The sequence below is a fragment of the Telopea speciosissima genome, chromosome 9, assembly GCF_018873765.1.
Source record: "Telopea speciosissima isolate NSW1024214 ecotype Mountain lineage chromosome 9, Tspe_v1, whole genome shotgun sequence".
Classification (NCBI taxonomy): domain Eukaryota; kingdom Viridiplantae; phylum Streptophyta; class Magnoliopsida; order Proteales; family Proteaceae; genus Telopea; species Telopea speciosissima.
This window is the reverse complement of record NC_057924.1, coordinates 18,588,975-18,650,656: the sequence shown is the minus strand read 5'-3', so window position 1 is coordinate 18,650,656 and position 61,682 is coordinate 18,588,975. Positions and strand designations below refer to the sequence as shown.

The 61,682-nt window shown below is 37.9% G+C and overlaps 2 protein-coding genes across 2 annotated transcripts; both read left to right on the top strand.

Moving 5' to 3' along the window:
• Positions 1 to 8,790: 8,790 nt before the first annotated feature.
• On the top strand, positions 8,791 to 38,060 carry LOC122640413 (apoptosis inhibitor 5-like protein API5). Its single transcript, XM_043833595.1, has 16 exons — positions 8,791 to 8,913; positions 9,034 to 9,195; positions 13,390 to 13,489; positions 13,587 to 13,652; positions 17,790 to 17,887; positions 18,431 to 18,505; positions 18,904 to 19,053; positions 20,873 to 20,938; positions 21,023 to 21,088; positions 24,326 to 24,436; positions 24,830 to 24,919; positions 25,012 to 25,118; positions 37,079 to 37,193; positions 37,276 to 37,341; positions 37,427 to 37,530; positions 37,612 to 38,060. The coding sequence occupies exons 1-16, from the start codon at positions 8,827 to 8,829 to the stop codon at positions 37,793 to 37,795; spliced, it is 1,647 nt and encodes a 548-aa protein (XP_043689530.1). The 5' UTR covers positions 8,791 to 8,826; the 3' UTR covers positions 37,796 to 38,060.
• LOC122638710 (basic leucine zipper 61-like) lies at positions 32,282 to 60,914 on the top strand. Its single transcript, XM_043831564.1, has 7 exons — positions 32,282 to 32,291; positions 35,220 to 35,229; positions 42,575 to 42,584; positions 58,260 to 58,854; positions 58,976 to 59,066; positions 59,648 to 59,774; positions 60,775 to 60,914. Exons 4-7 carry the CDS (start codon positions 58,292 to 58,294, stop codon positions 60,912 to 60,914), a joined length of 921 nt encoding a protein of 306 aa, XP_043687499.1. The 5' UTR covers positions 32,282 to 32,291; positions 35,220 to 35,229; positions 42,575 to 42,584; positions 58,260 to 58,291.
• Positions 60,915 to 61,682: the final 768 nt, after the last annotated feature.

Sequence of the window (61,682 nt, the reverse complement as noted above, 5' to 3'; positions counted from 1 at the left end):
TGCCTGAGTTGTCTTCTTCAACGAGGTGTATTTACATCATCAAAATAAATTATTGTTTAAGATATTTATTACATATCTGATTTGTGTTTCTTTTACACAAGTCTACCACTGCCTCTGTTATGCTTGATTATAATTTTACAACATAATATACCATAAATTTCATATATTTATAAGTATAAATATAAGGGATAAGAATGTTGCCTGATCGTGTGAATCCTGTGCCCAAACACAAAAATACGTGAAATTTTACCCCATCCCCCATTAAATAAAAAATCCAATCCATGTTGATGCCCCTGCATGCACTCTCATTGGCCCTCTTGATCAAATAGTAATATATTGTCCTAAATACAAATAGGAAAAATGTTGGACACACCGTCGGTATACTGCATGCTAGCGTCCACTGTGTCTAGTTCTCTCTCCCCCTTTGAAACGACCCTTGCCCTTCTTGCATACCTCATCCCGCGCCCCCATTGGTCTCGCCCTCTAGTTTTCCACTGAGGGGCGGTGTGCCTATCCCTCTCCCATACAAGTAATATTTTGGTGGGGGGAGGGTGGGGAAGATGGTTATAGTGTCTGATCAAATTTATGATTTTTTGAAGAGCATGGTTTAAAAAAATATGTGGGGCTTTATAAATTGCCATGTATAGTTTGATTATTGGTTAGCATCAAATTGATCACTCATCTAATTTTGTTTTGCATTTTATAATAATATGAGTTTACCATGTCTATAATGCCTTGAGAATTGTTTGCACAATAAAATCCTTTAGGACACAAAAATGATTAAAAAAAATGATAAAGAAGAAAAGGAATTAAACATGAAGGGACAAAGAAGAAAAACAAAAGAGGGAAAAATATCAGAGATGATGGGGTACATGGATGACATGGATCACTAAATTTGATGATCCTATCCAAAACATATGCCCATTGTCCAATTGTTAGAATGTCATAGTTTTTTGTTCATATATAAAAAAGAGAAAGAGAAAAAGATCACTGCCAAGTTGTGTGGTGCTTGCGCCCAAACACAAGAGGGGGCAAAATAACTGCACCACCATCATGAAATGCAAATCCCACCCTTGTTGATGTCTCCGTGTGCACTCTCCTCGGCCCCTGCACACTAGTGCAGGGGCCATGAAGCTTGGTAGTGATCACCCACCAAAAAAAAAATGCTGATGCGTTGGAATTGAACTACTACTACTACACAGTGTGTATTGTGTGTGGGCACACGTGTGTGAGTAGGAAGAGGGTACCCCACATTGCTAGTGTGGGGAGGAATTTGCACGCCATACCAATTAGTGTCCTAAAAAAGGTATCATCCATATGGGGCCCATATTTTTAAGACATGTAAAAAAAATAATAAAAAATTCAGGTGAGAGGGTTATAGGAAATATGATAATATTTTTCCCATATGTATATATGTTTGCATATAAGATAAGAATCATAAAATAAACATCATAATTTACATTTAATAAATTTCATTAATTTAATATACCAAACAATAAATATTTGGGTTAAATTTTTTTTTGGAAAAAGAAGGTTGCTTGGTCGCATACCCCTATGCCAAGACATGGGGGTGGCGAAATGACCACCCGCCCCTATGTTGGATGCTTGGGCACGTACTCCCATTAGCCTTTGCGCTAAAACAGGGGTCATGCAACAAAACAACGCTCTTTTTCCTAATTTTTTTTAAAATGTTTTTGAATAAACCATAACATAAAAATGATAAAAATTGAATCAAGCTCGACCCGCCCTAAGCCCGATAGGGCTAGGCTTGGATGAGATATTCTGGTATGAACTTGTACTAAGCTAGTCTGGACTGAGCCCTAGGACCTAGGGCTGGTGCTTGTTTTTGAAAAACCCAGACCAGTCCGATTCTGACCAAGATGACTTCGCCATGAAGGAATGGGGGAACTGGAAAGTTCTATTTTGTGGATTTTGACTTTTAAAAATTTAACATTCAGAATTGTGGGTTTTAAGAGAATTATCAAATATTTGGCAACCATATATTGATATGGAGCCTAAATTTAACACGTGGCCATTTACATGGTATTTCATCTACACAAATGCCTTGAAATATTGTATTGCCTATATAATAGTTAGAACGTAGGAGGATAGTTTCAACTTCATTAATAGGGGTGGAAAAGTAATGATGACCCAAGAGTCCATCATGCGAAAGAAATTTTCTTTTAGGAAATTTTTTTGCCTTATTAGTAACTCTATTAAATTGAACTGAATCCAATAAAAAGTCAAATGTCATAAAGACTTATTCCATTAGATGATCTCCCTAAGTGTAATGCATGTGTGAGACATGAATTATCTTCCTTAATCCATTTTGTTAGTGATTTTCTACTTAAGATTGGGACTTCAACTTAAATGTCGAGGTCTTATTATTTTTCTTTCAATAGTAGGCTATGTTTAACTATATTAAATTGAACTAAATCCAATAAAAAGTAAAATGTCACAAAGACTTATTCCATTAGATGATCTCCTCAACTATAATGCTTTTGTGAGACATGGATTATTTTCCTTAATCCATTTTGCTAGTAATTTTCTACTTAAGATTAAGATTTAAGCTTAAAGGTTGAAGTCCTATTATTTTTCTTTCAATATTAGGCTACGTTTGGATGTCAAGAAAATAAGAATTAAAAAAAAAAATTTTGAAATTGATGAGAGAATTAGACACATAAATCAATCATTGCATCATCATGATCGATTTTTATCTCATTATGTTTTTTTTTTTTTCCTTTTTTGCTAAGAGATCCAAGAATTATATTAAGAAAAAAAAAAGTGGATGTACAAAATAACGTCTATGCATCCCCAAACGGATATAAAGAACAAAGAATGAAAAAAGAAATCCCACCTTCGGCAATGCCATCAGTAGAAAATCCAAATCATCTAAAAATAAAAACGAAACCTTGACCTACTCAAAACATCCTTTTGTAATTCATCTTTAATATGAGAGGAAAAGTCTATCAACTCAGTTGAATAACAAACTTCACTGCTTTCTTTGCAAGGTAATCTGCTATGGGATTCGTTTCACGGTAACAATGAGTTATCTTCCAAACCATGGTTGAAAGATAATGTTGAAGACTCCACCACTGTTGTTTCATAAACCATGGAATTGATTTGGATTGAATAGCCAACATTATTGTTGTCATATCATATTCGATCCAGAGAGATTGTAAACCTAGTTCATTTGTCTTTTACATCAAAACTAAAAACTTATCTTCATAATTTGTGCATTGACCTAAATTAATATTTAATTCGGGTTCCCCACCGAACTGCCATCAATATTTAATTTTCAGCATCTTCTACTCGGCTTACACCAAAAATTTCCTGAATTATTCTTGGCGGACTTAGCTTGCATGATACTAACCCCAAGTTGACGAGATATCAATAGATCTTCAACCAATTTAATCGAACCATTCCATCTACTACAAAGCTCATTTATACTTCTCAAGATATAAGCATAGATTTGCTGAATTGATCATTCCTTTTCATCATATCTTCGACGGTTACGTTCCAGCCATAATTGATACGGAGTCAAAATGAAAACAGTTAACCCGGCATCTTTCAATGACATTATTCTTGACTTTTTCTTCTACCAATAACTAAATTCAAAAATAGAGGAGGGATATGACCATCTTAAATTAAAACAATCCAACATCTTAGACCAAATCGAAATTATTGTACTACACTCCAATAAAATATGAAAATTCGATTCAGTCATACTGTGACAAAGATCACACCTTGAAGCTATCGAACATCCTTTCTTCATGATTAAATCATCTGTTGATAATTTTTCATGAATCATACGTCATTCAAAAACTAAATATCCAGGTAACAATTAATTACCCTAAACAAGAGGCACCCAAGGAATTTGGATTTCTAATTATGATATCCTCCAAAGCTGACTTTACCGAAAAATGCCCCGATTTTGTGAAAGTCCACATGCACATATCCTTCACTTCAGCAGTAGATAAGGGAATGAGTTTAATTTTTGCCCACATCCCATTCAAGAAAGTAGAAGTAACATTTTGTAGACTCCATTGGCCATCATGAATCACATCTGAAACTCAGAGATTTGTATTTTGGAATACAACAGAATTTAATTGGAAGGCTTCCTCACTTGTCTAGCTCCCTACCCATCTATCTCGCTAAAACTGTACATCATTCCCATACTTATAACCCATCTTTCACATTGAGATAGAAAGTCCCAAACCCTTTTAATTCCAGACCAACTCGAAGAAGGTTTCTAAATGTTCTTTAACGATGGATCTTCATTTACAAATCTCACCTTGAAAAATCTGCTCATAGCTGAATCTTCATGTCTAATTTTTCATGTCATCTTTCACAACATAGTTTTGTTCATATCTCTTAATCTTCTAATTCCCATGCCACCCTTTTTCGGCTTACAAACCTCCCCCCATTTAACTACAGATGTTTTTGCATTATCTAAATCACCAGACCACAAGAAATTTCGTATCCAATTTTTCAGTAGGCTGATAAGAGATTGCAACCACTAGTATACCAAGAAAGAATGGATAAGAATGCTCGTAATAACTGATTTGATAAGCTCACTTCGACCTACCAATAAAAGCAGATGACCCTTCCAATCCGAAAGTCAGCCTTTTTATTTTATCCATAATGGACAACAAAGAATCCATTTTTACTCTTCCATTAAAAATTTGCATCCCCAAATATCTTCTTGAAAATCTGCATATTGATATCCCTAACTCCGCTGCGATCCAGGCTTTACAATAAGGAGGAATTTTCCCCATAAATTGCTTGCTCTTTTCAAAGCTAATCCACTGCCCCAAAAACTCCTGATATTTGGTAAGAAACTCCTTCAGGTGAGTGACATATCTGGCTGAACCATTCATAAAAATAAAAATATTACCATAAAAAAGAAGATGAGAGGGAACAATAGTCCCCCTCGGCCCTAACAGGGAAAAGATTTTCTTCTGTATGCGAATGAAGTTTAGGCCTCTACATAACATCTCTTCTACAAGTATGAACAACTTAAGAGACAAATGATCTCCATACCTCAAACCCATGTGAACATTAAAAAATCCCACTAGACCACCATTGAAAAGAATGGAAATTCTAGTGGAAATAAACAGTTGACAAATCCACTAAATCCATTTAACTCCAAAACCAATATTTTTCAACACATTAAAAAGAAAATCCCTTGAGAGAGTGTCATAAGCTGTTAGGATGTCTAATTTTACACCAATACCCCCACCTCTAACAGATTGATACATCAAATTTGTCAACTCAGAGGCCAAGCTAATATTTGACGAAATAAGCTTACCCTTCTGAAATGCTTCTTGCTCTTCTGAAATACTCAAAGGTAAAGTTAATTATGTTTTTTTCCATTCTTTTCTTGTTATGCAAATATAGCCTTAATATCAGATGTTAATGAATTTACAATTTTTTTTTTTTGTATTAGTATTAATTAAACATTTATAATGTATTTGTTTATTACCATTGAAAATGTTGAAATGAATCATAGTAATAGAAAAAACATTTGAACTCTCTATAACAAGCATTAATTGTGCATGATAGGTATTATATTTTGTAACAAAATTTTAAAAATCAAAATTTCAGAAAAAAAAAAAAAAAAAAAACAGAGAGTTAACTATTAGTTCTGAATGTTATATATTGATTTGAGTATTTGACTTTGATCTGATTATAAAAAATATCACTAGAGTTATTTATTTTTATTAGAAAAGGAAAATCTCGATGTAACCAAGGTTGGTTACAAGAAGATTGTAATCTTACTATTTTTACCCTTTTGGTATAACACTTTTATTTTTTGATAAATTTTGTCTTCATATAAAAAAAATGCATTAAATGCTACATTAATTGACTTCAATTTTTTGAAAACCCTTTTTTACCTATGCAATAAATAATTTTGGTAATAAGACAAGGAATAAAAAGTAAGGCTACAATTTGTCAGTTCATCACTTTGGTATAGGCCATGTTACTATAGGAGAATATTCGAAATCTAGCATTTAGTAGAAAGACTAGTTTAACCGCACAAGGTGGGGTACTAATATCTTCCTGTCCTCGTAACATAACCACTTACCTAGAATGTCTGACTAGACTATATGGAATCATGTAGTCCTTTTCAGTCTCGAGAGATTGAGCTACCACTTGTTAGGTCCTAGGCTCAAACCCTAGGTGGCAACTCTTATTTCTTTAATGTATGAAGTATGACCCTATCCCCATTATTCCCAATAATGAATCCAATATCAACCACAAAAAGGGTCGCAAAAAGACCACCCTCACCTCGGGAGCGGAGGGGAGGGATCCCTCTTTTTTTTTTTTTTTCCTCCGAGGGGTCCAGCCGTGGTACTCACATACACCAACTAAAAAAACTAATACAAAATGACAAACAAGTTTTATTGATTCAGCAAACTTCTCTTTTTCATCCAATCTAATCTTCTAACCTCACACCTCTTGCTATAACCCCCCTGCAACACCTCTTGTAAACCCCGTAACTCCTCTCGCAACCCCTGCACCTCCTTTTGCAACCCACACACCTCGTCTTGCAACTCTTGTAAATTATGGGTGGGATTGCACAGAGGCTCAGTTGTCTGTGCATTAATGGGATCACACCAAGCAAAGTAATTACATCCATTATACTCTGGGCAGCTGTAAAAGTGTCTGTTTGGATTATCGACAATCTCTGAGATCCTAATCACTGCTTTTGATTATATCTACACTTTATGGATCTATACTTGAGTATATCAGGATTGATGCAATTAACACTTGAGGTAGACATTTATCTGTCAAATATACACAACAACAAAACAGAAAGGCCAAGGTGAGTATTCTAAAATACTATTGAAAGCAAATTAATGTAATGTAAATAAATAAAAAAACTTGGATTCCATCAATTTTCATTAGAAATGTTGACAGATAAATCGAGAAATCTGATTGATTAATATGCCCTACCCTCTAGATATCTTTGACTAGTCTCTATTACCTCTTAGGCAATGGGTTCCTTTGAATATACTATATTTCCTCTATTCCATGGTAGAGATTTTAATGTTATTTCACAAATTGAAGGTCAATGATGGTAATAGAAAGAAGCGAATGATCTTTTCTATAGGTGCATTGTGGTTGAAAGGATTCAGAAAATTGGGATCTTAAAGTAAAACCCTAACCTAAAGGATACCTAAACCTAAAGAATAAAAATCGATAAGAGATGAGAGTGAGAACATAACCATAAGCTAAAGAATATAAATTGGAGAGAGATGAGAGTCAGAGAATACGAGTTGTAGGTCCACGTACGTTTGCCGAAAGTTACAAGAGATGCATGTTCGTTGCAGGTCCTTGCTGAAGAATTGCAATGGCGGTTTCAGCTCCTCTTTTCCGCTGTAGACAATGTGATGACCTGGAAGGTATCACCCCTTGAAATGTTAAAGGCATCTAGAGATGAGGGTAATATAATCTTTTTCATTGCATTTCTAACACCATCAGCCAATAGGTACAATTGATAAAATCTTTAAATCTTAAGGGAGATAGTTGTCATTGCAGGGGAGGGGAATGTAATTTCCTCTATAAATTAAGAGGGCGGGCCTTGGTGCAACGGTAATGTTGCACCATTGTGACGAAGTGGTTTATGGGTAAGGGTGTTAAACAGTTCAATTTCAGTGTAACCAGTTCAGTTTGGTGCAACGATTTTTAGGTGAAACCAGAAGCGAAACGTTTATTAAATGGTTTCAGTTATTGAAACCAAAACCATTTAGTAAATGGTTTCGGTTTCTCGGCCTTAAATGGTTTCAATCACGGTTTTACACATACCAATTCTTGGTTTCTAAATGGTTTGTCCGTTTTACAACGAATTTAATGCTTGCTGGATGTACTCAACAAGCCACATTGAAAAGGACGTGATTCTAATTCACAGAGAAGCCAAAATATTCATATAAACATTGAATCCTATTATACTAATGTATTTGAATGAATCCCACCCAATTATTTTATTACAAATTCCATTTACATACTTCTAACCATCCATGTTTGATTCTCATTGTTTTCAAATTTAGCAACAACCATTGTGTGAAAGTACTAGTGGTTAATTATGGCCATTACAAATGACTAAATTTGTTTCACTTTAAACGATTTACCAATGGTTTAAATAGTTTGGTTTGCTTTGATTTAAACCGTTTAACTAAACGGTCCCAATTTTAAAACCAAAACTAAACCATTTATTAAACAATTTCACGGTTTCAGTATAACAGCTTAGTTCTGCTTCACTAAATGGTTTCAGTTTGATTTTGACATCCGTCACACCCCTTAGTAACGGGTTCGAGTTTGGAAACAACCTCATTGCAGAAATACGGAAAAAGCCAAAATCGAAAGGTTGTCTTTTGTAAATTCACACGTTTTATATATTGCACAACTGCCTCACCCGTTGTCATGGGCTAATAAAGACTAACCTAAAGCCCAAGCCCAATAGGCTCACATTTGATTTTTGAGGGTGAAAAAGAGCAACATTCGCACACAATTTCAGAGTCAATTTATCTTGGAGTCATCTCATCTGTTGGTTTGTAACATTTATTTATTATTAACACTACTCAAACACTACCCTCGCTCTCTTCTACACCTCCGCTTCTCAGAAATTGAAACTTCTTACTTTTTTCTTTACGTTTATTAAACCCATCTAGAACCTCTCGCTTTCCAATCTCTGCTCTTTTACTGCTGTTTTATAAGGATAGAATCAATACAGGATTAAACCCTCCTTCATTTCCCCATTTTTTTTTTCTTTCAGTTTCTAAGAAATTTTCTGTGTGTGAGCTTTGCCTATCCCAAGTAGCAATGGTTGATGGGTCTGAAGACTCAAGCGACATCGAGAAGCTCTATGAGTACGGCGAACGACTCAATGAAGCCAAGGATAAATCACAAGTTAGTTTTCTTCCATTTTTATGCTCCTTTGTACAAAGAAATAGGGTTGTTATAAGTAACTATTGCTCGTCTGTAGTTTTGCTTAATTATTTATTCAAATCTTTTCTGGGTTTGAAGCAGAATGTTGAGGACTATGAAGGTATAATAAGAGCAGCTAAAGGCAGCATAAAGGCTAAACAATTAGCGGCACAGCTCATTCCCAGGTTCTTCAAGTTCTTCCCCAGCCTCTCCAGCCAAGCCGTTGAAGCCCATTTTGATTTGTGCGAGGAAGAGGAGCTTGGTGTAAGTAGCGGCTGTCTCCTTATACTCTTCTCATTTAACTTCTTTGCTAATTTGATGTTTTGTGTGTAAGTTATCGAATTATCCTCCGTCTAATATCCAGTGGGTGCATAGAATGCGTTATACATCGTTTCACTTTTGAAGTGCTGGATTTTGGATATCCACTGTGTCTTGTGGGATTTTTGGTAGAGTTTCCACTTGGGTTTATCTGATTTGTAATGTGAATATACTGAGGCATAATTATGTGTATTGAAATTCCCGTTGGAATGACCTTCTTAGGTGTCACAATCTCACAGATCGTAGGTGGTGTTATGCTGAGGCATTACTATGTGTATTAAGGGCTAATCAGATGGTTGACATGGTCAATTAATAGTGTTATTATGTTTGTTTTGCTTTATTGGAGAAATCATTCCTCAATTGTGATCGATTTTCTGCATCATATGGAGAGACTTCAAGTTTTGGTACCTCCAAGCTTCGTTCCTGTATTTGTGTCCATTCTTTATAAGTGAAGAAAAACAGTTTGTAACTGCTGTTTCAGCTTGAACTCCATGAGTATGGTGCTAGATTATGGGAGGAACATCACATTGTGGATGCATTTTGTGAATTTGGGTTTTCAAGGTTGATGTCGGTTAGAAAATGAATTTGATGCAGGTTGATTGTGATGGGCTCACTTAATGATTGGAGGAAGAAGATTCTTATCTGGAGGCTAGACTTGATCTCAGATATAATGGTCAGATTTCAAAAGATTAAATTCCAGACCTGAATAATTGATTTCAGGAATAAAAATCAGAAATAAAATATCCAAAATATAGAAGTTGAAGAGGTGGCAAGGTGGAGTCTGAAGAGAGAGAAGGGGTTATTGGTAGTTAAGGGAACAAATAATGTGATAGAAAAAATAACAAAGGAAGCGAGAGAATCTTGGTAGCTGTCCAAATAAGAAAAGGTAACAACCACACAAGAGAGAAAAAAATAGAAAAGAAGGAAGAAGTTATGATGGAGAAAAATGATAAAATCTTCTTTAAAAAATAAGATCTGAAAATTGAATAAGTTGATAGAAGAGAGAGATGAAGAGAAAGGGAGAAAACTTCTTACCGTGGGTAATGAAAAGAAAAATAATGAGAGAGAAAAGAAAAGAAAGAATAATGAAAGAAGAGAGAACCATGGGGTGATGAAGTAGAGAGAAGACGTAAAAAGGAGAGAGCTAGCGTGGTGGGAGAGTAAACTCTTTAGCCATAGATGGAAACTACCAAATCAAAACCAAATTCCGTTCATTCTAATCCCCTCAATTGTTGGGGGGGGGGGTTTATATATATATATATATATATAGAAACCCAAAACCAGAAATTGACTCCACTAAGGTCTTTTAACTTTCTTACTCTAAAAAAGCAACCAAAATCAATAAAACTCTTACTAGCCTAAAATAACTAATAATAGGACCTTGTTCAGCTAAGATAAACTTGGACTCTAGACAAGGGACCCATTAATAAAATAATAATTCTTAACCCTCCCCTTTTTGGGCTTTATAATTCAGCCCATTACAATGACAAGACCAAAAAACTAAGGCCCAAACCAAACCTATGCTAAAACCTGGCCCAAATTTAAACCAGGCCTCCTTTAGAATTTCTGTTGATGCTTTGTCATAAAGGAGTTCTTTTTTTTTTTGTGACTTATGGTAAAACAAATTGTGCGGTTAGATTTTTTGCTTAAACCATTGATGTCTGTGGCTGTTGAGCTAGGTTGCATTGCTTGGCATGGTTGCTTTTCCTCAAATTTAAGGCCTTTCCTCAAATCGAAGGGAGTGAATTGTTGCTCAAGTACAGTGAGAAGCTAAAGGTTACATCCCTTAAATGAACCTTGATCATTAAATGGCTCTTGAGGATTCATTTGGGTGCAGGGGAGGATTTTGTTATAGTGGTTGCCTGTAACAGGTGAATTTTAGTGGGTGACGGAATTAGTGGAGTTAGCAAGTTCTCTTGCTTGTTAAATGGGGGTTTTTTAATCTGTCCTTGCTGACCCATGGGTTGACCAACTAGTGAAGATTTGAGAGGATTATAAAATCTTTTTTGTGATTTAAATTGCAGTGCCTTGTTTAGAAGATTGAAAATTTGTCTTAGTGGAGGAAAAAGGAGAAGTGAAGGGAGGTGGGGTGTAGGAAACTAAGTTTTCCAATGAATGTATTTTTGATTATGGATTTTAGCTTGTTGGAAACCTTTTTTCTGGTGGTCAATAAAAATAGTTGGGTATGCAAAGGTTGGTAGTTAAGTCTGTTTTGTCTGGCGGAATCCATCACCGGTGATTCTCCTAGAAACCAAATTATAGAAGGTAGACAGAGTCGCAAAAATTTTTCTTGAATTTTTGAGAGGGTTGGTATGGAGTTCTTTCTGCCTGCAGCTCTATTGAAAAACAGGGAGAGTATATCTAAATCCTATATGAAAAGAATGTGGTGAAAAGGAAGGATGTAAAAATTGGGGATTCCCCCTATCTCCACCACTGCCCAATTTTGTGAATCTTTTTTATTTTAATTTTTTTTGGTGGGGGGGGGGGGGGAGTGGGTGGGTTTATGGGGACCAAGAGTTTTTGTTCTGCCGTTGCTGAAGGTTTTATGGAACAAGTTGGACTGAGTAGGTTGGCAGGATCTATTTTGGTTACATAGCAACTTATGCTTAACTTGGCTAATGAGAAGCCTAGGTAATGGTTATAATGGGTTTGTGCAACGTAGAACATAATTCTCTTACAGTACATATTTTGTTGATGTATTAACACGAGTAAATTAAATTATAGGGGTGGGCACTTCTGATTCTGACTTATTTTAAAACAATCATTTGGCTATGCTATTTTGGGCTTTGCTCTAACCGAAGCTATTGCATTTTGGATGGTAACTTGGGGAAATAATTTTCCAGACAGGAGCCATGTTTGCCCTCTGGAAAGGTTATTTAGCAATTTCGACCATATGGATATCTAAAAAATCATGTAGATTTGCCACATGTCAAATTGTAGACTCAGATTCAACATATACCCTCCCTTGTATTTTCAGCCGCCTATTTCTTTTCAGAAAAGTTTCATTTTTTCATTGGATTTCAAAGCTTTATTTTGCCACTTGGCCAAGTCCATTTTAGCTGAAACTTGATATAAAAGTATGGGATCTTGGGGTTTAACTGTCTACAAAATTTCATTTCTATCCAATATTCCAATTCGCTTTGTGACAGATACTTGTGCCAGTCTAGAGAAACATTTTAAACCTGCCAGACTAGAAAACTTCTCCCCTTTTGTTGATAATTAACAGATTTCCCATGAAAAATGAGAGAGTACAACCAAATAGGGTGCATTATACTTAAAGTACAACCTCAACCGCAAAAGTGAACACACAAATACCACAATAGAATAAACATAGGACTCAATTACGTGATTGGATACTGCCATATAGGCATACATACATATGGTCCTTAAGAAAATTTCTCTCTAGCTAGCTCACCGCTAGAGTGTTGCTATTTCTGATGAGTCTAAAAGTTCTTATTTTAGTAGGTTTGTAGTTTTAGTCATGTTGGGAGTTTAGTTGGGTGTTCAGTTCTTGAGTCATAAAAATGTTAAGTTGGTTTCTTTTCCTTTTCCAAGTTTGATTAGGATTAGTTATTGCTAGTCTTTGTTCTTACTCGGGAAAGTTGTGAGTTGTGTCGTGTGTGTTGGATGGGTTGCCTAGACCACTTGGGTTTGTTGGATAGATTTTGTCCCTTACTTGATTCACTAGCTGCTAAGTGCTAACTAATGGGGTTAGGTACTTTTGGGGTTTGGGCAGTTTTACCAATGCTGAACCTGAATATATCAAATAGTGAATAGTGGTTGTCCTGAACCATTCCTGCTCTGTGAAGCATGTCTTATAAATAGTTTGAAACAATTTGAACTGGCACTTCATTGAGAATCTTCTGATAAATGGTATCTTTTAACAGAGTGGAAAGGAATGACTAAGCTGGCTCAAAAGGAATGACAAGCTGGCTCAAAAGGAATGACCACAGCCTATGATATTTTAGCTTTGGGGAAACTGAATTTTCCAAAAATATATATTTTCTTGATAAACATAGTGATTTTACTTTGTATCTTTATCAGTATAAATGTAGTAATTGTGTTTGAAAATTTAGACTTCCATTGATGTTGTATGACATAAAACCAAACCCTTATTTCTGTAATTCTGTCCGTCTACAGATCCGGGTGCAAGCAATCCGTGGACTTCCTCTTTTTTGCAAGGATACACCAGAATACGTTTCTAAAATTGTGGACATTCTTGGACAACTTCTTACAGCCGGTAGTTTGATGTTCAAATTATTCTTTGGATGCCTAGTTTCCTCTATGTCTTCTTTTTTTTGGTAATGAATCTGATTATTGTTTCTTGATGCTTCTAGAAGAAAATGTGGAGCGTGATGCTGTGCACAAAGCCCTTTTGTCTTTGTTAAGGCAGGATGTAAAAGGTAACTTTTAATCTACTGTAAAGATTTTTATGAATTCTAAGTTTTATGTTCTAATCCTATTAACTAGCAATATGCTTTGCTTCATTTTGGATAATGCGTCTTTGTTCTGGTGCTTCTGAATTCTATCAGACTTCTGGTATTCTTGTGCACTAAAATTGATTTGGCATTTTTCTTGTTGGCATTACTTTCATTTGCATGGATTATTCTGAAGGAGTCCTTCGGCTGTGGATGTATTGTTGTCTGGTGGGACTATAGATGCATAATGATATAAATGTGAAATTAGCACTTTCGAGGGAAAGGCATGACATCCAAGAATGTTGTTGGCAAGTAAGATTAAATTGATTGCAACTTTAGTGAGTTCATGCTTAGAGGTGAGGTACTGTCAGTTGTTCCAGGGGGCTTCTCTGGAGGGAGTAATTTCATTTGCTCACTTATATTGTCCGTTAGTGAGATTGAGGAGGATTGTTCATGAATTCCTGTAAAGTTGGCTTGATCCTGACTTCCCATTGAACTAGAGCCAGATGGCTGTAGAGAAAAGGTGCTTCTGGAATGTCATGTATGATATAATTGTTGCATAAAGATCAGATGTAATTCAAAATTTGTGTGCAGCATTGGATCTCTGCTAAGTGGCTTCATGTCAGTCACTTCATTGTAGCTAATGATAGTTGCTCTCAGGTGATGCCCCTTCCAAAAGGTGTTATGAATTTGAATTTTGATGCTGCTGTCTTGGAAACTTGTACCTTCTAGTTCCAGCACAGGAGCTGCGGTTTGGAAATGGGTTGTGGTGGTATCGTATCGGAAGGGTTATTTTAAGAGACATATCGTATCATATCGGAGAGATGTGAGATACATTAAAGATACACATAGAAATGTATAGGATACATGCAAAATATAGTTTTGAAGCATAAAACACTATAAATAAGCATTTTGTAAAATATATGTATAAAGAGGAGAACAAAGAATGACAAGACAAGTGCATTCAAGTGATTATGTATAAAGGATGAAGTTTCTTACTTGTACTATTAAAAAAAATTGTCATTTTCAGTTTGGAGAAGATTTGGGGTTTAGGTACACACCTCATTGCAAAAGAAAGCCTAGTTGATGCAATCATTCAGGTTGTTTTCACTAACCTAGTGATCCATTGCAAAAAACCGACACTAAAAATCAATATTTGAGCGAAAAATTCAAAATTTTTGATAGAAACTGTTCTTGCGCAAATCCGGTTTCGCTCCTTGATTGTAGGTTGTTTAATTAACAAATGATGATGAAATCAACACTACTAGAGTTGCTCTTGCCAGTAGAAATAAGGAATCAAGTTGATTTTGCCAAAACAAAATTAATTACAGTGCCTTATAGGAGCTCTTGGTAAAGTGTTTTGAGTTATTGATCGAGTTATATAGTTTATAAGAGAGATGTATCTAGTGTATCGACAAGTATCAACCATATCGGGTCACGTATCAACCCTATACAGCTGATACTTTTTTTAGGTATGGTATTGGTATCCTAAAAATAAGATACATATCGGTTAGTATCGGCGGATACCATAGTTTTTAAGGCAGCAAGGCGACCCAAGGTGGTGGAGGGATGCCTAAGCGCTTAGGCGACCAAGGCGCCCGCCTAGGCAAGCGTTGCTTAGGCAACCAAGGTGCCCAAGTGTTATTTTTTATTTCCCCTCTTTTCTAACATTGTTTAGTATACTACAATATATATCTTAAATCATCAAAAATCAATATCAAGCAACATCTAGTCATCAAAAATTTACATTAAGTCACATCAAGTCATCAAAAATTAATATTAAGCCACATCAAGTAATCAAAAATCAATATTAAGCCACATCAAGTCATAAAAAATCAACATAGACCTGAAGAAGCAAGCTATTGGAAGTTTAAAACAATCAAAACATACATTTGTTTTTGCCCCCCCCCCCATGTATTCTTTATTATTTTTTATTATCAATAAAATTCTAGGGGCTGGCCCGGGTCCCAGGTAATATTCGGGTTTTAAAAAAAAAAAATAAAAATGTATCTCATAATCTCGCATGCATACACCTCACATTATAAGTCAAATCGTTTTTACCTTGGCATGTACAACCAATAGGTTTCCAAAAATTTTTAGGGTCTTACATCCTCCCCTCCTTAAAAAAAAAATTCGTCCTCGAAATTATGTGTACCTCAATCTTGGAGGGTCCCATAAATTTAGGTTTAACTTGTCCTCTGTATCAAAAGCCATTCTTCCCTTGTCAAAATAACAAACACTAGCATAGTAGGAGGATAATCAATTCATGTCAAGTATGACATCAAAATCCATCATTTCTAAAAGGATCAAATTTGTAGACATATCTCTCTCTTCTATCTGTACCAGTCAAGACTTATATATAGTGTCTGCTACTAACGACTCTCCAAATGGTAAAGAAAATATATCATTCCCACTCCACAGCTAAAGTTCACTACAAAATACTAAAGAGTGTCACCCAATTGTTAAGTTCAAACCTAGGTGTAATGTCTCTATGTTCAAAATCCTATGCCACCACTTTCTAAGTTCAAGGTTCACTAAAACTCATCTCCAATAATTTTCATGTGGTTTCATAAATCAAAGTTCATCCTCAATTGATGGTGGTGGATGATTTCCAGAATTTAGTAGTGCATTGCCGCCACTCCGTCTCCCTCTTCACGGAGGCATGGTTCTGTTTTGGCCAAGTACAAAAGATCAACAACTCATACTCAAAATTGCAACTCATTCAAATTCTGTTTTCTCCAATTCTGACCGCATATGTTACCATATATAAATCCCTTTTATATCCTCCTCTTTATTACTACCAAACAGTCCTTTTAAATTCTGATTGTTACAGTTCTGCCACTCCCCCTTACAAACTTCGAATATTTACAAAATTGTCATTTCCCCCCAACTTTTGGATATTGTACAATTGGCGAGCCATATCGACCCAACTGGGTTTCCAAACCCTGGGATCGCATCATTTGGACTACGATCTTGTCCAGGGTATTCATCTGATGTGATAGGTTGAATAATCAGCACAATGGTCCAAGGTTTTCCCAGCATTGCTTAGAATTCCTTTTTTTTTATTTATTGGCAGCATAGGTTGGGCAATGGTGTGCCAGATGATCTCTCCAAGCAATGGGTTCTTAGGCGTAGTATTTATTCTGTACTGTCCATTTTCTCCTCTCTACTGTAGCATTTCTTATTTATCAAAAGGGATCATCTAGAAGAGTAATCTATGTATGAAGATGAATTTTGATAACAGAGCAACTTATCTGATATATAAAGTATGCTTACAGTAGGTCATCCTTTATGGAAAGAGTGAGGGGCTTTGGCCCAGCAGGAGCAATTTTACACATTCATTTTCTTCTGTGTATTCAAACAATCAACCGGAGGCGCCTTTTCAAAACTCTCAAGATTTTAAAAGACAAATAAATAATATTAGATGAATCCTTGGTAAGCAAACAACCTCTCCATAAAGCGAGGTAAGGCTGCGTACATTTGCTCCTCTTCAGACCCTGCAGTAGCAGGAGCCTCGTAGTCTTGTACACTGGGTACATCCTTTATTAGATGAATCCTTGGCAAGACTTAGATGGTTAGAATAGAGAATGTGCATTCAATGTAACTCCAGTGTAGGTCCATCAGGTGGGAATTAAAGTGAGTTATTTGAGATGGTTTGATCATGTACTGTGAAAACCAGCGACAGCACAATTGCTATTGCATTGATTCAATTCAAAGGCTTTGATGGGAGGAGGATGTTATTTGAGCTATGAACAAAGGGAATTTGCTGCATATTCAAGATGTGACACACTGACACAAGATGAAATGGCAAGATAGGCTTGTAGTGGACTCTAAATAATTGGAACAAGGTTGGGTAATTGTGGTAGTGTTTGATGAACCATTTACATTTGTTATATTTCTGGATTCTTTGAGAAGAACGTAACCTTTGATTACCATTATGTCGTAAGCATCACATCTCTCAATGTCTAGCTTATGTTATGTTACATCTCCCTGTCCATCCCTTTTATGATATTTTCAACATGGTTTTTGTGCATCTGAAGTCTAAACCAATCATGTATATTTTGCAAAACCAGGATGCTCTTTGATTGCGACTTCTCTATCTAATAGATGTCCTTGTTGCAGCTTCTTTGACAGCCTTGTTTAAGCATATCGAGAGCACTGATGAACCAAGCACTGACGAAAGTATACGTGAAAAGGTTCTGAATTTTATTAGGGATAAGGTGAGAAGCACCCTTATGTAGCTTTTGTTTCCAGTTCTTCTATATCATATTTGTTTGAGCATATTGGGTCCAGGGCTATGTAAGCCTTTCACAGGTCCGGGTTCCCAATAACTCATTATGTGTCTTACATTGAGAGGATCTGGGCCTCCTGTTAGATGAGTCACATCCAAAAGACTATCTACGTGAAGTCATATGTATGAAGGACCATGTATACTATTAATTACCTTTATCAATGACTTTCAACCATCTGATCTATTTATTATTTTTGATAGATTTCATAAATTTCGCTTAAATTCATGTTAACACAGTCAATATAAAGGGGAACTGCTTGCTGGGGATTATCCATTCAACTGATTAATGGTCTAATTAATCCTTTAGTGGGCTTATTTGACATAAGTTTCTGATCCTGGTCCATTGTGAAACATGTGGCAAGCTTTTTAAGGCCCAGATTACTATAATGACTCTATAATCCGGAATTCCGGATCCAAGATGATGCCTATTTTTTTTTACTATTGTTAAACTGAAATCTTTCTTATACTTTAGGTCTTTCCTCTAAAAGCTGAACTCTTGAAGCCTCAAGAGCAAGTGGAAAGGCATATAACTGAATTGGTGAAGAAAGTAAGTTAACATTCTTACTTGTTAAACTTTAATTTCTTTGTATTCTTTCTGTTATGTTTTAAAGCTAATCTCTATTTCTGGGCTTTCTTTCCCTTGTTCGGTCATTTATCTTTGTTGGATTTTTCGCTTCCACTTCTTTAGTGTATGTAATAATATAAGGTCCCAGTTTTTATGCATGGCCGTGTATGTGCATGGTCGTGCCTTTCAACTGTTGGATGGGGGTGGGTGGGGCAGAAATGTAATAACACATCCCCATCCAATGGTTGAAGGCACGACCGTTCAAGTACATGGCTGTGCATATAACCTTTTGCCATAATTTAATGATATAAAATTCTAATTATGGTATCTTTGAGTTTTGCTGGAAGGTTCCTCCTGATCTTACTGAACGTTTTTGTTAGAGTTTACAAGATGTGACTGGAGCAGAATTTAAAATGTTTATGGACTTCTTGAAAAGTTTGAGTATATTTGGAGATAATGTTCCGTCAGAGCGTGTGCAAGAGTTAATTGAGATTATTGAGGGACAGGCAGACCTAGATGCCCAGTTCAATGTAAGTAATTGTCTTTGGATTTAGGAAATAAAGAAATTCACACTTGTCAGTCTGTTATTTAACTTATTTATCTTCTGTTGTGATTGTTATGACCTTGTTTGTGTAAAGTGAAGTTCTAATGGCTTTTTTAGACAGTTGCTTGACTTAATTGTGAATTGGATCTATTGAAAGAATGGAGTGTGCCATGTGTTCTAATTGGTTCGATTTTCAGATATACTTGGATAATGGTTTTCTTTGATATTGGTTTTATTTATGATGAGGCTTGGTTGAGTGTTTCTGTGTATTGTTGTTCACTATTATAGGGAACAAAATTTTGACCACTTGCCTCCTAAAAGATGTGTTTGTTCCTTATTTCTCTAATTTACGTATGTACATATTTATATCGGGTTGAGCCCTTTTGACGGACATGTCTGTCACCAGTACTTTTCAAAACTAAGTATCACTTTGCATGGGCAACCTGGGTGCTGAAGAAGTGCATATGATGCATTGACTTTGGCTCCAATAGTCTAATGCAGCTAGTGTTACTGAGGTCTTACCAATTTTGGATTTTGTAGTAATTATTATTAATTTGTATGATTGCATGCATGGTATGGTTATCAGTCCTGGACTGGACTGGGTGACCAGACTGATTGGACCATCACATTGGCTCCATAATGGCTCAAGTGGAGCATTGACTCATTCCTATTGGATGACCTGGTTTGAACTATTTCATTTGGATGGAGTTTCATTGAACTCGACAACCTGAGAGAGTTGAAGTATCATCTGGGTCATGAATGCAAAAGGTTCGAACTTCATTTCTTCCGTGAATGAAACAAAAAAAATGTAACACAGAGAAAGAAGGGCATACTGCATTTTTTCCCTTGAATTTTGGAAAAAAAATAAGAACACAGGCAATGATAAGGTTAGATGGATCTCGAAGAGGAGAGCTTTGATCTGCAGTAGTCAAATCAGCCTCTCCAAACCAGTTCAGGGGGAAAAAAACTGAATGATGCTCTCATCATGATTTCTGAGAGTGTTACTGAGACCTGATGGCCTGGACTTCCCATTCCTTGAATATGACAAACATCATGCTTCTCAATTAAATGACTTGCAGCTGGATAGTAAATTGGTAATCTTATTTAATAGCCAGTCTGTGATGTCCCCTTTAGCAATCTGATGGAACAAGAAGCAGTATCCCCTCAAGGGATGAGTAACAACAGAAGAATATGTTCATTTCATAAAAATATGTCATTAGAATTTACTACTGATATGACTTTCAAAACCACCATAAGGAAAGCAGAACTCTCTATACAATTAACATCAAACAAAAAGTAAGGAATACTGGTGGGAAGAATTAGAAAACAATTTCTGTTGACCCTATAAAACTCTTTGGTAACTGAAGCCCAATCTATAAGTTACGGTCAGTATCTGTACAAATTATGGGATAGCACCTGAGATTGTTTTCAGACACTCTCATATTCCTTTCTTTCCCTACCCTAATAGAACATGGTAGCAAGTTTGACAGAAGCCAAGCGGATCTTAATCCATTGAATGGATAGCTATTCTTGGGCGATGTTAGAGTGACTCCAAACAAATAGAGAAAAAATCATTAGTACCTCATCAGTCACATTAAACTAGATGTCCTTAATCTTTGTATGGAGTGGACCTCTAATTCTTTCTCTAATAGTTTTATTAATATGGCGTTGTGCATTAGCATGCTTTGACACACTGTTAATTACCCCTCCATCCCCAATTTTTTTTTGTTTTTTAGGGCAAATTGGTAAAATAATGCATTGGCATGTTAGCTTTGAATTATGATGCGGTTATCTTGATAATGCAGGTTTCTGATGTTGATCATATTGATAGATTGATATCATGCCTCTACATGGCTCTTCCATTCTTTGTGGTATGGACTTGATTGTCAAGGAATTCTTCCCTCAATTTTGATAATTATTGGATTTTTTGTTCACTGAAATCTCATTTTCTTTAGAGGGGCGCATCAAATAGCAAGTTTCTTAACTATGTGAACAAGCACATCATACATGTTTTTGACAAGGTAATATTCTCCTGTCTTTTGGTATTATTAACCATGCAAGTTTGTTTTTGCATTTTTTCTGTAACAAATTGTAGAAACCCTGAGACCTGTAACCAGTAACTTTAGAGAGGAGAAAAGAGAGAAGAGAAGATGGAAGAAGAATAGATTGTAATGTTTGAGTGATCTGATCGATCAGGCAAGCTCTTTATTTATAATAAAGAGAAAAATACAAAGAGGACAGAATTACCCCTACACTAGCCGACTCTATAAGAGGAGCAGGCAATACTTAATGAAATAACAAATTAACAACCGAAAAGGACCAGAATACCCCCACGGTATTCTGCTGTATATTATTCAACACTTCCCCTTAAGCTGGAGTATACATATATAAAAGGAAGCTCCTGCTTGGACTAGTAAGAAAAAAATAAATGCTACACCAGTCTTGAATAGTAGTCGTAGACTTTAGTGAGCACAGAGAGAACTCCAATCAACCACCATAAATCACACACTCCAACATTCTAACACTCCCCCTCAAGTTGGCGCATATAAAGCACAAATGCCCAACTTGAACAAAATAGGAAGAAACCGAGTCATAATAGTGTCCAGCTTGACACACTGGCGGATGGATGAAGCTCCCAAATAATCTTGGACATAATAAATCTTCAAGAACTAGAGATAATTGATCTTCAAAACCTAGATAGACTTGATCAGCAAACCGGGACAGGATTGTTCTGCAAAGCCTGGGATGGTCGATCTTCAAAATAGTAAAGCACCGATCTTAATAAAGGCAGAAAAAAAGGGCAGAAACAATCTTCCAAAAAAGGCAGCTTTCATCGATCTTCAATAACTGTTCAGTGATGAATCTCAGATCTTCACAGTAACATATAATCTTAAAGATAAATAAATAGGGCAGCAAACATCGAAAAAACCTGAATCAACCAACTGTAAATCCTCAAATAGGCAACCAAACCAGATCCCAAAAATATCTTCAATACTTCAATCTTCCCCTCACGACAAATACAACCCAATAACTAAAGATACCCAATGGCAATGGTGGAAAAAAACTGGTCTTCAACGTTTTGCACAAAAGTTTAGCAATGTCTGCAAGTTTCTACAAGTTCTGCAATGGAATTGTACATAATCTCCTCCTCACGTGTAGTAGTACACAGGGACAAGTAATGGAGATGATGTAAGGGATAATGACAAAAAGTGTAATTTTTCAGAATTTTCCAAAGGTGCTATGGGTAATTAAAAAGGAAGAAATGGCAAAATTATAATTTACCAGAAATTTCCAAAGGTGTTATGGGTAAATACCAAAGGTATGGGATATGAAGGGAATTAGAATTATTGAAAGGGAACGGAGTTGGAAACAGGATGGTATGGCTGTAATTTGGTTGAAATCCATTTTTAAATACAATCCATGCCAAAGGGCAACCTGGTAATAAACCAGAATTCTCAAGGATCAATAAGTAGTCAAATAGGGGAATGGCAAATAACACAAAGTTGAAAAAGGGATGGCATTCTGGTACATATGGTGAACAGTATGGGATTCCTTTGAAAGAATCAAAGAAGGTAGTAGGGCAAAGAGTAAATAAGTTCAAAAGGTAAGGGCAAAGTTGGAAGTGGAAAAAGAAAAAAGGAATAAAATTGAAATAAGAATTGTAACTTGGAGGGGAATACTTGTCATTGAGCTGTAGTACCCTCTTCTTCTCCACGACATAACTCCAAGCAACCCAAACCCTTTGGAAGGTTGTCTTCAACCTTTCGACAGAGAAACCAGAGAAAGATGGGCAGCGGAAACCAGGGAAGAAGAGGAACCAATGGCAGCGGCAACTCATCATGGTGCATGATCTCAATGAGGATATATCAAGAACAGCAAATCGATGAACCAAGAACTAGCAGCACCATCTCCAACCTCCAGCGTGAATCAGAGGCGGAAGTATTGTCTTCAACCTCTGGGATCAACAAAAACTCCAGACCACAAACGCAAATACCATCTCGCAGAAAAAATAGTGTAGGAGAGCATGAATCGACCAACTAGAAAAAACTTAGTTCAATCAGCAGAAAAAATAGCAGATAGAGATTTAATCAAATCTCACAAACCAGCCGGCAGAATGGCCCCAAACTGTAATCGAGTTACTCGCCCTGGTAGCCCAAAATATCCTCCAAAAGGCAGCTCAAGACGATGAACCAATGATGAGATCGTTAGAGGTCAGGTTTTTGAGAAAACCCAAATCGCAAGAAGGTTGCTGATGTGATAGATCTAAAAAATAACTGAGGCAGAATAGATCGATACCAAGAAGACACCTTCAACTTCATCAATCGAACCAGACAGCAGAAACTTTTTAACACCGATACCAAGAAGACACCTTCAACTTCATCAATCAAAGCAATCGAACCAGACAGCAGAAACTTTTCAACACCCCAAACCAACGGGAACCTGCTTGGCTGCGTCTATGTCGATCAGAAGAACTCTTGGTCGTTGGAAGCAGCGATGACATTAAAAGAAAGGAAAACAAAGGGTACGGCCAAAAACAGTAGAAACCCAGACTTGTAGAAATCGATCTTCAAGAAAACTTGCTTTTAATCTCCTCAAAAGGGAAGAATCGATCTTTAGTGTAGAGGGAAGAAATCAATCTTCAAAGCAGGGAGCACTTGTAGCAAGTCAAATCAGCAACTCAATGTACGAAACCCTAGTTCTTCTTCTTCGATGAACTAGGGTTTCTTTCTAAAAAACAAGAAACCCTAAACGACTCTCAAAACAACAATCTTGGAGAGAATCAGTCACTGGTTGCCTAGCTCTGATACCATGTAGAGAACCTAGGACCTGTAACCAGTAACTTTAGAGAGGAGGAAAGAGAGAAGAGAAGATGGAAGAAGAATTGATTGTAATGCTTGAGTGATCTGATCGATCAGGCAAGCTCTTTATTTATAATAAAGAGAAAAATACAAAGGGGACAGAATTACCCTTACACTAGCCGACTCTATAAGAGGAGCAGGCAATACCTAATGAAATAACAAATAAACAACCTAAAAGGACCAGAATACACCCACGGTATTCTGGTGTGCATTATTCAACACAAATTATCTGAACAAAAGCATAGTACATGTTTTCTTTTTTGATAGTACTAGCACATAAAAAACTGTTTTTGGTATTATTAACCATTGGACCTCACTCCCAGGTTTATGTGGGTCTTCTTTTTCCTTTTTAAATGCCTCAGATGTTAATTTTGGCCTAATGTTGCTTTTCCTTGCCAGCTTCCTGAAGAAAGAAAACTTGACTTGCTCAAGAACCTTGCAGAAAGTTCACCTTACACGTCACCACAGGATTCACGTCAGCTTCTTCCTTCTGTTGTTCAGCTCTTAAAGGTGTTTTTCTTTAGAAGTCAATGTCTTTGGTGCTATAACATAGGAAGATTTCTTTTCGGTAATCTGACTTGACAAGTGGTATCCTTGGCAGAACTTTTGCTGCTATTCTCATGTTTGACCTTTCACGCATATATTATGAAGCTTGTTAGAGGCTAGTTAATGTATATGCCATCCTTCATAATTTTGTCTTTTAACTGTCTTCCATTCTGACTTGTGTGATGATAGTTGTAAGATCTGGGGTTACAATTTTCATCCCATATCTTAAAATCTTGTGCTTTCTGTCACAAAGAATTGAACCTTTAAGTTTATGATTACCATTTTGCTATCAATTAATATATACTTTTTAATGGATTCTCCTTACAAAATTTTCCTCTGCTGATTTACTTTTCCTAGAAATACATGTCTCGGAGAAAGGCTGGAGAGGAGACGAACTTTACTTATGTTGAATGCTTGTTATACACATTTCACCATTTAGCTTATAAGGTGAGTGAACTTCTGAGATTTCATTTTCTTGGTTGACTAGCTTTTTTGTCCTTTATTTTTAGTTGATGTTTATTTAATCCATGCTTGTTCAGACTCCTAATGCCACCAATAGTCTGTGTGGTTACAAGATAGTGACTGGTCAGCCATCAGATAGGCTTGGAGAGGATTTTTCTGAGTACTACAAAGATTTCACGGAGAGGTACCATTTTTCTTTTAATGTTTCTCTTATTTCTCAACTTAAATGAAAAAAAATACATGTCTATTCTCTAGTTCACTATTTCCATTTAAGTGAATATTGTTTTGATAAGAAAAAGGGAGTAAAAGATGATGCCTGTTTCTCAAATAATGACTATCATATATTTTAAAATAACTTTTAGCTCTGTGATGTGTTGAAGGTTTGCAAGCCCATTTGAAATTTCTATAAAAGCAAAAGCATGTTCTCTGGCCATTTCTGGTGACAAATTATAACATGTTCCTAATAATATGCAAGTTAAAATATGTGCATGTGAGTGTAAGTGTGTATGAAGTTTGCAAGATCGCTAATTGTAATGGAACTTTTGAGTTGGAATTTCTATAAAAGCGAAAGCATGTTCTCTGGCCATTTCTGGTGACAAATTATAACATGTTTCCTAATAATATGTAATTTAAAATATGTGCATGTGAGTGTAAGTATGTATGAAGTTTGCAAGATCGCTAATTGTAATGTAACTGTAGAATTCCGTGAATACTGGCTTGTCTTTGTAACAGGAGCCATGCCTTTATTTATAATCTTAGAATTTTACAAATATGGAATGACTTGCTCAACACTCAACTAGCACATTTAACATGTGCATACTGAGCCTAGACACTATAGGTACAAGAACAATATTACCCCTGAACCCATATTACAACAGGAACTTTTGAGTTCCTCTAGTGGAAAGGACACAATCTTCTTTGGTTGCTAAAATGAAGAAGGCAGATATTGACATTGAAACTGTAATAAATCCTTGATATTTTGTGACTTGAATGTCATACCCACGAGGTTTAAAAAAAATATGAAAATTAACTGGATCATTATCTTCTTTCAAAATCTGCTTTATGTATGTAGTATCCAGTTTTAGAATGTAGCGATGGCTTCAGGGTATGTCTTAGGCTCTTGGTTGACAATACCCTTTGGACACTGATGATTGTATACATATGAGTTCCTTTACATAGTTCCTTCACTATTGTTGATCTCTCATCAAGTTTATCAATCGAAAGATTGTGAATGACTAGACCATCTGATTCTGTAAGGAACAACCTACTTGTTCAGCTAAGCTCTTGCATGATGGCTTGTAAACCCGATTGGCACACGGGTGGGCAGACGGGCACTGGGAGACTACCATGTCTGCTACTTCCCACCCGAGCCAGTTAGAATAAAAAAGGACAAAACAATGAAGTTCCGGCCATATATTGGCTCTGAGGATGGAGATCAAGGTTCCAGGTTTTGGTTTAGAACTTGATTTCGACCAGTCTCGAAACTTGTACAATTTTTTTCTGGAAATTTTGAGGGGTGGTTTCGAGGGCCAAATGGCCAAATTAGGTCCCGAAACTTCTAGGACACCCTATTTAGGCCCTCTAAACATAATGGAACCCTTTTAGATTTTAAAAAATCACACCTAAAATGGTAGTTTGACTTTGGACCCTAGGTTGGTTGTGTACGCTGTATACATTCTCTAATACGACCTATTCTACACAATGTTTAGGACTAGAACACATTATTCAAGTGAAACAACTTAAATGAATAGACATCAAATTATAAACTATTTCATAAATCAATCTTCATACATGGTTTGTTATAAACAAGGTTTAAAATCTCGTTTCGTTTCGGTGTTTCGGTCTGATTGAAATTTCGTCGAAATATGGTATTTTTTCTATGAGTTTTGCTTGGCCATATATGGGTGTAAAATGCCAAAATGGCAGAGATTTCCAAACTTTCCGAAATGGGATGATCGAAATTACCGAGATTTCCAAAACGAGATGATCGAAATTTTTGAATTTTTTTGAAATATTGCATTTTTTCAATTAGATGTTGCATTTCGTTTCGACTTGACCGAAATACTCGAAATATTTGAAATTTCGACCAAAATGAAACGAGATTTTGAACTATGGTTACAAAGAGGCACATATATCATAGTTAACAATAGTACAATGTTAGCATTATTAGGAGTTCTTTTTTTTCTTTAGTTCAAGCTGGATCTTCTTTCTTTACTTATTTGTATAATCCAGCTTGAGAGGGAGTGTTGGAATATGCAATCCAACCGTAGGGGTATTCTGGTCCTTTTGGGGTAATTTTTATGTTATTTAATGTGTCAAGTTTATATTGGCTGTGTGGGTTTAGTCCCACATCGTCTAGCTTACTTTATTTGTAACTTCCCCTCTATTATAAATAGAGGGGCCTTTCTATCATTAACTCAAGCTATTCCGTTCTCTCAATAATCTTCTTCCATCGTCTCTTCTCTCCTCTCTCAAGTTACTGGTTACAGGTCCTAGGTTTTCTACATGGTATCAGAGCTGTTGTAACTAGTGATTGATTCTCTTCTGGTTTGCAGTTTTGAGAGTCGTTTCAAAGTTCTCCAATTTATGGAGAAACCCTAGTTCATAGAAAGAAAAGAAAAACTAGGGTTTCCTGCCCATTTAATCTTTATCGATTTTTTTAAAATCTTCCACGGTCGTTTGTTGGTCTTTACGGGTTCACGCTGAAGATTTATTCAGTGGATATTTCTGGAATCCTTTCTGGTATCTCTACTGCTATCGTTTCTGGTTTTCTGGAGTCAATTGGATTCCTGGTATGATGGCTTGATCTGGAGGTGTTTACAAATAGGATTCCGGCCTGGTTATCCCCTTGGTTTTCGCCGGATTTCCCTCCAGTTTTTGAAAGTGGGTTGGTATAAACCCTCTTCTCTCATGCTATTTTTCTGCCATTGATAGAGTTTGGGCCATAAGACGACACTGCAAGTGGTGTGGAATTATTTTTCTCCTTATGCGATTCAGCAGATTTGTGATATTATTGCCCTGGTTTGCTGTGTGCGATCGAACTCTGGTTTCTTTGTGCAATTTCGCTGCGTTGAAGAATCCTGCTTGTTGATTTCGATATTTGTGGAATCAAATTCTGCTTTGATTCTTCTTGTCGATTTGTTTCTGTTTCCCTGTTTTCGACGCTAGTCTGCGAAGGAAGAAGACCCATCCCTGATTTTGTGAGGAAACTGCTTCTCTTTTCTCGCAAAGGGGGTGCTGACTGCATGAAGAGGAGATCCGATATTTCAAAATGGGTTTCCTTTTATGAGTTGGTATCGATTTGTACTACCAGAGCCTTCTGAAGTGATATTGGTATGATCGATTCCCAGTTTCTGCCTCTGGTTCAAGCTGAAGATGGGAGACCACTGCTCTTCTTCGATTTTCAGGTTTTTTTATTACGAATGGGTTTCTCTTTGAGTTGGTTTTCCTGCCATTTGTTTGCTTTGCTGGTTTCGTGACTGTCAAGGAGAAGAAGACAGTCACGTTACCTTCTTGTCTCCTTATGTCCATATCTTTTTCAAGTTAGTTTTCCTCTTTAGCCCCTCACTTCTTAACTTAATCTCCTTATGTCCATATTTTACCATGCCTTCCAAGTATGTCCCCCATCTATAAATATTAATTCCCTCTCTGTCCTTTGCTTTTATATATCACATGATCCATTACTTTTTTATTTACCAAGGGCCCCTTGCAAAATTCTGGTTATTTACGAACTGCCATTACTTTTTAATACATTCCCCTATTTGACTACCCAATTGACCCTTGAAAATTCTGGTTTATTACCAGTTTGCCCTTTGGCTTGGATTGTATTTAAAAGTGGATTTCCACCAAATTACAAGCATGCCATCCTTTTTACCAACACCGTTCCCTTTCAATAATTCTAATTCCCTTCATATCTTATACCTTTGGTATTTACCCATAACACCTTTGGAAATTTCTGGTAAATTACAATTTTGCCATTCCTTCCTTTTTAATTACACATAGCACTTTTAGAAAATTCTGGAATATTATGTTTTTGCTCTATCTTTTACATTATCTCTGTTATGTCCACGTGTACTCCACGTGAGGGGGGGATTATGTGCAGTACACCTGCAGACATTGTAGAAGCAGAACTTGCAGGAACACTTGGTGCAAAGCATAGAAGATCAGAGTTTTCACAATTGCCAATGGGTATCTACTTTGTTATTGGGTTGAGTTTGCCGTAAGGGGGAGATTGAAGTATTGAAGTATTGAAGATATTTGGTTGTTGCCTATTTGAGGACTTTCGATTGGGTTGATACAGTTTTTTTTTCGTTGCCTGATTCAGTTTGTTTTCGCTTCTTGTTGCTCTAGTTATTTCACTTCAAGATTCTGTGTCACTATGACAATCTGAGATTCATCACTGGATAGCTATTGAAGATCGTTGAAAGCTGCCTTTTTCGGAAGACATTCCAGTCCCGGTTTGCTGATCATGCCTGTCAAAGTTTTGAAGATCTATTTTTTTCAAGTTCTTGAAGGTTTATTTGGGAGCTGCATTCATATGTCAAGCTGGATTCTGCTGCACTTTAGTTTTTTTCCCATTTTGTTCAAGTTGGGCATTAGTACATTGTATGCGCCAACTTGAGAGGGAGTGTTAGCATTATTAAGAGTTCTTTTTTTTCTTCAGTTCAAGCTGGATCTTCTTTCTTTACTTATTTGTATAATCCAGCTTGAGGAGGAGTGTTGGAATATGCAATCTAGAATACCGTAGGGGTATTCTGGTCCTTTTGGGGTAATTTTTATGTTATTTAATGTGTTAAGTTTATATTGGCTGTGTGGGTTTAGCCCCACATCGCCTAGCTTACTTTATTTGTAACTTCCCCTCTATTATAAATAGAGGGGCCTTTCTATCATTAACTCAAGCTATTCCGTTCTCTCAATAGTCTTCTTCCATCTTCTTTTCTCTCTCAAGTTACTGGTTACAGCCTTACAGGTCCTAGGTTTTCTACGTACAATATAAGCAATGAGTCACCCCTATGCCCATCCTAGAGTCCTAGACTCCTAGTACCAAAATGAGTTCCGAGCAGGATCAAAATCACTAGAATGTTGCTGCTGCTGCTGACGAATCAAGTTTTCCTCTAACTACCGCTGCTGCCGAATCATGTTCTTTAAAAACAGAAAATGAATTCTGGATAGATCGGGCTACATTGTGTAACATATAAAGAATTGAATGCCAACCACAGGTATTTATCTTTTGAGAAGTGATATACCCCCAACTTTTGATCTTGCACAATTCTTCCAACAACACGGCAAATCGTTGCTCCCACTGTGTTTTTCTACTGCCCAAGCACTGGTTCCAACCTTGTATGGCAGTGATTTGACCCATTTCGTGCGAAACCTGGTATTTATATTAAAGGGGTGGAATAGTTTGAACCGAAATATCGTGAAACTGTACATAGTCGAAATTTAGACATTTTTGTTTATCACAGGCTGTTATGTTTTGACAGCCTGCAAAACCGAATTTCGGTGAAATTTCGCGAAATTGTTAACCATGATGGACATAGAGATGGTACAATGACAACATAGCCTTATACCACTAAATGGGGTTCACTACATGGATCCTTGCTCTCCAATCAGCTCTATTCGAAGTCATGCAGAGATGGTAAAGGATTTATTCATTGATGCGCTGAAGCTTCTCTGGTTGATGTGCAAGTAAGGTACATGCCTCATGATATTTGTGATTACTAGAATTTCAGCTGAGATTTACTTAGTAAAGATTCATTGTCTGTACAATCTAAAGGTCCTGCTGATATCACACTGTAATATATTGCTGATTCTCATCTTGTTTGGTCCACGTATTGACTAACTGGTGATTCTAAGGAATTATGAAGTCATATGCAAACGTTAAGTTAATTTGAAAAGTAGTCTTCTTGTTGGCGTTCAGTATATTAAAGTGGAGCTTATGAGGATAGAACTAGAAAAGTTTTGGCTGTTTTACGTGTAAAGTCCCGTTTGCATTCTTGGGAATACCACTAAATAGAGTTTCTTGTTTACTATTTGGAATCCAATATTGTAAACGATGGAAGTTTGACCTTTGGCCACTAAAAGGAAAATTTTTATAGGATAGCTATCTCAAGCCTAGCCAAGATGAAGGTGTTGAGATGGCTGAATGGCAAAACAATGGTAGAATAATGAGTAAACACATTTGAGGTAATTTATAAGTCAAGTCATTTGAGATTGTATATCTGACTTTTATTTTCCCTTTGTAGGACTCCTAATCACTCAACAGAATGACTCTTAAGACGTGTAATCTAACTAATCATATTAATCTCTAAACTAAAATTTGTATAGAGATGAACACTATTGGACCTTATAAATAGGGCCATTACATAAATCTTTCGGATATAAATTTTTATTAAAAGAAAAAACAGAACAACTTAATGACTAAAGAACAACAGCAACAGCACAACCAAGAAGTGATGCATATCATAGGGAGGAGATGTGTAGGATATTCTAGAAGATCTAGAGGAGATTTGAGTGGGGAATATTTTGTTAAAGATATTCCAGCTACTATGGGGAATGTGGGTTTCAATTTGTGGCTTCTTACTGTCTATTTTGTAGGGTTGGATAGATATGCTACAATCTAGCCATAGTTTATATTTGTGATGTTATATACAGCTGTTGTAATATGGGTTCAAGGGTAAAATTGTCATAGGGATAATATTGTCCTTGTACCTATTCCAGAATTTTCCTTCTCATATTATAAATAAAGAATGGCTGGAGTCACTCTGACCAAGCCAGTATTCATGGATTTAACATGGCATTAGAGCCAAAAATCATCCGAGAATATGGGACATAATCTTTCTTCCTTGCTCTTTCTCTCTCTCTCTCTCTCTCTTTCATGATCTCGCTCTAGCAGCAGCACCCCCCCCACCACTCGACTTCCACCGGCCTCCACCACCTCTGCTACCCTCCTCCAGCCCTTCCGCCACCTCCGCCAGCCTTTCCCCCCCTTCCGCCCCCCTCTGCCAGCCTCCGCCAGCCCTCCCCTAGCCTTCTGCCTCCCTTCCCGTCTCCTGCGACCTTCCTCTCCTTCTCGCGGGAGCCCTAGTTACCTTTGCCGCTTTCTTTTTTCCACCCTTGGTGGTGAGTTGACTCCCACCAAGGGCTGTTTTTTGCCTCCCTATACGGTGATATTTTTTTGAGAATTCTTTTTCTCTGTTCTTGGGGATTTTTTTTTCACCAGCCACCATGCCTGACAATTCTGAGATTACATCGGCTTCCTCTGGCCCCGATGGCACGTCACAACGTGATTTTGTTCCATTTCCAGCCAGCCCCATTAAATTAAATGGAAGCAATTACCTGTTGTGGTCTCATTCTTGTTTGTTTGCTATTGGTTCCCGTGGTCTCTCTGGCTACATCACCGGAACCTCTGTCAAGCCTATTGTTGCTGGTCCTGCACAAGATAGGTGGATGAATTTTAATTTCTTGGTCATGTTTTATTTGGTTAATTCCATGGACCAAGAGATTGCCAGACACTACCTTCTTGATTCGGCTGCCAAGATCTGGAAGATGGTCCAAGACACCTACTCTCAGGTTGGGAATGCCGCCCAGTGTTATGAACTCCGTTAGAAAATCCACTCGACAAAGCAGTTGGAGTTGTCTCTCTTTCAATATTATAATAAGATGTGCACTATGTGGCAGCAACTGGATTATTTGGGAACCTTCACTACAACCTATGATGTTGACGCCATCGCTTTCCAGAAGTGGGAAGATGGCTTTTGGGTTTTTGATTTTCTGGCCGGTCTTAATATAGAGTTTGATCAGATCTAGGTGAATATTTTGAATCGTGATCCTCTACCCACTATTAAGCAAGCTTATGCAATTTTGCGGCAGAGGATAGCCGCCGGACTGCCATGGTTACTCTCGTCACTCAAGAGCGCTCGACTCTCCTTTCTGGGTCTTCGACTCCTTCCCATGGGAACTCTTCCCGCAGTATTGGTGGTGATTGTGTGTCTGGTGATCGCCCTCCTATTAAATGTGATCATTGTGGGAAGGAATGGCATACCAAGGATCGATATTGGAAGCTTCATGGTCACCCTGCAGATACCTGTGGGCGTGGGAAAGGTGGATCCACTCGTTCTAACAATGCCCGGGCAAACCAAGCATCTACTGAAGAGCAGCCCCCTGATCACTCTCTTTCCCAGGTTGTGGAAGAACTTCAGAATCTCAGAAATATGATGACACGTTTGGATACATCTTCTTCATCTGGGTCTCCTTCTTTGGCTGTATTGGCTGTTTCCATGCCATCCGACTATGCTACCACTCCTTCTACAGGTATTTCATTTGGTGGGAATTGTACCTCAATCATACTCGACTCTTGGGTCATTGACTCTGGTGCAACCGACCATATGACAGGTTCTTCTTCCCTTTTTTTCAAATATTCTCCTTTATCTGGTCATAACAAAGTTCGTGTTGCTGATTGGTCTCTTTCTCCAATCTCGGGCAAGGGATTTGTTCAGTGCACCTCTTCTCTTTGTCTTTCTTCTGTACTACATGTTTCTAAGTTCTCTACTAATTTGTTGTCCATTAGTAGTTTAACTAGGGACTTAAACTGCAAGGTAATTTTTTTCCCACTCATTGTTTGTTTCAGGACTTGGACACGGGTCGTACGATTGCATGTGGTAAGGTGGTTGGTAGTTTGTACGTGCTTGACAATTCGCCGGCAGCATTGACCTCTCAAGCCTTCTCCTCTGATTCTACCTCTACATTACTTGAATTAAATAAGTGGCATTGCTGTTTGGAGCATCCACCTTTGAGTGTCTTATCTACTTTATTTCCTAGTTTATTTAAACATTGTAATCCAAACAATTTTTCTTGTGATGCTTGCACTCTGGCTAAGCAAACTAGGACTGTTTACCCTGTTTCTGATAATCGAAGTGTGACCTCCTTTTGGTTTAATACATTCTGATGTGTGGGGACCAGCCCGTTGTGTTTCTACATCTGGTTTTAGATGGTTTGTTACATGTATTGATTGTTATAGTTGTACTACCTTGGTATATTTGATGCATATCAAGAGTGATGTGTTTCCCTGTTTCCTTCTATTTCACAAGATGGTTCAAATACAATTTGATGCAAAGGTAAAAATTTTACGGTCTGACAACGACAAGGAATACATGGATGGAGCTTTTCGCAACTACTTGGATTCTCATTGTATTATTCATCAGACTTCTTGTGTCGATACTCCAGCTCAGAATGGCGTGGCTGAACGTAAGATTAACAAGCATTCACCACATTTTTTACTCCATACTCCCTATGGCTCCCCCATACTTTTCCACCATATTTCTCTTCCTTTGTCATTGACAAAAAGAGGACTAATCACGTAGGAGCATAAGAGATGGAAATGTACAAAGTAGTTGCTTTAGTGGTAATGCCAAAGTCTATGAATTTGTAAGATTGTAAGCAAATGATGGCATAGGAATTTATAACCAAAATCATTCCAACATTAATATTGCTCTTTACAAGTTTGATAACATACAAGAAAGAAAAAGAAAATGCTCAAGTGAGCAACAAACAACACCACAAGCCTAACATACACTTATAAATGAGTGAGCTAAGTTAAAAGACTTCCAGATCACAACCAAGGACATAAGCATACAAATAGAATTAAGACGAGCACATACTTCTACTAAGACAGACCGACACCCTTTATACTACGAACAACCTCAATCCTCAAGAAATTCTAATCATCCCTAAATCTTTCATCTCGAAATGTTGATTTAAATACGTCTTGACATCCTCGATCCCATAAGAGTCATTACTAGAAATAATAATATTGTCAACATACACAACAAGAACAACCACCTTGGACCCATGATGATGAACAAATACAGAATGATCAGAGAAGCACATCTTGAACTCGTATCCACCAATAACCTTACTAAATTTATCAAACCAAGCACGAGGGGTCTGTTTTAACCCATAAAATAAATAGCCTTGTGAAGGCGACAAACCTTGATGCACTCTCTCCCTAAGAAACTTGACTAGGAGGTTGCTCCATATGCACCTCTTCTAGATCACCATAGAGAAAAACATTCTTTATATCAAGTTGGAACAGAGGCCAGTCAAGATTAACAACCAAGGATATAAGCACATGAACAGAGTTAAGATGAGCCACTAGGGAAAAGGTCTCAAAGTGGTCAATGCCATAAGTCTGAGTGTAACCTTTTGTAACCAAGTGAGCTTTCAGCTGCTCAACAAATCTATCAGGAAGATATTTGACAGTGTACACCCAACGACACCGCACGAGCTCCATTCCTGGGTGTAAGTCAGTTAGGGACCACATCTTACGATTCAACAAGGCATCCATTTCTACATCCATAGCATTCTTCCAAAGGATGCAACAATGCTTCCTAGTACTTGTTAGGCACAGACAAGGTACATTAAGACAAAGCGAGGTTACGAAGTGAAGAAGGAAGAATAGAGATAATAACAAACTTACAAATAAGATAAGAAATATTAGACATTTGAGTACCAGTTCGAATACCTTTACAGAGAGCAACTTGGTAGTTAGTAGGGGAAGAATCCCCAGGCAAGGAGTCTAATAAAGTAGAGGGTGGAAATGAAGGATCAGAAGAAACCATTGAAGTCAACTTGGGATGGCATATACAACTTGTATACCTCCAGTGGCATTGGTGGAAAAGTAGCAGTGGAGTTGGTAAGAGGAATAAATGCAAGAATAGTTTGAGGACTAAAATGATTAGTATCCATCCAATGACTCTCATCAGAAAAGTACGGTGTAGTTTAAAAGAAGGCAACATCAGGCACTGACAAATTGTTGGCGCGTGACAGGATCATAACACTGATAACCTTTTTGAGTACGAGCATAACCAAGGAACACACATTTGGTAGTATGCTAAGATAATTTGTCAAGACCAGGGCGAAGGTTGTGAAAAAAACATGTACATCCAAACATGGTTCAAGAACTCGGTTTTGGTATAGGTTTTGCCCTGGCCAAAAACTGAGTTGAGCCGAGATCTCAGCAAGTTGGGGGTAAATGTTTTTTTTTTTGAACTCGATGGTGGTTTTGGTGGGTTTTAGACCTAGTTTGGTCATGAAAGTTGGTATACAGCCTATTTTGGGCCATTTAAACACAATGGCAGTATCAGATTTTGAAAAATCAAAGTCCAAATAAGAGTTTCACTTGGTGGGAAACCATGACAGACACTTATGCCAGAAACCAGGACAAACACTTATTTATGCCTAATGTCATTTAAGTAAATTATTTTCTTATATTATTCATGAATAAGCAAATACCGTCTGTTTGAATCCAATAAAAATAGTTAAAAAATCAAATTCCAAAAGGATAAAAAGTCACCCCCCCAGTTGAAGAACAAAAACTAGATTTTTATGTGGTAGGTGCAATTTTCAATTTTCTATTGCTGGGGTGTTTCTCAATTCTAAAAATTCCATAAATCTTAATACGGTAAAACATTGCTAAAAACCAAAAGTGTGGTAAAATATTCATTTGTTTTGATGTCCAAAAAAATATTTTCATTCAGAGCGATTTTGACAGCATTTGCGCACACTAAATTAAGATTGACTTGTACATAACTCTTTCAATATAAATCAGATTTAAATAATCTTGGATTTGTTGGAAAGCTTTGTACTAATAGTACTATACTCTCACCATTGAATGTTGGGACATACTAGTAGTATAATACTTCCCATTTCCTATTCAGAAGGAAGTTGAAAAAAAAATTTTAATCTTCTTTTTTTTCAAAAAAAATAAACAGTCCTTGAAAAGTTTCTTCTTCCACATGGCATGTGACTGTAGGGATGAAATTTACAGTTTCCATGTAAAAAGATATGATGTGGGGAACATGTGGAATTTTGCCAGACTGGGAACTCAGCCACCGTGCTTCTGAGTCATTTCAAAACAGCAACACTTGGCTTGTTTTTCAAAGCAACAAACCCGTACTCTTTTCTAAATTGCTAGAAAATTGCTAAATATGCAATGACTCCTAACAAAGAGTGGGAGCACTTGGATATTCATCAAGTGACTTAGGTGGCACCATTGAACTTTCATCAAATGTATGTGGAGAATTTATGTTTCCTACATCTCAGAAAGAATGGAATTGATATTGTTACTGTTTTTTGATGATGCAGGTTAAGTAATGTAGAGGAATTAGCTAGAGCCACCATGAAGAAATTAACCCAGGGGATGGCGGAGCATGGCAAGGCAATGGCAGCTGCTAAGACTGATGAAGCAAAGGCTAGCATTGTGAGTTTCTTCTTGGGACTTTTGATTCTATTGTGCAGCTATTTGGTTTTCGTAGCTTACATTTATACTACATTCTCTGCAGAAAATGAAAAAGCAGAATACCACAACAGGATTACGGACGTGCAATAATATACTGGCAATGACACAGGTGAATGGAGAAAAGATTTTCCTGTTGTTGTATGTATGATCCATATCCATAATTGTATTGATTTCTCACTTTTTTTTCATTTCAGCCATTGCATTCAAAATTTCCTTCATTTATTGGGGATAAGAAAATCAATTTGTCATGGAAAGAAGCAGTGAAACCTTCAACACCTTCAACTGCTGCTGCAGCAGGGTAGGGAAAACTTTTCCTTTATCCTTGTCTAAATCTCTGTTCCTTTATTTTTTCTTGCTAATTAATGTGCTTCCCTTGCAGTGGGAAGCGAACTGCAACTGCTGTTAATGGTTCAAGTAATGCTGCAACAAAGAAAGGAAGAGGTGATGGTAGTGTGCAGAACCAGCTTGTTAATAGGGCATTGGAAGGTTTATCTCGTGGTGGGAGAAGTGGTGCAAGAGGCAGGGGGCCACGTGGACGTGGAAGAGGATGGGGCTATCGCTAGTTTGGTTTGCATCCAAGAAACACATACTTGTACACGGAAGCCCTTTTGTATTGATTATCTCTTTTGTTTGTATTGAGCCTCTTCGAATTTTGATTTCTTGACTGAAACTGATTCATTTGGAACTTAACCGTTGCAATGTCTCACTAGAGCCATTCAGAAGGTGTTGGGGTCTGCATTACCAATCTTATCTAATATAGCTGATTATAGCAACAGCTTGTAAAACAAGAGAAATGAATAGAAAAATGGGATTTGTACTTTTTATTTATTTTTTCCTGTTTGGGATTAATTGTTTATTATAATTCAGGAGTCAATTTCTAGTGAATTTAATCAATAGATGAAAGTAGCACACAAAAAATAAATAATAGATGAAAGACGCACTTCTAAATCAACTTTTTTCATTTCTCACCACCATGCGGAAAGAGGCATGTGATTGTTCCTTGTCTTTTTCGCACCCTCTATTCCTATGATTCTTTAAGGTTCTTAGAAACTCTCTTTTGTACCGTGTTCAGTATTTCTTTCTTTTTCTTAGTTAGCTATGCTTATACAAGTCCATAATATAGAATCGTACATAAGGAGTTTCAGTCTTCCTTCTGACTTATTCTAATTAAGCTTTTGCCAACAGAATGCTATTTCTGCAACTATCAGTGAATGTGATTAGTTGTACATTGTGCTTTAAGTTTTCTTCTTAGTATTCAGGATTGAATCTATAAAATCTGACAAAACTATCTAGATCTAGTTAATATGTGATTTGGTGTTCCAGTTTTAGATGATCATCAGTGTAAAATCTTTGTGATATAAGTTCTGCGGTGCGTACAGGTCTATGGCTTTTATTAGGAAGCTGGAAATTTTAATTGTTTATAGGTTTTAAATACATAATGAAATGTTGGAACTGATGGAGGCCTGTAGCAGCTGGATAAAAGAAGCAATATTTTGGGGTAATACTCAATATCTTTGTTGATTAGGCTGTGTTTGGATTTTGGAAGTTCAAAATCATCAGTTTCAGTGCTAGCTGATGATATCTAACATAATCCATAGTGTTAAGAATTAAGGGCATTTTTGTCTTACAACTTTGGTTTTTTGGGTTTTCATGTAATTTCAGTATTTTTTTTGTCCTTAGTTGTAAGGGTGTTATGTGTAATAGGTTAGGGGTATTTCTGTAAACCTCTGACTTACTTACACTTAAGTTATATCTAGAATATATATATTTGAGAGGAGGGCCTGCGATAGAGTATTTCTGAAATTCCTATCACAGGCTGCCTTCTCCTTTCTTCTATCGGCAGTGTGTGCTCTCTCTTCTCTTTTCTACTGATTAGTTAGGTTCTGGTTTGTAACATGGTATCAGAGCCATACTAATCAGTAGAAGAGATCCCCTAATCCTCTTCTGCTGATCTACTTTTTCGTTTCCCAGTTTTTTTCTTTTTTTTGTGCAGTGTACAGCCTCTGTTGCTGCAGTTTTGTTTTGATGGATTAGAGACTCCTGTATTGATGAATGGTGTACTAAATTAATCCTTGGATGCGTTTCTATTATTGTTATGAAGAATTCTGATTGAAGCATGGAGGTTCTCTTCTTCCTTGAAGATCGATTGTATTTCTGTCCAATTCTTTTCGGTTGTTGCTGCCGCTATGTAGGGTGCTGCTCGTATGCTTAATGTTGCTGCTTGCTCTACTGTTGTTGAAGAAGTTTATCATGCCTGATTAATGGTTAGTTGAACTCAGGCCAAATTCAGGTTTTATTTCCCCAAAGTTGAGAAATCGGTTATTGTCAGGGTTTTGTAAAACCCTGTAATCGATTTTTTTTTGTGTTGTTATTCAAGTGTTGCTGCTTGTGGGTGGTTTGTGGAAGTCGTCTCTCCCACTGTGTTTCACATCCTAGGGTTGGTTGTGGTCTCCTAGGATTATTGGTTGCTGATTTGGTGGTGCTCTACTTGTTGCATTTTTTTCCCTTCTCGATTTGGGCCTATTTCAATTCTGTGATCAAACTGGTATACTTGGTGTTGGGATTTTTTTTTTTGGGTGATTGGTGGAGGACTGCTCGGATTTTTATTCTACTATTGGTGTTGCTATTGTTACCATGGTTGGGATAAAGACAAAGTTTCGACTGTAGCTACCACTGTAGCTACTTCTTCGACTGATAATGTGAATGTTACCATTACCTCCATCAAACTCAAGGGCAGCTCCAATTATTTATTGTGGGCTCAGACTGTGAAGGTGTATATCATGGCTAAAAAAAAAGCTCAAATACATTACCACTGATCCTCTTGCCTCTGATTTTCTGGATTATGAAAATTGGATGCAAGAAAATGCAGTGATTTTGATATGGTTGTGGAACAGCATGGAACTTGACATTGTTGCAAATGTGATGTTTCATACCCTAGCTAAAGGTGTTTGGGATGATCTGAAGGATACCTATTCCCAAGAGAAAAATACGAATCGGGTATATGATCTTTATGAGAAGTTGTTTCAGCTTCGTCAGTCTGGTAAACCTCTTCAAGACTATTACAGTTCCTTTAAAGGTCTTGTTGAGGAGTTAAATGTTTTTCAGCCTCTCACAACTGACATTGACAAACTCAAGGCACAGTGGAATGAGTTCTTGGTTTCTAAGTTTCTAGCTGGCTTGGATTCTGATCTACAAAAGGTGAAAGGCCATATTCTTGCTGGTGAAACTGTGGCTACCCTTACCGATACTTTTTCTCGTCTTCAGCGTATTGCTGCTCCTGTGAAGCCTGATTCCTCTCCCAAAGACAATTCTGCCTTTGCTGCTGGTTGTGGTAGAGGCTATGGCTGTGGCTTAGGGGGAGGCCGTGGCCGTGGTGGTCGAGGTACTAGTGGCCCTGGTGGCTTCTCTGGTGGGTTCTCCGATGACAAACCCCTTAGGAAGTGCACTCATTGTGGGAAGAATAGTCACACTGTTGATTATTGTTGGGACTAACATGGTAAGCCAGATTGGGCATCTCAGTCAGTCAATCATGCAGTGACAGATGGTAGTCTTGATAGTGTCTCTCCTGGTGATTCTTTACAAGGTCCAATAACAGGTGGAAGCTCTACTGCAACTCCTACTCGTGATGAATTTTCTTAGTTACTACGGCGTTTACAGACTCTAAAGGCCTCCACTCACACATCTACTGGACCGTCTTCCTCTGCTACTCTGGCTCATGCAAGTACACCAACCTTCTTTTCCACCACTTCCTCGCCTTGGATCATTGACTCTGGGGCTTCCTCTCACATGACTGGTGAGTCTTCGTTATTTACATCGTTTTCCCATAATACTCAATCTTCACCAGTTATCCTAGCTAATGGTTCTTCTACCCCGGTGTCTGGGCATGGTACAATATCACCTTCCTCTTCTCTTACTCTCTCCTCTGTGTTACACGTTCCTCAATTACCGTTGAATCTTCTCTTTGTAAGTGTGTTAACTAAGGCTTTACATTGCTTGATAGCTTTTTTTCGTACTCATTGTGTTTTTCAGGATCTTCACACGAGGAAGACGATTGGTGGAGGTGGTGAAAAGATGGACTATATTATCTTGATTGTGGTGCTGCTATGGCTACTGCTGTTGTTGCTTCTGTTAATGGTGTTACTCCTTTCCAATGGCACTGTCGGTTAGGTCATTTGTCCTTAGCTAGGTTAAAGTTATTGTTTCCTTCTTTTAGATCTGTGTCTAAAATCGAGTGTGAAGCCTGCGAGTTGGGTAAGCATCATCGTGCTACTTTTCCTTCTTGCTTTGTGGCTCGTAGTTTGTCTTTATTTTCTTTGGTCCATTCGGACATTTGGGGTCCGTGTTGTGTCAGGAATAAGAGTGGGTTTGCATATTTTGTTATTTTTGTTGACGATCACTCTCTTCTTACATGGTTGTACCTCTTGAAGGATTATTCTGAGTTTCCCTTTGTATTCCAAAATTTTGTTACTAAAAAAAAAACTCAATTTGGTATGTTTATTAAAGTTTTTCGTTCTGATAATGCCTTAGAATTTGTGCAAAATGAGATTTCAGAATTTTGTGTTGCTCGTGGTATTATTCATCAAACTAGCTGTTCGTATACTCCACAATAAAATGGGGTGGCCGAACGCAAGAATAGGCATTTACTTGAAGCAGCTCAGACTATAATGATGCATATGCATGTTCTGAAGCACTTTCGGTATGAAGGAGTGCTCACTTCATGTTACTTGATTAATTGTATGCCCATGTCTGTTCTTGTTGATAAATCACCTTTTTCCATTGTTTTTCCAGGGCAACTTGCTTTTCAGTTACCACCTCGTGTCTTTAGATGCATTTGTTTTGTTCAAAATTTGCATGTTCCCATTGACAAATTGTCACCTAGGTCCACTAAGTGTGTTTTTCTTGGATATTCCACTACCCGGAAAGGGTATAAGTGTTACGACCCTGTGATACATAGGTACTTTGTTAGTGCTGATGTTACTTTTTTTTAAGGGAGTTCTTATCATTCTTCGACTACCTCCATGTCGGTGGACGATTGGCATGTGGTTCCTCTTCCTCCAGTCCCCGTCTTAGTTCCTTTTCGTGATGCTTCCAGAGCACCAGTACAGGTTTATCAGTGGCGAGAACGAGCAGATCCACAGGCCGAGATTCCTCCAGCTCCAACGGTTTCTCTACCTCCACCAGCTCCTTCTAGTGAAGCTCCGATTTCCTCATCCTCTGATGACCTACCGATTGCTCAGCGCAAAGGTATCCGTTCTTGCACTAAAAAATCTAATGTTGTCTATTCCATTGATAAGTATGTATCTATTTGCCATCTTTCGTTTTCTCTTCACAATTTTACGTTGTTCCTCTCTGCTACTACCACACCAAAAAATCATATTGAGGCTCTTTCTATTCCTGGTTGGAAGTTGGCTACGGATGTAGAAATGGAGGCTCTCTTGTCCCGTAATACTTGGAGTTTGGTAGAATTACCTCCAGGTAAGGACCTAGTTACATGTCGTTGGGTGTATACTGTCAAGTACCTTCCTAATGGATCTGTTGAGCAGCTCAAAGTCCGTCTGGTTGCCAAAGGGTATACCCAGACTCATGGTGTTGACTATTTTAAGACATTCAGCCCTGTTGCTCGGCTGAATTCTGTTCGTCTGCTTATCTCTCTGGCTGTTAATTTTGATTGGCCATTGTTTTAGTTTGATATTAAGAATGTATTTTTATATAGTGACCTTAATGAGGAGGTTTATATGGAGCAACCTCCAAGGTACGTTGCTCAGGAGGAGAATGGTACTCTAGTATGTAAGTTGCAGAAAACCATCTATGGTCTCAAACAGTCTCTCAGAGCATGGTTTGAGAAGTTCAGTATCACAGTGGTGTCATGTGATTTTTCATAGTGTTACTTTGATCACTTTGTGTTTGTTCATCGTCGTGATGGAAAGTTGGTTGTTTTAGTGGTTTATGTGGATGACATTATTGTATCGGGTGATGATGTAGCAGGCATTGCAGAGGTAAAGTGTTATTTACAGCAACATTTTCAGGCCAAAGATCTAGGTGATCTCCATTATTTTCTTGGCATTGAAGTTGTGAGAAGTAGGAAAGGTATCAGTCTATCCCAGAGAAAGTATGTTTTAGATCTTTTGTCTGACACTGGTATGCTTGCATCAAAGCCAGTGGATATTCCCATGAATCCTCACCAGAAGTTTGGAGTAGATGATGATGGTCCCCTTAAGGATGTTCATCAGTATAGGAGTTTGATTGGGAAGCTGATTTAACTTACTGTTACCAGACCGGATACTTCTTTCGCCGTGGGAGTCCTTAGTCAGTTCATGTAGGCTCCACAAAAAGCACATTGGGATGCTTTTGCTGTTGTCCGCATTCTTCGTTACTTAAAGGGTGCTCCAAGTAGAGGACTGATTTATCGTCCCAATCGGGATATGGATCTGGTTGCATATTCCAATGCTGATTGGGCTGGTTCCACAGGAGATCGTTGCTCTACCACCGGCTATTGTACGTTTGTTGGGGGCAATTTGGTGTCGTGGCGTAGTAAGAAGCAGACTACCATTGCTAGATCCAACGCTAAGGCTGAGTACCGAGCTATGGCCTATACTATAACAGAGTTGATGTGGCTCAGATCTCTTCTCCTTGAGGTGGGTTTTTCTGTACCCACTCCGATGAAAATATATTGTGATAATCAGGCAGCCATTTATATTGCCAATAATCCAGTCTACCATGAGGGCACTAAACATGTTGAGGTGGATTGTCATTTTGTTCGTGATGCCGTCATGAAGAAGCTTGTTGAGACTCCATTGGTTTCCTCTTCAGATCAGCTCACTCATGTGTTCACCAAGTCGTTGTTTGCTCCTAATTTTTGTAATTGTTGAAGCAAGCTGAGCATGGGAGACCTATATGCTCCAGCTTGAGGGGGAGTGTTAAGAATTAGGGGCATTTTTGTCTTACATCTTTGGTTTTTTGGGTCTTCATGTAATTTCAGTATTTTCTTGTCCTTAGTTATAAGGGTGTTGTGTGTAATAGGTTAGGGGTATTTCTGTAAACCTCTAACTTACACTTAAGTTATATCTGAAATATATATATTTGAGAGGAAGACCTGTGATAGAGTATTCTGAAATTCCTATCGCAGGCTGTCTTCTCCTTTCTTCTATCAGCAGTGTGTGCTCTCTCATCTCTTCTTCTACTTCTTCTTTCTTCTCTTTTCTACTGATTAGTTAGGTTCTGGTTTGTAACACAGGATTGGATTCACACCATGAAAGGGAACTTCAGCTTTTCATTAGGTTTCAAATTCTACTATTTAATGTGGAGATATTAGTTCCCATGGTGATCTTCCCCTCATTAGATCCATGGTCTTGCACTGAAACTCTTAAAACTGTGAAATTATGAAGCTATTTTTTCATCATAGTGATACAGCCGTGCAAATTGAATGGTTCACGGCGTGAAGTGTTCCGAGGCATTGAGAACTGAAATGCAGAAGGTAGCAATGTTTTGTAGGTTGAATTTCTTGTTCTGGAGCTATTGACTTGGTGTTAATGCTTATATCCTTGCTGGCCTTCCGTGTTCTCTTACTTTCATCTCAGTTGATTATATTTTCATGGATATACATATTGAGTTTTACCTCTTTTGAGGATTTGATTCTTGAAATGATTCTTTGTATTTCAACTCTGAATTTCCATTACTGGTTTGGTTTTGTACAGATTATCAGTGATGCTAGGTTTAATTTCAGATTCTTCCTTACATTTTGTACATTTAAAGGATCTAAATCTTCTTAGAAGCAGGTCAATTTCAACAGTGTTGACTTAACACCCCCCCCCCCCTTGCTTGGTAGCAATTGAAGCTGAGTTGCATGGAAAAATTGATTCAAACCGTATCTGTTGGATCCAACTAATTTTAGAAGAAGAGATAACTCCTAGCTACTCCCTTCAATTGAAAAGTTGGGGGTTAGACAGTGACACAGAGTTGGGTAGTGAATGGGTGGTGGTGGTGTCAATTTGGGTTGTACTCCTAGTTCTAGACGGTGGACTGTTGTTTACATCTCCAATTGCGGCGAAAGCATAGCTAGTTAGGTTCTCATCTTACAGTTAACCCTTTGTGGATTCATGCATGTCAAGGGAATATAATTGAAATGGACTATTGATGATAATGTTGCAGTCTCTAATTTATATATTTGGAAAATCTTCACAGCATTGCACAGCAGAGTCACCCACTTTCAGTTTCCCATTCCAAGTAAGAATATTGTATAAATTCCACAAGTGATACTCCTTAGAAACATGTAGAGGATGCTGTGGGGGATTTGATGTGTCCTCCAAGCAGTGGTATATGCTTCCCATGTGAAAGTTATTTTCCAATGGAATGGAGTCTCTCTCTCTCTCTCTCTCTCTCTCTCTCTCTCACACACACACACACACACACACACACACAGAGATAGACAATCTTGATCCCCTTGTTTAATGTAATATAATGAAGGGGGGAAAAACTGTCGAGCGTGGCCTACGCCAGGGCTCCCATATGTCTATATAAACTGACATTTCTGCCCCTTGTTGCGGGAGGTGAGAGATAGACACAGGGAACACTGGTGTAGGCCATGCTTCCAAGCAAAGAACCACTTACCTAAAATGAATATACTGAGAAGGAAAGAAAGGGTATTGCTGCAATTTGGTTACCTTCAACTATGAGCTTCTTTTCTTTTATGAATTTGGTTGGACAATTTATACAATCTGTTGTATCCACAAGGCAATGAAAGGCTCAACCACAATGGTGGTGGAGCTTTGAGCTCTAACACCTTCATTTGCTTTTTTGAACTCTGCACTTCTGAATCTTGTTATTTGAAGTATCCAAACAGTGTCACACTATTATTAAGTAGCAAATATTTGGTAAAAAAGAGGTCGTCGGTATATTGAACTACTAGCTATTTCTTTTTCACGGAAATTATACGCATTTTTCTATGAGGAATTGGTTGAGATACATGTGATTTTCCTTTTATCAGACTTCATTTATCAATGTATGGACCTCCCAAATTCTTTGATACACCTGCTTTCTGGCAAAGAGTTATTTCTGTGGGGAGTAATGTAAGCTAGCCTTGGTTGATTTTAGGGTTCTTCAACTAAATCTTGAATGCAAATGAGAAACAAGGTGGCAATCAGAAATCTGATTCCCAGATAGAAATAGGTTGTTTCTGGGAGTTTGTAGACCAATGTGTCCTCATTGATATGGGTTCTAATGGACCTTTCTTTACATGGTTGAAAGGAAGATGGAGACACGGTTGGATTCGGGAGTGGCTGGATTGGTCATGCTTAACTGAATGGAAACATTTATTTTGTGATGATGCGGTAGTTTATGAGCCACCTTGTGGCTCAGATCATAGCTCTATAACTGTTTTATCCTAAATTCCTTCTACACCTGGGGAAAAAAATACTTTTTACACTTGGGAAAAAAAATACTTTTTCAGTTTGAAGCGAGATAGAAAGCTTTTCCTGTATGTGTTGACGCATGAGGATGGCAATCCCATGTTAGAGGCTCCACAATGTTTAGGGTTCAACAAAAGATTGCTATGTCTAGATCAAAGCTAGCCTCTTGGAAAGTCTCATATCCCAGATGTGAATATTGTGATCGCTTCAAAGTTGGGAGAATCTCCATCATATTCAATCCATGGTCCGGCACCAAAACTTGCATATATGGATCAATCTGCCTAGCAAGATCTTAAGACCCTTTTGGACCAACAATAAACCCATTGGAAGCAAAATCCTCATAGCCAGTGGTTGTATTGTGCTGATAGAAATACTAGTTTCTTTTATGTAACCACTCTAGAGAGCAGAAGTAGAAATAAAGTCCTGAGACTTAAATCACAAAGGAGCCATTGGATGGAGAAGGAGAAAAGGTTGATCAGGAGCATGGTTCAAAATCTTGCGATATTTCGTCGAAATATCGCTTAATTTCGTATATCTCGAGCTTACCGAGATGCGAAATCAGGTCTAAATGAAAAAATACCATATTTCGTCGATATCTCAATATCTCACGAGATATCGACGAAATATGGTATTTTGGCTTAAAGTGTCATGTGAAGGGGGGCTTTAATATAATATTTCGTAGATTTCGGTCCATATTTCGACCGAGAGCTGTATTTGCTAAGGAATTTCAGTCTTTTGCCTATTCTTCCACTCTTTCAAGCTCTCATCCAACACTCTAGCCATTGTTCAAGCACATTGTTGTCGGATTTTCGCCAGTAAACTCATCGGAGGGTCATCTAAGCTCATCATCCAAGCCTTTTTTCACTATTTAAGGTAAATTCTATTCCTCTAAAACTATTTTTTTGAAAAGACTATGTACAAATTTTGTTGGATGGTGATGATATTAATATATGTTAAACACCGGAGGCTGATTTATAGCCTCACGGTGTCGAAATTTTTTTTTCATATGTATTTTTTTTTTTTTTCTGGTTTTAAAAATTTATTTTCCTACAATTAAAATAGGAAATAATTAGGGGTAATATGACTTAGATGGTAATGAATTAAATATATGTTAGACACCAATGGCCGATCTACGGCTTCACGGTGTCGGATTTATTTTTCTGCTCTTAAATAATTATTTTTTTCGAAAATTAAGAAAAATATATAAAAAAAAAAAAAACAGAAATAAATAAGGAAAAATATGAGTTTTAAGTTTAAAAAATAATGAAAAAATATGAAAGTTATTTCTATATGTTTTGAAATGTATTACATGTATATTATGTTTACTAATTTTTGATTTTGTTGTGTTAGGTCAATACTTATATTAACATTATATATAAAAAATTGGTTTTAATTATGTGAAAAATATAAGGGTTAGGGAAAAACTATTAAAAAACTATACAAGTGTATTAGTAATCTAAAAGTGTTAATTGAAGTGCATCTACATTAAGTATTTTAATTATTTGTGTTACTTACATTGCAGTAAACAAGTATCATTATAGCGGATCGTGATAGACAACGTGCGAAGGGCAAGCAAAATATGAGGGAAAGTAGTCAACAAAGGGGACGGAGGGAACAAAGAGAACAGAGGGAACAAGAGAGACCTCCCAGCCAGTATAGGGGTGACATTGCATGGTTACATGGCACTCCCATTGATGGGGATAAGAGAAAATCTATATGTAACTATTGTCAGATGCAATTTATGGGAGGTGGGTCCAGTAGACTTAAACAACATCTGACTGGAGGATCTAAAGATGTTGTAGGTTGTCATATGGTCCCTACTGAAGTAGCCAGGGAGATTGGTGATAGTTTGAGGGGAAGAAAGAAGAGGAAGGCTGACAAGCAAAGGATAAGAGAACAACTTGAGGATACAGTGAGGAGTTCGATGGGAGGAGGAAGACGATACAATGATGATGATGATGACTCCTCCTCCTCCTCTGATGATGATGACATTGCAGTACCTGATGACATACAAACAGTAGAGGAGGCTAGGGATTTTAGGCGGACTGTTTCAAGGAGTAGAGTAAGTTTTCAAGATGATCAGCAGAGACAAAGAGTAGGGGGTAGTGGAGGAGCTGGTAGTTCTGGAGGTCCTAGAACTTTGAATCCTTTTAAAAGATCACAAAGTGTAAGGGCAGCCCTAACACCTCTACCAGTACCAGTACCACCATCAACTTCTGATCCTAAATTGCATAAGAAGAAAGGAAGCAGTCAACCCAGAATCAAAGGAGCATGGAAGGGGATGAAGGGATTGGTTAAAGAATCAATAGCTAAGTGGATGCTATACCATACCATCCCAGTAAACACTGCACAAGGCCCCCATTATGATACCATGATAGATACCATTGCAGAGGCTGGCCCAGGATTCAAGGGCCCCACCCCATATGAGGTAATGAATGTTTATCTACCTTAACAAAAGAGTGAGATTGATGAGTACATTAGTGAGATGAGGAATATGTGAGAGACATATGGGGTGACTATAATGACAAATGGATGGACTGGGCCTACAAGAAAGTCCATCATCAATTTCATGGTTTATTGTGATGGGAGGATAGTGTTCCTCAAATCTGTGGATGCATCCAAAGAGATAAAGGATGCAAAATATATTTATAGATTGTTAAAGGAAGTAGTGAAAAAAGATGTGGGTATTGAGAATGTTGTTCAGATTGTAACGGACAATGGAAGTAACTTCAAGCTGGCTGGTGAGAAGATGATGAACAATAGTAAGTATCGGCTCTTCTGGACTCCTTGTGCAGCCCAGTGCATTGATTTAATGCTAAAAGATATAGGAAAGTTAAAGTTGGTGAAGACTATGGTTGAAAGTGCAAGACGAGTCACCAACTTTGTATACAATCACTCCTATGCACTTAATTTATTGAGAAAAAAATGTGGGGGTGACTTGGTTAGGCCTGGCATCATAAGATTTGTCACTAACTACATTGCCCTCAAAAGCATTGAGACAAAGAAGGTCGAGCTGAGAAGCATATTTGCTTCTGAGGAGTGGTTTGAATGGAAGGGTTCCAAGACTGCAAATGGGAGGGAAGCACAAGCAACGATGTCATCTGAGGACTTCTGGACCAAACTAAGCAAAGTGGTGAAAGTTTTAGAGCCAGTAGTTAAAGTTCTACATGTTGCTGACTCCGCTCTGAAGGGCCCAACCATGCCAGTCCTATATGCTGCAATAGACTTGATGAAAGATAGTGTCTATAGTGTGGCTCCTCGCAGTAGCAAACACTTCTTAGATATCATAAATGCTCGCTGGGAGAATCAACTTATGCATCCACTGCATAAGGCTGGTGAGTAAATTTGTTTTATGTTTACTAATTCATAGTATTATTATTTACTAATTACCTATGCATTTGACAATACCTCTATTCTATATGTCATATTTCAGCATACTACTTGAACCCTAAGTATCAATATAACAATAGGCTTGGGTTGGAAACTCAACTTATTGATGCTGTGAAACAAGTAGTAAAGAAGTTGAAGCCAGATGGTGCACTACAAGCAATTTACAACAATGAGGTGAGTTCATTTGAAAACTCAACTTATTGATGCTTTCAAATAAGTAGTGAAGAAGTACTTACTAATTTTTCACATGGGTGTAGATCAAGGTATTTAGGGATGCATTAGAAAGTTTTGGAACTGAGGTTGCGATACAAGGCAGAGCACGTGGTGATGCTAGTAATTCTTTTAAGTTTTAAATTACATATGTATTGAAATTTGAAAGTTGAAAGTTGAAACAACATTTGACACATGTCTTTTTTGTTGTAAACTTGTAATGCAGCTGAATGGTGGGTGTTGTATGTGGATTCGGCTGAAAACTTAAGAAGAATAGCAATCAAAGTCCTTGCCCAAACATGTTCTGCATCTAGTTGTGAGAGGAACTGGAGTACCTTTGCACTCATTCACTCCAAGAGGCGCAATAGATTGGAGTCTCAACGTTTATCTGACATGGTGTATGTGCACTAAAACTTGAGGCTGGAACTGTAACATATACGCATGGGACATGAGGGACAGAGGGGCACCATTGATCTAGCTAACATCTTTCAAGTTGACTCACACGATGAGGACCCTATTGTGGATTGGGTGAGGGATAGAGGTGAGCCAGTGTTGGATGAGGAGGGAGGTAGGCCTGACCCCATGATAGCTTCTAAGATTGGTGCTAATGTGGATGAGTATATGGCTGACGAGGGTCAGATACATGCAAGGGAAGCCTCATCCATACCATTCCAGCCCACTGGTGGCAATGTTGCTGATGATGAAGACTGGTCTAAGTCCTCAAATGATGATGATGGTGATGATGGTGATGCTAGTGGTGGTGATGGTGATGCTGGTGGTGGTAATGTTGGTGGTGGTGATGTTGGTGGTGGTGATGCTGGTGAAGAATTTGACGGCATGCGAGAGCGTTATGTGGTAGGCCAGGAGGCCCAGGATACGGCACCTGTAGAGCCACTCCGATTCACTGGAGAGACACAGTTTGATCATGCCACACAAGATACGGACCACGGAGCACGTGCCCCCGCACCCCCACCCTCGAGAGGTCCCCTACATACATACAACAGGAAGCGTAGGGGTCGACAAACACAGTTGCAACCTGATCACATGGACATTGATAACCTATCTAGCTCTGTTGGTGGTTTGAGTATGGGTGATAGGGAGGGAGGACCGACTGGACATTGGCGTGCCCCATCTTTTTGACGCACATACCACTCCATTAGCATCGGATTATGGTGCATCACAATCTTACGGTGGATATGGATATGGATCATCATCATATGGGCAGTTTAGTGGGGTAGGGGACTATGACTACCAGTCCCAGTCCTAGGGACATACTGGATCATCTTTTGTAGATAACATCTTTGCATACCCTAGCGAACCTAGCTACCAACCTCATCAGCCATACATGCAGCCAATGCCATCGCCTCTTGCGCCGGCGCCAACATCATATCACAGTGGATCATCTTCTTCACCGACTGGATCGATTGGTTACCCTAGTTTATATCCTAGGATAGGTTACCTACAGTATGTTGATGATTCCATTTACGTGACACTTGTGGATGACTACACTCGTTTCTTCTTTGATTCTATACCGTGATCCACATATGTCCTTCAAACAAAGAGCAATGGACGTCGACTCCAGCGAGGCATGAGTGGGATTGATCCAGGGAGGCACAGCAACTACTATTAGCAGTTTAGCACTTGTAATTTATAACTTAAGTTGTGATTTCATTGATCTATGAACTTGTGAGTTGTGACTTGCGAGTTGCGAGTCTTGTGACTTACTAACTTTGACACTTAGTGTATTGCCTTTAAGCCTTTAAGCGAGTTATTGAATATTATGGAGTTTATGAGAATCATGGTACTCATCAATGTGTATTGGCTTTAACTTGATATGTGATGAAGTTAAATACTATTATTAAATATTAACTGCCTAATCTATGTGTGTTTAATTATTTATACATTAGGGTCGACGACCGTATGTCAATCAAGGGTGCAAGCCCAAAATACCAATTTGAATTCACATTTTTATAATTTTATGGTTTAAATGTGTTTATTAAGCTTAAATAAGGCTGTCCATGAAGTTTCAGGCCTAAATATGGCCAAATACCCCCCGAGATGGACCCCTGAAATATTGCAGAAAAAATGCAATATTTCGGTCATATTTCACGATATCTCGGGTATCTCGGATATCTCGGTAGGCCCGAGATACCGAGATATCGCGAAATATTAAACCTTGATCAGGAGACATTTTAGTTTCTTCCAGAACTTGTATACTTCTAGGGGATCCTACAACCTTCAACAAACACTTCAGTTTAACCAAAAGATTACTGAGGAGATGAACAGAGAGCTTTGAAGAAGTTAAAGCTAATCTTTTAGTATGAAGCCCTTGAAAGCGCTCGACCCTGATAGAGTGTCCCCAATCGTTTATCTTTTTCTTAACTTATTAGGAAATTGTGGGTCTCGATATATGCCAAGCTATGAGATCCCTCTTTTAGTTGGGGTTTTCTTCTCCAGGATATGAAACACTCACATCCTCTTTATACCCAAGGGTAAGGAGGCTGAATCTGTTGATCAATTCCGGCCTATCAATCTATATACTGTGAGCTACAAAATATTTGCAAAATACTGGCTTCCTAGCTAAAAAAAATTATGAATCTCATTATTGCCCTAGAGCAAACTGCCTTTGTGGAGGGACATAGCCTATCTGAAAATGTGTTGATTGAACATGAGCTTTTCCATCACATGATGGACAAGAAGAATGGAAGGGAGTACCCTGCAGCTTTTAAGTTGGTTATGCAGAAAGTACAAAATAGGATTAAGTGGAACTTTCTTACTGCAACATTGTTAAAGTTGGGCTTTTGTGAAAAGTGGGTTCAACTCATCCATCAATGTGTTAGCACAATATCCTTCTCTTTTCTCATTAATGGTATGCGAAAAGGCAACCTTAGTCCCTCTAGAGGATTGAGGCAAGGCGATCCACTCTTCCCCAACTTACTCATTTTATGTTTAAAAGAATCTCACATCCTCGATTGCAATAGCATGTACGTAGCATCCCAAAATAATATACAGGTCATTAGTGTGCAAAGAAACAGTCCAACAGCTACTCATTCTTTCTTTGCGGATGATCGCTTGTTGTTCCTCTAGCCTTCTCATAGCTCCCTTCAGCATCTAAGAAGTTTCTTGACCCTTTATTGTGAGGCATCTAGATAGGCAGTAAACCTACAAAAGTCTTCAGCTTCTTTCCATCCCAATACCCTGGGCTGTACAAAATATTTACAAGGATTGTTGGGGTACATAGTCTCATCTCCCTACTGAGGTGCGAAAGTATAGAATGACCACTTTTCAAGACATCATGAACTAGACTCTAATTAGCACAAATTTTTGGTTGGGGAAAAAAAATAAGTTCACTTGCTAGAAGGGAGGTGCTCTTAAAGGGTGTTACTACTGCAACCTCAACATATTTTATGATTCACTTCAAGCCTCCTGATAGGCTTCTGGAGGATATTAATAGAATTAGATATCACTTTTTGTGGGGACAAAAACAAAATGAAAAGAAAATATACTAGGTTGTTTGGAACTGTCTCTACAAACCGAAACTTGAAAGAGGGCTTGGTATAAGAGATCTTCATATTTGATAAATTACTCTGCTTGCAAAATTGGGATGGTATCTTCTCATCAACAAAACTCTCTCTCTCTCTCTGGGAAAGACTAATAAGTAGCATTTACTTCGCCGATGGAAACCTCCTCAAAGCACATTTTGGATACCACCCTGTCTTGGGCATTGAGAAGCATCGCAAAGGTAGAACTTTACTTGTTGAAGGTTTGCTTTGGGTTGTTGGAAATTGTAGGGATATATATTCAGATTTGGGATTCCATCTCTTCATGGTTACAGATTGCAATCACCTAGCTAGGCCTCTTTTGTGCACAACTGCTTGGGTGTCTGAACTTGTATCTTGGGACTCTCATTGAGATGTTATAAGTTGAAAAGCCTAAACCCCTCTCAAGCCTAGGTCTACTCCATGTGGTGATATCTATCATATATTCATTGATGCCGCGACCTCTCTCTCTCTTACCAAAGGTGCTTTAGGTTGGGTTCTTTCACACTTGTTGATAGAGGACATGTCATCATGGTGGTTACCAACTAGGGCTGCAATAGGGTCGGATTGGGCGAGGTTTTATAGAACCCTAGCCCAATCCTGAGTCCCCTTAGCTGGGTCCAGGCTCGACCCGATCTTGACTCAGGGTCTTACAAATCCAACCTTGACCCGCCCTCAGGGTCGGGCCGGGCTGACCCTGATTGGCCCTAATCATGGGGAGGGGGAAGGAAATGCATGGGCTGGAATGGGCCGGGGAGAAAATTATCAATTTTATGTAAAATAACATTGTAATAAAATGTATTATATCACTTATTATCTTCATATATAATATATTATATAACAAAATATGGGTGACGTTTAAAGTTTATAATATATATATATATTATATCAAAATGTATTTTATAGTATAACTTAAAACAGGGTCAGGCCGGGTTGAGCCAGGCGTAGCCCGAGGTCTCAACCCTTGCCCGACCCGACCCGACCCTGACTCAAGGCTAGAAATTTCCGGCCCTAACCCGCTCAGGGCCAAATATCTTAGCTCAGACTCTCTTCGGACTCAGGGTGAGCCAGGGTGCGTTCGGGCCGATAGGGCCAAACTTGCACCCCTAGTACCAACCATGTTTTCCCTAGTTCCGTCATAGTTGGGGAAGCATTGGTTACTAGGTTGGAATTGAAGATTGTACTAAAGATTGGAGTGAGGAAGCTATCCATCAATTCGGGAGGCCAAGTGTTGACTCTCTACCTTTCAAATCCTTCAGTGTCCCCTTCAGTAGAGTTCTACTCTCATTTCTAATGTAAAGTTTCTATTGACATGTTTGGAATTCTGATTCTCTTTTTATTATATAAGTAGATCTAACAATGTATGCACTCATGTTATTTCTAAGTGGGCTTCGATATGGGTCTTTGGTAGAACTCTTTCCCTGAGAATTTTCTTAAGAATTTATTTACCCTTTTGCTCAGTTGGGCTGTATATAAATTTTCTTCATTTATGGGGTTTTCAGTACATTAAAAAGAAAAGAAAAAGAGAATAGAAAAGAATAAAGTAATGCACTCATGTTCAAACGATTCCTCAAATTGAATGAATTTTAACCAAAAACTTCAGGTCAACTAATTCAAGCAATCAGGAAACAAGGGGGCTCCACTGAAAAACAAACATGGAAATGGCTCACAACATGGTCCACATAATTAACTTTCCCCCCTCTCCAAAAAAAAATCTGGTCCATAGAACTGCTTAGCCCAACCCAAAAATGGTCATATGTTCTTGTTTTTTTATTTTTAGGGAGCAGTTGTCAAGGGCTTATTGGCTATAAGGGTCCATAAGGAGGCAAGAGAAGACCCACAAGGGATCAATATGATACCCACATGGGCTCCGCTTCTTAGAATACAAGTAAATGTGAACTTGATATCGCTAAGGGGACTTGAACCACCGATCAAGCTCTTGACGCAATTCTCCCAAAGGAATAGCAAACCACCAGGGCAAACCCTGGATCGACATATGTTATTCAAACTATGAGCACATGAGCGAGCATACACTTGAAAGTGATTCACTCAATAACAAGGTCTGTTTGATCCATTTAATATGATGAAACCCAAAAAAATCCATTAGGTCAAGGAAGAGTTGACTCTAGCTCTAATAAATCCCCCCCATCTCCTCTCTTTTTTTTTATGCTATACATGTATGCATGTATCAATGTTGATCAGTTGATTCATGTACTTGTTACTTCCCATTATAGGGTAGAGTGCAAGTGTGTAATAGCTTCTCTCCCATACATTATTACTTTATAAAACAGCTGTCTCTTCAGTTTTCTTCTTCTTCTTCTCACATGCAATAATGCTTCTCCATTATACAATTCCCCAACCTTCCTCTCCTCTTCCTTTTATTCGGTAGTAGAGAAGAATTTTCTTTGGGACTACTCACATTCCCACTTAAAAATAATTCATCATTCATGTATTTGACAAAGACATACATCTACACACCATATGTGTGTGTGTGGAGAGAGAGAATGACACTCATGATTTGAGGTATTGGTATCGATATCAGATATCAATATCTAATTAATACCGTATCAGTGAAACGGTATGGACAAGAGGTAAAATAATCAAAACCCTCTTTAAAGGAAAATCAAGAATAAACTTATCTGATACAGCCGATCTGTATCGATACCATATTAATATTATGTTGATTTTAAAAATGCCCAATACCCGATCAAATATCATACACTAAAACCATGAGAGAAAGAGAGAGAATGTTTATCAGTTCTTCAATGGTGGATTATGGATGTTACCACTAAGCAATGGCAAACTTTGGGTTTTGGGCCAGGAGTTCAATATTGTAGTGGTCCTTAGTCCTTACTCCTATAATTAGACTCCAAAATCTTTATTGTCGGTAGAGTCCAATTCACAAAAGTCCTCTTGAAAAAAAAAAAAAAAAAAAAAAAACTTGGGCACATATCAACTTGTTTAACTATACATCTATTTTCACTAATCATTATTGCTGTCTCCCAAAAAAAACTTTAAATAAATAAACAAGAGAAATGCCAATTTGATATGGTCGAAGGTACCTAGAAATTGTAGTGAGGGCTGAGGGAAAGAAAGGAAAAAAAAAAAAAAAAAAGTGAGCCACCTAAGAGGCTAAAGCCACCATGTGACGCCTGATTTGAGGGCAAAGCAAAGAAAGGTGGGGGCGTGCAAGCATTTCACATGGGAAGGACATGATATTTATGATACTTTCAAATTCTCTTCCCTCCCTTCACAGCTCAAAATTCCACATCTCTCCACTACTATAACACCATTATATTATTACATTTATACCCATCTTTTCATGGGTTCATACCTTTTGTAGCTCTACTACAACCAAGTATCATCCATACACAATGTATAAGCAAACCATTCAAACAAATGCCACCAAACATGCCAATCAAACTATTAATCTTATATATTTGAAATTGATCAAACGGCTGTGACCCATTTGGTCTTTAGGATCCTAAACCAAATCATATCGGTATCAATTGAGGCCAATATTGATACCTGATCGATCCTAGATTGGATATTTGTATCGAACCAAGGATAAAATCATCAAAAAACTCGATTTTTAAAGAAAAATAGGGATAAAATTGAACGATAAATCGATACTGATATCTCAATCCCTGATGAAGGTAGTAAATGAAACATCATTGATCAATGGATCCAATCGGAGAGTGTTGAAGAGTATTGGAATCATGGCTCTAGTGCACTGAGTTGGTCATCTACAAAACCGATACGATATCGATATGGTATCAGCAAACAACAAACAAAAATCTGTAGTATTGGACAAATTTGCCCTTAATTTTCCTTAAGAAAATGAGTTTTTTACTCTGTATTCACATCATTTCACTAATATGATATCGGCATGATATCGGAATTAGTAGACTAGCTAAACTGATACGTATCACCCGACATGAACGACCCGATACCGATACCTCTAACCATGATTGGAATGTAGAAGGAGAGGTAGAGAAAATGATCCAATGTGATACTAATGAGATGATTATTATAAACATTGAGCTGAAGAGAAGGTCACATCGGCACGTGGTCGCTGATTCCGCCAGTTATTAAACTACTGCGACGTTCCAGTATAACAGTGGAGACCCACCCAACCCCTTCCCAGCTGTAGCTAGCTGTCCCAATTCCCCCCTATCTCTTCCCATGTGACCTTCCCTCTCCAAAACCTCCGGGCCTGACTGCCTGCCTGTGAGAAAGAAATAGAAAAAAAACAAAAAAACTTGCAAGACGATTAACAGAATCATAGATAGAGAGATAAACAACACTACCACCTCCACCACCCCCAAATATTAATGAGATGAGAGGAGAAGAAGAAGTTCTAACATCCCACCCTAACTTGGGAATAGCAAGATTTGATTAGGGTTTGTTTGTTTATTGTTTGGTTGGTTGGTTAGTTGGTTGGTTGAGTTGAGTTGAGTTGAGTTGTTATCTCTATCATTCCATCTTTAAATTCTGTCATTTTTAGATACATAAGATGGCACAGTTACCTCCCAAAATCCCAAACCTGACACCCAATTGGCCTAATTTCTCACACCTAAGTTTACCTTCCATGGGTAGCTTGATGCCCACCACCACCATCACCACCGCCACCGCAGTCGCCGCCGTCCAACAACAACCACAGCCTTCATGGGTGGACGAATTCGTGGATTTCTCGTCGGCGAAACGCGGCGCTCACCGGAGATCGGCAAGTGACTCGATTGCATTCCTTGAAGCACCTTTAGTTGAAGAATGCAGGAGATCTGCAGCTTCATTAAGGCCTAACAATATTAATGATCAATTCGATAGATTGGATGATGAGCAACTCATGTCTATGTTCTCCGACGACATCTCATCAGCTAATCTACATCCAACGGTATCATCTTCCAATCCTTCCACACCGTCCGATCACAATAGCTTTAACGATGACAAGCCTACACCATCCGATCAGAACTTAAAGAATGAATCTTCTGAAGTCCAGAGCTCTTGCAATAATGCTGACGATCCTCCTCCCACTTCTGCTAATGGTGATCCCATCGTTGATCCTAGACGTGTCAAGAGGTAATTTCCTTTCCTACACACCCCCCACCCTCCCTAAACCAAAAATTTGCAATCCAAACACGCCCTTAATTCATGGATTAATTATCTTAATTATCTATTATTGTGATTAATTTGAATTTAGGATACTGGCCAACCGGCAATCTGCGCAGAGGTCACGAGTGAGAAAGCTGCAATACATTTCGGAGCTTGAACGTAGCGTTACATCGTTACAAGTACGTATTATGTATGCACTGTTTTATATTCATAAGTTTTCAAAGTTTTTAAATCTGTATTTTCCTAGTTCGTAAGTTTTAAAATGAAATTTAATATGTGAGTAAAGGATTTGGGCTCAACGAAATCCAATTCATGTGGGTCCCACATAATGGATTCCATATGAACCATTGTGAACCGTTCTCATACGTTTTTGCGTATGAAAACACATGATCCTAACTCTAAGTATAAAACCTTGGGATCCACTTGATAATCTTTTTGGGAGAAGATGTTTTAAAAAGTTTTACCTATTTTAATTGTGTATAAAGTATAAACCAATGGACTGAGTTTCCCTTCGCCCACAATGAATGGGATCCCATTCATTGTGAGGTGGGAGAGAGCGGGAATGGGTATCGAGAGGATATTTTAGAATATATGAAAATCCTAAGAGGGATTTGTAAACGTAGGATGATGGGTGAACCATCTTCTATGGGTGAAGGAAATTAAACTTTGTTCTAAATCAATTATTGTTATAGTTTTATGTATTCAAAATATCAATTATTAATGTGTTGATTTTTCTATTATAATTGACATGAAAATGAAGACGGAGGTATCAGCATTGTCACCCAGAGTTGCATTTCTTGATCATCAGAGGTTGGTGCTTAATGTCGATAATAGCACTCTTAAGCAAAGAATCGCAGCTCTTGCTCAAGATAAGATATTCAAAGATGGTAAGTACAAGTATTTATTAGTTAATTTTATTAGTAATTATAAACGAGGAATTGGTTTTTCTTAATGGGTTCTTGAATTATTGAATGTGTTTAAGGATCGAGTTTTTCTGCACCCAAGAATAATCCCTTGACCGATGGATCTGGATGATATCCATAGGGTATAGGGATATAATGGAGATATTATTGACCTAAATAAGGAGACAGACATTCCCACGGTGCAGGGAAATTTTTTCCAATGTTTAATGGGTAGTTTTATAGTTGGTTTGTATGGCTTTAGAACCACCAACCAATAGTAGGTTTCTTTAATTGACATTAAGGTGAGAATTCCTGTTTTTTGGTAAAGGAAGTTAAGAATTTCATGTATTGATGCAACTTTACTGTATTAGAAAAGACAAAAAGAATGGCTTTAAATTTTTAGGGACAATGTCGGGTGTAGTGCGTGGTCCCTGTGCCCAGACATAGGATCGCGAAATAATCTCCATATCCCCATGGAAATGTGGAAATTCTTGGGGATACGAAAATCATTTCATGCGGCCTTGTGCCTGGGCTCACGGATCTCATTGCATGCGACCAGGTAGCATTCTCTTTCTTGTAATTTTATTGGTATCTATTTAATTTTAGTCTAGTCCATGGATTTAGTGCATGGTCAGACCAGGTATTGCGCATCCTGAAAACCGATACAATATCAATATGGATTGGTTGGTATTGGACAGTTTTGCCTTTGGTTTTTTCAAAATTTTGGGTTTTTGGACAGTTTTACCCTTGGTCTGTATCATTCCACTGATACAATATTGATCAGATATCGGGATCGATAGCCAGTGATGCCGTGCAATATCATATCGGCCGATCCGTGCAGTATCCGTCGATACCTTGGACCATGGTCTAATCTATAATTTGATAGGGGTTTTTTTTTTTTTTTTTTTTTTTTCTTTTCCTGTGTGTGTGTTTTTAAGGGTTTAAGCTTAAAGTATGGTGGGTTTTGTGTATAAATCAAATGCAGCTCACCAAGAAGCACTAAGGAAGGAGATAGAGAGATTAAGGCATGTGTACCAACAGCAAAACCTTAAGAAGATGAACCACAACAACAACAACACAACAGATACCCACGCTGGTACTGACAAGGAACACCCAATGAATTGAGGGTACGTACGTAATTGAGACCATGAGAGGCTATGGTGTGTTCAGCTAACCTGCGCATCCACTTGATGTGTTTCCCTTTTGAGGAATGTAGATTTCTTTTATTAGTGGTGCTGGTATTGCCCGTTTCTTGTTGGGAGGTAGTTGTTGTAGCTGGTGACTGGATTCTTTCACTTCACCGTGTATGGGGTCGGGGTTTTGGGGTTGAGAATGGTGATTTTTTTTTTTTTTTTTTTTGGGGGGGGTTATATGCACGACCGTGTATATATATGGTTGTATCTTAACCATTGGATGAGGATGTGTAATTATGTTTTTGCTCTCACATCTTATCGAACGGTTGTAAGACACGATCGTGTATGTATACAGCTGTGCATTTAACCTTAGTCTTTTTTTTTTTTGTATTTTATTTGATTAAATTCTTTTTTAGTCCCTTTTTTTGTATTTTATTATGATTAAATTCTTTTCTTATTTCCTTTGTAGATTTGGTTTTTGTGCAATGTTGTGTATATCATTGGTGTCGTTTCAACCATTCCTCTATGGCAGAAATAGTATTACACATTCTCTTGATTATCCAATGGTTGAAGCGATGCCGTGGAATTTTTTGGTTATTCTTAATGTTGGGGGTAATAATTATGGGCAAGAAATCTTTCTGGTCATGTAGCTACTGCATCAGGCCAATAAGAGCACATGTAGAGGCATCAACATTGATGTCATTTTTTATTTCATGGAGGGGTCGGGTGGGATTTTTACACGCTCATGTGTCTTGGTGCA

What these genes read in the sequence shown, in the direction of transcription:
- LOC122640413 (XM_043833595.1), top strand. Translation starts at nt 8,827, where the DNA reads ATGGTTGATGGGTCTGAAGACTCAAGCGACATCGAGAAGCTCTATGAG. An exon ending in TCATACATGTTTTTGACAAG is followed by an intron (nt 21,089 to 24,325) that starts GTAATATTCTCC and finishes TTTCCTTGCCAG; the next exon opens with CTTCCTGAAGAAAGAAAACT. An exon ending in ATGAAGCAAAGGCTAGCATT is followed by an intron (nt 37,194 to 37,275) that starts GTGAGTTTCTTC and finishes CATTCTCTGCAG; the next exon opens with AAAATGAAAAAGCAGAATAC.
- LOC122638710 (XM_043831564.1), top strand. Translation starts at nt 58,292, where the DNA reads ATGGCACAGTTACCTCCCAAAATCCCAAACCTGACACCCAATTGGCCT. An exon ending in GATCCTAGACGTGTCAAGAG is followed by an intron (nt 58,855 to 58,975) that starts GTAATTTCCTTT and finishes ATTTGAATTTAG; the next exon opens with GATACTGGCCAACCGGCAAT. An exon ending in GTAGCGTTACATCGTTACAA is followed by an intron (nt 59,067 to 59,647) that starts GTACGTATTATG and finishes ATGAAAATGAAG; the next exon opens with ACGGAGGTATCAGCATTGTC.